This window comes from Ruditapes philippinarum, unplaced genomic scaffold, assembly GCF_026571515.1.
Source record: "Ruditapes philippinarum isolate M1 unplaced genomic scaffold, ASM2657151v2 ctg5593_1_1_1_1, whole genome shotgun sequence".
NCBI classification, from domain to species: domain Eukaryota; kingdom Metazoa; phylum Mollusca; class Bivalvia; order Venerida; family Veneridae; genus Ruditapes; species Ruditapes philippinarum.
Window position 1 is genome coordinate 1 of NW_026863041.1, and position 58,136 is coordinate 58,136.

General features: G+C 33.5%; 1 protein-coding gene across 1 annotated transcript; it reads right to left on the bottom strand.

The window, feature by feature from the left end:
* Window positions 1–22,428: 22,428 nt before the first annotated feature.
* On the bottom strand, window positions 22,429–53,024 carry LOC132720979 (nicotinamide phosphoribosyltransferase-like). The gene is made up of 9 exons (XM_060705225.1): window positions 52,855–53,024; window positions 44,322–44,552; window positions 38,476–38,604; window positions 32,778–32,936; window positions 32,159–32,289; window positions 30,801–31,023; window positions 29,640–29,900; window positions 28,734–28,859; window positions 22,429–28,426 (listed from the first exon to the last, which is right to left on the bottom strand). Exons 1-9 carry the CDS (start codon window positions 52,909–52,911, stop codon window positions 28,301–28,303), a joined length of 1,443 nt encoding a protein of 480 aa, XP_060561208.1. The 5' UTR covers window positions 52,912–53,024; the 3' UTR covers window positions 22,429–28,300.
* Window positions 53,025–58,136: the final 5,112 nt, after the last annotated feature.

The following is a 58,136-nucleotide window of genomic DNA, read 5'->3' on the forward strand; positions in this document are numbered from 1 at the left end:
TCCGGACAAAATTGGACACCGCCCGCCCGCCAGGGGCGTTCCCATAATACGTCCGGTTTTTCAAACGGGCGTATAATATTGGTGCTAGAGTTATGACCTTGTCACATAAGATTGGGATGATGATAAGGTACATATATTTGAAGTATGAGGTTGATCCCTTATGAAATAAAGAAATAACAGTAAAAAATAATATGTTTTAAGGAAAATTCATGCAAGGGGAGATAAATCTGAAAATATTGGTGCTAGAGTTATGAACCTTATAACATAAGATGTGGTTGATGAAAAGGAACATATATTTGAAGTTTGAAGTTGATACCTTAAGAAATGACAGAGTTATAGTGAAAAATATTTTACTGCACCAAAACTTTAATCTGATTTAATCTGGACGCGGACATCGGGGCGAGTAGTACAGCTCTCCATATACTTCGTATAGTCGAGCTAAAATGAATAAGATTCATGCCATTTAAAAATATATGTTACATATTTTTTCTGCAGGCTTTAGTCACAGAACCAACGGTGGCATATGGCGGGAAATTGACAAGGTCATGAAAATTGTGTTAGAACTTGACAATTTAAAACAATAAATAACACATTTTAGTATTTGAGTATTTGAATCAATAAGACTTTATATTTGTGGAAGTGTATCAATGGACAAATGACTAAATGAGTTTCAATAAACAAATGACTAAATGAGTTGGCAGGAGATTACCATTAACAGTTTTAACAAATAATACTTAATACTTGCCTGTTCTTGTAGTATTTTTATTTCGTCATACCACATTTTTACAGTTTCTATAGCTTTTTGGGCGTCTACCGTTGTTTGCAGGGAGCGTGTTGCATACTTAGAGCTTTTTTTTTTAAATTTTAAAAGCTTTCTTTTTTTAAATCAAAAAAGCCTCAAAAAATTCTTAAGGCAAGTTTTTCTGTCTTTGGGCCAAAGATCAGTGTATTCCGTTTTTTGACATCTGGGGCCTTTTATATGATTTTCCAAACTACTCGTTTCTTATTCTCTTCGGGCCGTAGCAAATTTCTGAAACCAACCCGTGAAAATGCCCGGAAAAGCTGGGGGGAAAAGCGCCCAAAACCTTTAGTTGGCGCCTCAATTTTATCTCTAAAGATGTTACTTAGCAATGTTATAAGCAGCGTCAAATCAAATTGACGGGGACTCGGATAAGGTGATGTCACAATTTTATACTGACGAGGTGTTAATATTTTTTTTCTTTTCATATGGTCAAGCTTTGCTCTTATGTCCGGTTTAGAAAGAAAGGGAGTAACATCTTTTTCGGGTTTTACATGAAAGAACAAAAGGAGCATCACTTCGGTTCCAATGTCAATCACCATGGAAATAAAGCGTAGATAGTTCGATGAGTTTTCTAAATTGTCAGACATCATAGCCGTCTCCTGTGTCACAAAAAATAATATATTGCTGGACTACCAGAAGGTACATTAACAGTGCCTATTCTAGGATTTGAAAAACAGGGGGGATTTTTATCGAAAAGTGAGAATTTATTACATTTGTCTACTTTTTTCCTTTTTCTCTATGTAAAATTTCCGCCCTGCATCTGAAAAAATAGGGGGGAATTTTCAAAAATATGAGTGAATCCCCTATCCCCCTCCTAGAATAGACACTGCATTAAATATCTGAAACAATTCAATATACGCTGTCTATGAAAACAAATGCTAGGGAATAAAAACCGGTTAACTTTAGTACATAAGAAATAAATCTTACTTCTTAAGAGGTAAAGATGTAAACTGTTTTGTATACATCTATACCAATGCCATTATCTGATTTAAATGTGACTTAATAAGTGACATACTAAAATACAAATAAAAGGCTATTCTAAACCTCAGTATCATATGATTTGCAACCGTATGTTTGTATACACTGGTTATTGTAAGTAGACTTACCCTTCTGAATAAGCTTTCATTTGTGTAAAAATATATATTTTTATTGAAGTACTATGCACAATTAAGACAATTTATTCATTTAGGATATATTTATGTTATCAATATACACAGTCAAAAATATAAACATATACAGAAAGACTATTTTCATGTACAGTATACAGTATTTCTTAGTAAAACAAGCAAATTCGTTGAATTTATATCCCCCGCCGAGTACTGGTTATTTATCATTAACACAACAACTGAAGACATAAGGCTTTATTTATATATTAATCTATTTATATATTAATCATAGCATAAACAGTAATATTCTTTGAACTTGATAAATATTCAGGGAAATAACTGTCTTAGTCTCAGCCATAACTTTGTGTTAAATAGTAAATCTGGGAAATGCCAAATGAGATGTATCATACACATATTACTAATCAAGGGCCATAAATCTGAGTTATAAGTATCTGACATGGAAACAACGGCGACTATATGCACATCTCCTTCTTAGTATCCCATAAAGTTTTCATTGAATTCCAGCCGGTGGTAGCAGAGAAGTAGCGAGGAAACAAATTTTATTTTCCTATTATGGATACTGGGCATAACTAATCAAGGGCCATAAACTCTGAGTTAAAGTGTCTGGACCGGAACAAAGCCGATGATATGCGCATCTCCTCTTGGTATTGAAAGGTTCCCATAAAGTTTTTTTGTTGAATTCCAGCCAGTAGTTGCAGAGAAAGTAGTGCAGAAACGATTTTTACTCTATATGCATACTTACATAACTAATCAAGGGTCATAACTCTGATTTAAAGGGTCTGACCGGAAACAAGCCTACGATATGCGCATTCTCCTCTTGATATTGATGATTCCCATAAGAGTTCGTTGAATTCCAGCCAGTAGTTGCAAGGAGAACTACTCGCCGGAAATGATTTTTTACTCCATATGCATATTGCATAACTTAATCAAGGGCCTTACTCTGATTTAAAGTGTCCTGAACCCGAACAAGCAACGACATGCGCATCTCCTCTTCGTATTTGAAGGTTCCCCATAAAGACTAAAGTTCGTTGAATTTTCCAAGCCAGTAGTTTCAGAGAAATAGCGCAAAACGATTTACTTCCATAATGCATACTGCATAACTAATCCAAGGGCCATAACTCTGAGTTAAAGTGTCTGACCGGAACAAGCCGATGATATGCGCTTCCTCTTGGTATTGATGAATCCCATAAAGTTTCGTGAAATTCCAGCCATAGTTGCAAGAATAGCGCGAAACGATTTTTACTTATATGCATACTGACATACTAATCAAGGCAATGTAACGTCTGAGTTAAAGTGTCTGACCGGAAACAAGCGACGATATCGCATCTGCTCTTGATATTGATGATTCCCATAAAGTTCGTTGAATTCCAGCCAGTAATTGCAGAGAACACTCCCGGAAAGAAAATTCAGATGGAAGGAGGACGGACAAAAAGACGGTCAGATGCATCATCCTCTTGATATTGAAATGATTCCCAATAAAGTTTCGTTGAATTCCAGCCAGTAGTTCGAGAATATCCGGAAACGAAATTCGGACGGACGGATGGACGGACCCGCCACGGACAGACAAGCCAAAACTATATCCCCCTCCCGATTCAATCGGCGGGGGGAAAAATCAAGGGCCAAACTCTAGTTTAAAGTGTCTGACCGAACAAGCCGATGATATGCGCATCTCCCTTGTTTGAAGTTCCCATTAAATGTTTTGTTGAATTTTCCAGCCAGTAGTTGCAGAGAAGTAGTGCGGAAAACGATTTTTACTCTTATGCAACACATAACTAATCAAGGGTCATAACTCTTGAGTTTAAGGGTCCTGACCGGAAACAAGCCTACGATATGCGCAGTTCTCCTCTTGAATTGATGGATTCCCATTAAGTTTCGTTGAAATTCCAGCCAGTAGTTGCACGAGAACACTCCCGGAAACGATTTTTACTCCATATGGCATATTGGCATAACTAATCGACGAAATGCGCATCTCCCTTCGTTTGGGTGCATAAAGTTTCGTTGAATTCCAGCCGTTTTGCAGAGAACTACTCCGGAAAGGATTTTTACTCCATATGCATACTGGCATAATCTAATAAGGGCCATAATCTGAGTTTAAGTGTCCTGACCGGAACAAGGGCCGATGATATGCCATCCCTCTTGGTATTGATGATTCCCCATAAAGTTTCGTTGAATTCCAGCCAGTAGTTGCAGAGAAGTAGCGCGGAAACGATTTTCACTCTATAATGCATACTACAATAACTAATCAAGGGAATAACTCTGAGTTAAAAGTGTCTTGACCGGAACAAGCCGAAAGATAATGGCGCATCTCCTTTTTATTTGATGATTCCATAAAATTTTTCGTTGAATTCCAGCCAGTAGTTGCAGAGAACTACTCCGGAACGAAAATTCGATGGACGGACCCGGACGAACGCGGGACGGTCAGATTTACGCGCATTCCCTCTTGATATTGATGATTCCCATAAAGTTTCGTTGGAATTCGAGCAAGTAGTTTCCAGAGAACTACTCCGAATAAAATTCGGACGGACGGATGGACGGACGGACGGACGGCATCGGCCGAAATGGAATAAGGGGGCCATTTTCTTTTGTTATTTTCTTATTGTTTAATGAGGCGTCCAATGGCCTTAACTCTATTGTTTAGGAATGAACTCTATTGTTCCCTTTTGTTCTGTTTACAGTTAGATGGCCCCCTATCCCTTTTTGGTAGTGCGGACAGACGGACGGACGGACAACGCCAAAACTATATCCCCCTCCCGATTCCATCGGCGGGGGATAACTAAATATTGACTTTGCTCATCTTTAGTCCATTAGTATTAGTAGATTAGTCCATTACATTGTTTACCAAATTGTTTCATCTTTCTCACAGCGTTCTGTTTACCATAAAGATCGTTCAGCACGATATTTTTGTTGTGTTTGTGGTATTTTAGTTCTTTCAAGTTTTTTTTGTGTGCCTCGGCTCTAGAGGTGCGGGGATTTAGATTTAATCTTGCCCGTCCGTCATCCTTCCGTCCGTCCGTCCCTCCGTCCGTTCTCATTTTGTGTCGCACGTAGCTCAAAAAGTATAAATTTGAGCTAGAGCAATGAAACCTTACAGGAATGTTGCTCAGCATGTAGGCTGGGCACCTTGGTATTTTCGTGTGGATTTATTTAGTGTTTTAAAGTTATTTACCTTGACTTAGTAAACATTTGCAATTTTCAACTTGTGTCACACGTAACTCAAAAAATATTTGACCTAGAGTCACAAAACCTTACAGGAATCTTGCTCAGCATGTGCAGTTGTGCACCTGGGTATCCACGTGTGGATTTATTTAGTATATTTAGAGTTATTGCCCTTGACTTAGTAAAAAATTACAATTGTCAACTTGTGTCGCATGTAACTCAAAAAGTACTTGACCTAGTGTCATACAACTTTACAGGAATGTTTATCAGTATGTGAAGTTGTGCATCTGGGGTTTCGCTTGTGGATGTATTTTGTTTTGTCAGAGTTTTTGCCCTTGACTTAGTAAAAATTTTCAATTTTCAACTTGTGTCGCATGTAACTCAAAAAATATTTGACCTATAGGGTTATAAAACTTTACAGGAATGTTGATCAGCATGTGTAGTTGTGCAACTGGGTATTTTTGTGTGGATTTATTAAGTATTTGTAGAGTTATTGTCATTGAATTTGTACAAATTTGCAATTTTAAACTTGTGTCACACGTAGCTCAAAAAGTAATTGACATAGGGTCATGAAACTTTACAGGAATGTTGATCAGTATGTGAAGTTGTGCATCTGGGGTTTCCCTTATGAATTTATATGTTTTGTCAGTGTTATTGCCCTTTAATTATTGAAAATTTGCAATTTTCAACTTGTGCCGTGCGTAGCTCGAAATGTACTTAACTTAGAGTCATGAAACTGAGAACAGATATGTTGGTCAGCATGTATAGTTATTCACCTTGACTTAGTAAAAACCGTTTCATTATGTTGGGTTATTTGTTCTTTGAGTGCTTGAGTAAGAATCAACCAACTTTACAGGGATAATGATCAACATCGCTGTGAAGCTATGCACTTGGGAATTTTGCATGTGGTTTTTTTGTTTTTTTTTGTTACCCCCTTTGACCGAGTAAAAATTTTTGGCAATTTTAAACTTTTCAGGGCAAGCTAAAAAAAGAATTTGACTTTTGGGGCCTAAAACTTTTAAAAGAATGTTTGTAAAGCATATAACTTATGTCCCTTTGGGGTTGCTTAGGGAAATTTAATCTATTTTTTATATTAAAACTGTAAAAGTTTTTCCCCCTTTTATTTATTAAAAGTTTTTTAGTTTAAAATTTTGGGAAACTGAAAGCCCAAAAAATATTTGGCCTAGAGTCATAAATTGAAAAAAACAGTAGAGTGTGGGGGCACCTTTTCCCTATAACAAAATTTCAAATTTCTATCCCTTGGGGTTTTTCCCCCAGTATTCCTTATTGAATACTTATCACACAAAAAGGAAAATCGGAAAGGGTTTTTAAAAAAAAATCGGCCCTTATCTGTGATATGCAGGTTTCCCCATAGAAATCTGCTCCCCCTTTTAAATTTGTTTTCTTTTTCGGGGCAAAAAGCATTTTTTTTTCCCAGGGGATAAATATCCCGTTTTTAATGAATGGCAATTACGGCCCACATTGAAAAATTTAAAAAATCCCTGCTGGATGAACACATTTTGGGGATTTTTCAAAAATAATACACATTTTTTAAATGTTAGACCTGTTTGCCGGGGGTTTAAGGGGTCGGGGAAACGGGGTTTTGAAAATTACCAAAAAATTCGCAAGGGAAAAAGGGTCAACAACCGAGTTTGCAACTTTTTAAAAATTTTTGCCTTTTTGGATTTTAAATTCATTATTCTCGGGGTAAATTTTGGGGATTTTTAATTTTGAAATGTCTTACGAAATATATTTTTGGGTTTTTGGGTTTTAAAAATAGAAATATAGGGTAAAACGTAATCAATAGTGTGTTTTATAAAAAATTTTAAATTAAAGGGCGTTTAAAAAAGGGGGATAAAAAAATATGAAAGGGTCTTTTTGGTTATTTTAATTTTTTTAATTAAATTTTTAATATTCGAGGGGAAGGTGATGGGGGGTGGGTGGTAGGGGAAAAGGTTGGTGTGAAAAGTAAAATAATAATTTTTTTAAATATAATTATTCCCAAAACACAGTTTTGTACATTTTTTTTTAAACAGTGGGCCGGGTTTTATTTCCCAAAAAAAATTTTCCTCGAGACGTGACGCCATGCTGAGGCATAATAACTATTTTCCAAATTTTAAATTATTTCTCCAAAACAAAACGATCCTCGGGAAAACCCAAAAAGATGGTTTTTCGGCACCCTTTTCTAGGGAATTTTTTTCCAAAACCCCTAGCGGGGGGGTTTAAAAGGGGAAGGGGGACGGGGAATTTACGTTTTTATCAAAACCTTTAAAAAATTGAAAATCTCCTAAAAGAATAATAGATTTTTGGGGACAATGGATAAATTTTCGGATAGAATTGTTTAAGGTTTTCCCAAAGACTTTTGAAAAATTTCCCCGAGTAATCGCTTTTTGAAAAAGGGAAATTTAGGGGTGTTTAATGTTTTGATGACAGAAGCAAAATGTACCAAATTTCGCAAAATTTTTTTAAAAAAGGTCAATTATTTACCCAGTTTTTTTTCCCTAAAGGGAAAAGCCTGTAGGGATATAGCAGAATACGCAGTATGTAGTGACTTTTTTAGGAAAAGCCCAAAAAACATATGCGGGGGGAAAAAAAAAAAAAATAATGGAAAAAAATTTTGGAGAACCAATTACAGGGAAAGGGGGACTTTTTCCGATACTGGTGATTACGAACAAAATGATAATGATGAGAAACCCTGATTTAAAAATTTAAAAAAAATGATGAAGGACTTAGGAGAAACAATATAGCCGTTAAAAGAAAATCCTTTCTTTCAGGGGCTCCCCGGGGAACCCCTAGAAAGAGGCCCCGAGGAATAAAAAGACCCGCGACGTCTGGGGGAAAAAATTTCTAAAACTTTAAGCCAAAACAGGGATGAGCCTTTTAAGAAAGACCCAAAAAAATTACAAAGCATGGGGGCTTACCTTTTTTTTTAATTAAGCCGGTTTTGCGCAATGACAGTTTGCCGTTTTGAGAAAGAAAAAGGGAAAAAAATGCCGAAATTTTTTTAAAATTTACCCATTCCAAATTTTAATTTTTAAACTGGGGGCCCCTCAGCAACAAAAACCCTTTAGGGCGACCAAAAAACTCGAAGTCAAAAACCCAAAAAATATCACATGTCTATTCAACAAGCGATTAAACAGAAAAAACTTTTTTAAGAAATTTTATGGCCAAATCCCTAAAATCGAGATGTTATAAATTTTTTGACCAAAAAAAATCAGATTTCAAAATGAAAATATCCGTGTTCGTTTGTCCCCCATTTTACGAGAGATATTTTCCTTTTTAAGTATTTCTCAATTTCTAACGACGCCATACTTTCCCGGGCTATTTTCCCGTGAGTTAAAAATTTAAAACTCCTTTTTGAAAATCTTTTTTTATAACTTTTTCCCATTCATTCCCTTCTGAAAATTTTTCTCATTTTTCAAACCCAAATCCCCGCTGATTGGCCTTTCACCTAAAACATTTGATTTAATTTTCTCAGTTTTGGGTCAAAGATACGACAAAGTTTTTGGGGGTAGCCATTTCAAAAATTTAATTTGGTTTTTAAACCCCAATTTTTGGCCCAAGGATTAAAAGAACCCCCAGCATCCCGGATTTTTAAAAAATTTTGAAAACAACAGAACAAAAATTTTGAAAAAAAGTGGGCCCAAAACCCATTTTTATTTTTGGGCCCCAGGGGGCTTTGATTTTAAAAAGATAAATGTTAATTTTAAAAATTTAAGACCCGTTTTAAAAATTCCCAAAAGAACAAATGGAAACCAAAAAAAGTTAAATAGACTGGGGGTTTTTTAAAAGAACAAAGAAACGAAAATTCCCCCGGGCAATTTTTAAACCTTAAAAGATAAAAAACATTTTAAAACGTAAGTATTTAAAAATAGTATATTGCTGATTTTTGGGGCAAAAAAAAAAAAAATTACTCTTTTTCCCTTTATTTAAAATTTGGGATATTATTAAAATTTAATTTAAAAGTAGCATCGAATTCATTTTAAAAATTTTTCTATTAAAAATTTCCCTAAAATTTTTCCCCTTTTTCATTTTAAACAATTTTCATTACCCCAATTTTAAATCAAAAAATTTTTTAAATTTTACCCTTTCCCAATGAAAAAACCGGAAAATTTTTAAACAAAAAAGCGGTTTCCTAATTCTTTCATGGCTTAAAAATCAACACCAAACTAACAGGCCCCCCATTAAGGGGCAGAAACCGTAAACCGGGTTACTCCAAATTTTTAAAAAAATCAAAAAGGTCAAAATGTTTAAAAATAGTGGGCCAATCTATTAAAAAAGCCATGGGGAAAATTTAACGTTTAACCCAAAGAGTCCCACTCTACCTAGGTCCGCCCTTTTTCAATACGTATGTTTCTTAAAATGCACTTTTTCCTTTTCTTTACTTACTTTATCCAGGGAGGGTCGCCGGGTCAAAAATTCTTTTTAAACCCCCCCGAGGCTAAAACCAATATTTTTATCCGGTAAAAACAGTAAAAAATATTTTGGTTTTTTATAACCTTTTCCCAGTCTGTTTTTTAAGGGAATTCCCGTTTTGGGGAACATACCCCAGAAACGGGAATTTTTTCCACTCTGGGATTTCTTTAATGAGAAAAAATGTTTTTTTTAAATTTTTTTTTACATAATTTTTTTTTCCCAAATTCAGGGAATTTTCCCCGATTGGGTGAAACTTTTTCAAAAAAAATTTCCAGAATTTTTACACTTTAAAATATCGCAAAAATTCTTTGTAAAAACGGATATTAAAGACACTTTGCCTGAAAAAATCCATGTTTTGTTTTGATAACGATATCCCATACTTCTTGGGAGAAAAACTCATTTTGGGGTCCCTTTGGAACGTTAGGGTTTTCTGAGAAACAAGCAAAACTCCCCAACCATCCAAAAAATTTTTAAACGAAATTAGTTCCACTTCTTTCAAAAAATTTAATTTAAAATTTTTTTAGCCAAACAAAATTTACTTTTTAACGCAAAAACCTTCATTTTTCAGCCATTTTTAAAAACAAACAAATTGTTTTGGGGGGCAAAATATAAGAAGATTAAAAAGTTTTTTTCCCTGGATTTTTTTCAAATAATCAAATTTACACTGACTTTTAATTTTGCGATTTCACCCTCCCCGTTTACTCTGTAGTAAAATTTTTTGTTTTGGGTTTAAATTAAAAATAAACGACAAGGTTTTTGTGCATTTTTTTTTTTTCCCTTTTTTTCCCGGCATTTTAAACTGTTCCGGTATTTAGTGTAATTAATTTTCTGGGCCCGGGAAACCGGGGCGCCCGGGATCCGGGGTCGATGAAAAAAGGGAAAAAAAATAATAAACCCTTTCTTGTGTTTATTAAAAGCGTAATGAAAAACATTAAATTTAAATTTTTTTTTTTGAGTAAAAAAGTTTTAAATTGATTTAACTTGGAAAAATATATTTTTAAACTATTTATTTAAAAAAATCACAATACAAAAAATTTTAACCCAAAATTTAATTGGGAAAAAAACAAAGACAATTCCCTTTAAAAAAAGGGGGTTTTTAAAACCCGGACCCTAAATGTTTTAAAACATCCCAGCTTTTTTTGAAAACAATAAATTTTTGAAATGTCCAATTTCCCGGGGTCTTTTATATTTTTAATATAAACCCGGGTTTTTTGAAAACTATTTCTTTTTAAATGGGGCATTTCCGGGATCCTATTTTTTTAAAAGGAAATTTTGGCCTTTTTTGGGTGAATTTATTGACAAATTTGTTGTTTTCTTTAGGACTTTTACTGTAAATAAAATTTCCAAACTAAAAAAAAATATTACAACTTTAAATCGTATAAGGGATACATTTTTATGAATTCTACTTATCTATTTTTTTCTGGTCAATGTCAACAGGCCATATAGTAAATGTGCATAGACATCGGGACTTCATTCTATCTGTTTACATGCATCTTCATACATGTATATACTCATATTCCTCTTTGTTAAACTGAGAGAACTGGCTTCCTAAACTTTATATGTCACTTTTATTTTGATGTTCGCTGAAGTCTTTTCAGCTAACAGAACTGTTATTTTTACATTTTAAAAACACGCCCCTGGAAAGAAATTACGAAGCGAGTCGCTACTAGCTTTTTTAAAAGATAACCTTGTGATATATTTTAATTGAATATTCGGTGATGATTGATAGCTCTGATGCATGATGGATGAGACATATTCTGTTTCCGCACCAAGGGTTCCGATTCATGCTATTTTTAGACAAACAAATTTAAACATTTAAGCTAATCAATAGGTACTTCACGTGAAGAAAAATGAAATTATTTTCGTTTCTAACAATACGCAGTTTATGGTATCTGTTATATTTATCGCTAATATTTATGATTTTACGTTAATTCGATTTACTCTGTTGCACAGTCCTTTATAATTTTTGAACGATTTTCACGTGCGTGTACTGTATATAAGGGAGTACATGTATAAAAGCGTCACTCGAGGTCTGTATTTGATAGAATACATTTCGAAAAATGACAGAAGAAAGCATACATATTCCCGTCCCACCCACCCTATTTATGTTCTGTTTTATTTTTACAGTCTTTTCTTAGTTTCAGATATTTTCAGTTGATTTCATCATGACTTCGCCGAAATTCGAGACAGCCCTCTTTCCAGCAGATGTTTTTACAATAGACTAGAGAAATTATTGTTCTTGAAATGTAATAATTCTGTCAAATACAACGACCTAAACCTATAATGTTTCTTGTTGTTGTTTAGAAGTATTTGAGAATAGAAAATAATTGATTTACTCACGGTTTAGTGAGTAAAATCAAATAATTCAAAATAACTTGTGTTTCATTTAGTGTGAAACGACACGCGCCTTGTTAACTATTTCACGACCTGATGTAAATGTTTATATAAGACCTTTCTATCTTAAACGGACTTCGTAAACGGACTTTGTAATACGGAATAAATTGGGGGATTTTCTCAAAACATAATAAAAATGATAAAAAAAACAATATGCTAAAACTGTAATACAGCGTTTTTTACATGTATGTGCTAGTGATATTATTTCTATAAACAATCAACACATCAAAGATGGGGACAATATAACCATAATTTAAAGACCAAATTCAAAAAAATATACAAGTTTCTTCGTTCATATTATACGCTATTGCAATGTTAATATTTTTCAACCAATGACCAAGATGCGATTTTTTAAGATATACGGTACTGGTAAGTGTTTGTTCATGTTGTGAAAGCAGGACTTAACGTAAATGTCATCACTACTATCTATGGTGGCTGATTTGTGCCATTTGTGTTTTCGTCCCGCGACCCCGCCAAGCGAAAAGTCGAGAATTAACAAGTTTAAATGGCGGGGTCGCGGAGCGAAAACACGCTGATTAGCGGGGGCGCGCGGCGGAGTTTAATAAATAAAACTTCGCCCCGGGAGGGCGCGGAGCGAGAATTAAGAAATAAAACGGCGGGGGCGCGGGGCGAAGTTTAATAAAATAACACTTCGCCCCGCGCCCCCGCTTATATGCGTGTTTTCGTCCCGCGACCCCGCTAAGCGAAAAGTCGAGAATGAACAAGTTTAAATGGCGGGGTCGCGGAGCGAAAACACGCTTATTAGCGGGGGCGCGGACGAAGTACAATAAATAAAAAATAAAATTTTTCGCCCCGCGGGAGCGCGGAGTGACATTTAAGAAATAAAACGGCGGGGCGCGGGGCGAAAGTTTAATGAAATAAAACTTCGCCCCGCGCCTCCGCTAATTAGCGTGTTTTCGTCCCGCGACCCCGCCAAGCGAAAAGTCGAGAATTAACAAATATAAATGGCGGGGGCGCGGGGCGAAAACACGAATGGCACAAATCAGCCACAATAACTATCACTTATATATATATAAGATGTAGTAAAGTTTCAGTCGGAATTCTCGAGCGTTAGAATTATTGAACTAAAGCAGGAAGCGATGCTTAAAGTAGCTCTTGCCTGCTAACATTCATTTTGAAAATCTATATACAATGCAAACCGTATAGAGTTGCAGCCAATAGTATCATAATTGTTGTTAAACATAACACGAATTCTTAAAGATCCTGTAACACAATTTTATTAATCATAAAAATGATTCTCAAATTGAGATTTATCAATTATAGTGTAGGTTCAAAAAGCATTATTTATAAAGATATTACCGAATTTATCATTTCATGTAAATGAAGGGAGGTAATAAATAAATTATTTTCTATAAAGTTTAAGTCAAATTTTACAATACACAAATGAATGCATATATTTTAATGATTACATATAATATGCACAAATATTTGCAGTACATATTTTACATATTCTTCCATGTTTGAAAATTGTTTTATTTGCATAATTATGTGTACATATATATAATTTCACTTAGTGTGGTTTACTACTTTGATCACAACATACAGGATCTTTAACGACACACATATAATAGCAATGGACAGGTTTTCCCACTCAATGGTATTATTGTAAGAAAATCGGCAACTTTTGAGGACATGGTGTATAATGTTAGTCGGTAAAGCACATGCACTATTATTGTATAATTACGTGCAACGTCACACTGAAGCATTGCTATATTTTATGAAACCTTTAGAAACAGTGATGTTTATATAAATATACATACGACGATGATGTTGAGGGGAGTCGATAGAGCCCCACAGTCCGCAGACGGTCTACGTCTGAAAGAATAACAGGTTTACAATAAAACGATGAGTGGGCAGTTCCAAACCAACTTCAGCACCCAGTGCCGGCTGTTTCAAATGTTGCAACAGGTCAACGTAATCGACCGGCTCGTAAGAAACATTTTTTTTTGTGGTCATATAAATTATGGTTATATTGGCTCCATCTTTAATGTGTTGATAGGAATACTATAACAAACATATACATGTACATATGCCGCTGTATTCGATTTTTAGCGTGCTGATAATTTTATCTTATTTTCCGCGCATTTATGTTTTGAGAAAGTCCCCTAATTATTCCGTATTACGAAGTCCGTTTACGAAGTCCGTTTAAGATAGAAAGGTCTATAAGGAGTGTAACTTTATCCTCATATAATGCGAGTGCATAGTTAATATCGTGTCATTTTATGAAAATGAGTTGGAAAGATCACTTGCAAAATATTTACTTTGACTTGAACAGTCCTATAAGTTATGCAGGACCTGAAAAAATTTACAAATTCTTGAAGAAGGAGGGTAAATACAACGTTGGTATTAACGCTATAAGACAATAGTTGTAGAATGTGGATGCTTACAGTTTACAGAGCTAGACCACTGCGTCAAGAAAAGTAATATCACAAGGCCTAGATTTTCTTTGGGACATTGACCTGGCAGATGTATCCAGTTTAGCAAAAGAAAATGTATTTATTTATTCGTTGCCATTGACGTTTTTTCTCGTTATGCATGGGTGGTTCCACTGAATAATAAACAACATGATTCTATAATAGATGGCTTTAAAGAGGAGATATTACAGTCAGGACGCAAGCCGAAAGAAGTGAGAACAGATCCAGGTAGCGAATGGAAAAACAGATGGGTGAGATCATTTCTCAACAAACAAGGAATCCATCACTTCGTCACTCATAATATAACACACGCTAACTATGCCGAGAGATTGATACGTAGTTTGAAGTCGTTGATGTACAGATATTTCACGCATAAATGTACATACAATTATTTTGGTATTTTACCCGATTTAGTCAGGAACTACAACTCAAGACCGCATTCTTCTTTGAGCGGGAAATCACCAAATGAAGTCACTGCAAACAATGAAGCCACCATATGGAAGCGGTTTTATGTCGTTTCTTTAAAACCACAGAGCAAGAAAAGAAAGCATCAACGATCAAAGCCATTCAAATTCAAAGTTAGTGACTTTGTCAGACTTTCAAGCAACAGACGTACATTTCAGCAAGATTACCAGCAAAAATGGCAGAAGAAATTTTCATTATAAAAAGGAGATATCTGCGTCAAGGAATTGCAATATACAAAGTTGTGGATTATGACGGAGATTCAGTGGAAGGGACATTTTATTCCAGTGAACTACAAAATGTGCAGAAAAGTCGTGATGATATTTTCAAAGTAGAAAAAGTATTAAAGCGACGAAGAACAAATGGACTGACTGAGGTGTTAGTTAAATGGTTGGGATACCCAAGGAAATTCAACAGATGGATAAAGGAGAGTGACTTACAGGATCTCTAAATATCTACGTATAATAGCGGTTTAGTGTCAACTCAAATCATTTCACTCAGAACCATGGACCTGTTAACATCGTCAAAATGACTTACCAGTGTCATTTATGTGAGAAAAACTACGTCTGGGAACAGGACTTAAGAAGACATTACAAAACAAAACATCCAAAATTAGAGTATATGTTCCAGCAGCAGCAGCAGCAGCAGCAGCAGCAGCAGCAGCAGCATTGAGACTTATACAGAGCAGAACTACAGCATGCATACACTCCAGCAGTAGCAGCAGCAGCAGCAGCAGCAGCAAGAGTTCAAGTTTCAACATCCCTTTACATGTATGGTATCGGGGCCCACATTCAGTGGTACGTATGTTTATTTATTTATTTATTTATTTATTTATTTATTTATTTATTATCCTTTCTAAATATTTTAACGCACAAAATTGAATTGTGTACACGTATGGTGTATCAAATATTTTTTTATGCTTTTGTGTTATGTTTTCAGGTAAAACTTTCTTACTGGTTCAGTTACTAGAGCAGGCTTTTATAAAATACAACCGGCACCGCAAAGAATCATTTGGTTGTATAAAAGGTGGCGACCGCTCTACGATGTAATCAAGAAAACTGTAATACCAAAAGTAGAGTTCATCAAATGAGTACCTTCACATTTGGATTTTAGTAAGAACCCGACACAGCGCAGAAAATGTCATTACTTGGTTTTATTCAATCACCCGGTAGACAAACAACCTATTGCAACTCTTGCAAGACAGATGTATCCCGTTAATTTTAAAGAAGTGCTAAGATATTTTGACAGTGTCGTTAGTCAGCCATATGCACGGGGGTGGAACCCCATATGTATCTCAAAAATGAGCATCGGTAAAAATAATATTTGAATTTCCGCTGCACCAGATGTGAAGCATAACATCAGATGTGACTGTAAAAATAGGTCAATAGCAGGGTAAGTTTTCATCTTTTTAAACATTTTTTAAAATCAATCCATCTTTTAAGAAAATCGAAATGTGATTCTACCCTCCTGACTCTCCTCTTTATCACCCATTTTTGTTTTGTATTTCTATGCAGTCTTCATTGAGATATTCTTTCCATCGTGAGTTCTGGTGTGTCCAAAACATGCAATGTGAATGAAGAAAATGTTACTAAACGGACTCAAAAAACAGAGATTTAACGAAATGTCACTGGAGGCCGATGCTTAACATTAAGACAAATCCTATTTTAAACATTTATTGAGATTTGGCTACAAACGCAGGAAGCGCTGCTCAAAATTGCATTTGAGCTCCATATGTGCTGAAGAGATCCATAAGTAATGTAAAAACCATCTACAAAACTACGGACCACTTCATAATTATAATCATTAACTAGCCAATGTATAGAAACACTTTAGGTTTCGAAGCTTTGGCTGAAAGTTCAATTGTAACATTAGTGTGTTTTATCACCACAATGACATGGCTCACTAGCTTATGCTAGCATTAGAAATACTAAAAGGCCCGAGAACATGAAAATGTTGACGCAGAGCGGATATTACTCGTATGATAAACAATTCACTTACAAAGGATATGTAACTTGGACAAACCAAACAGAAAGTATTGAACTTTGTAAAGCTATCGTGTCATATAATATGTTTCTATAATAATGTTTACATTCATAAATATTTCTATCACTTTAATATTGTTTGGTTTTATTAACCTGTCAATTACATACTGATTACACAGTCGATGCACACAGTATATTAATCTTCGGTAGATTTTCGGTAAGTTCCGTGAGATGTACGCTGTACGATGGAATTTAATTTAATTTGTATCTCTCAACAAAGTGTACTCAGCGTTATAGCGCAATAGGGTAAAGCACGAGCTTATACTCTAAATGCCACACGTGTTTTAAGTTCGAGACCGCGGAGGTCTATGTTTTTATTTTCTTATTAATACTTTCAACAATATTGGAGCTATATATGATTATTTTATGTTGTTCGTTTTGTTTTATTATGTTTTACTTAATTTTGTTATATCTATATTCTTTTTAAATAACATGTTTTAAGAATTCATGTTTAAAATTAAAACGGATTTAAATCAATAAATGTCTTTTCAATGCTGTAAAACACACTACAAACTGTTCCATTAAAATATACGGCAAAAATAAAGACAGAGTACTAAAACAATGGCAACAGCAAGGATCGAACCACAGACCTCTAAATTATCAGGCATTCTCTTAACCGACTGTACTATTGTGAATTAACGAAAACCTTCACATTAAGCTGGCGTGACTTTCAATCCATGACTAATATACTCCACATTAATTCTCGTAAACTACACGGACCAAACCGAAGTGGGATCGAATATTTAAATGAGTTCTATAATGTATGCATAATTGACAGGTCAATAAAATCAGACTATATTCAACAAGTTATAGTTATAGCGACATACTGTTATGTGTAAATAGCATGGCCTGGTGCAACATCGAAGGTTTTTCTTTACAGAATATGGGCCGGGAACATTGTCTGTAAGGAAAACCCGAGACTGTAAGGAAAACCCGAGATGCCGGCCCAGGCCATGATATTTCTACATAATTGTCGAGTTTGATATATTATATTAACTGTTTTATCGCATGATAAACAGGAACGAGAATTTTGATAAACTTAAAATTTCAGTTTATAAGCGGCTTCTCTTCATAAAGTTAAGTCCCCACTCGGAACCTCGGTTACTGTTTATGCAACGTGTCAATGACCGATATTGTAAACCCCACACCATATGAGCCAATCAGAGGTATGTTGGGTGTTCCTGATTGGTTGGATGACCAAAGACACAGAAATAATTAATAAATAATTGGGACGCGCAAGTATTACGCTAACCGCCGTTTCATCAGCATTTGAATGGCATGTCAAAAGATGGATGTTTAAATTTATATCAGTTACCGAGCAGGCATAAATTAGGTCAAAAAGCCATTGGCCCATGATTGCGACTATGGGCATGAAGTGAACCATGTAAATATTATGCGAGGACGTTCCTTGATGTGGAAAGTAAATATGCAAAGTTTCTTTGATCTTTTTCAAAAAGTTTGTCACTAATTTCTTACAGCGTCATAACAAATTCAAACACCCTTCACATTACTCCCCATTTAAGCAGACAGTGCAGTCGAGTGAATAATTAGTGAATTAATTAATGCATGACGACATAAACAGGGAATGATTGTAGTACACATGACGTCAATAAATCAAAATAAGCAAGGCATTCCCACCATATCTACGTATTTTCAAAACCGTTCGTATGCAGAATGTCTTTTATCTCTTTCTATATAAATACTATGTTATTCAAGCTCGTCTCGTGAAAATGTGTCTATTTCGGATAATAATGTTTTTATTACAGAATGATACACAATAGAATAAATTATAGATTGCTTTACGGAATTGATGTGTAATTATGTTGCTATTTTTATATTATGCACATATGGATCTTTTCAGCACATATTGAGCTCAAATGCAATTTTGAGCTGCGATTCCCTTCTTTTGTAGCCAAATCTCAATAAATGTTTAAATCAGGATTTGTCTGAATGTTCAGCATCGGTCTGTAGTGACATTTCGTTAAATCCCTGTTTTTGAGTCCGTTTAGTAACATTTTCTTCATTCACATTGCATGTTTTGGACACACCAGAACCCACGACGGAAAGAATATCTCAATGAAGACTGATATAGAAATACAAAACAAAAATAGGAAATACAGAGGAGAGTCAGGAGGGTAGAATCACGTTTCGATTTTCTTAAAAAATGGATTGAATTATATATAAATGATTAAATAGATTAAAACTAACCCTGCGATTGTCCTATTTTTACAGTCACATCTGATGTTATGCTTCACATCTGGTGCAGCGGAAATTCACATATTATTTTTACCGATGCTCATTTTTGAGATACATATGAGGTTCCACCCCCGTGATATGGATATTTACTACCAGACTTAAAACCAACAACTCAGGAATCAATGCGCATGCGGACTAATATATTTTGTATAAAAGAAGGTACAGCTGATCAAAACCATCATTCAAAAGAAGACATTCAATCTGTGCGGACGTATATTCCAGAGCATATTAGAGACAATAATTCAGAGGGAAATCAGGAACGTCTTACAGAACCAAAACTAGACTTTTCAGTAAACGAAAAAATGTCAGCTTGTGACGACTGTGGGGTGATGTTTGAATACGTGCATGATCTTCAAAATCATGTAAAGCGTTGGTGTCCTGAACAAGAATCACTGAAGTGTGAACACTCTGACGATGATGTTGTTCCGGCAAAAATGGCAAAATACGATTATGATAAAGATAGCAGTGTTATGGATAAAGAAAATGGAGCCTATATAAAGTCTATACTGACTAGTGACAAGTGACAACAGCAAAAAGGGGCAAACGACCGGGTGGGGGTGGGGGCAACTGACAGGCGATAATGTCCTAGAATCTGAAATACGATCAACATAATTATTCATTCTTTAACATACCTACCATTACAGACCTATTCACTTTATTATTGACAAATTGCACATTAAGCTTTTTTGATTAATATTTTAAAGGAAGAAGCAAAGTAAAATGCAAAAAATATACATGTATTGTTTTAAAGGAGAACGTTGATAAAAGCTTACCTGTAAATGCGTTGTGTTAAAAATAATATTTGTGAATTAGATCAAATGCTTCGAATCAGCCATTGCTCAAGCCAATATAGATTTACGGTGTGTAAGTTGAATATCGACCTCGTACATCGTTCTTTCTGTTTTGGAAAGATCTGGTCACGAATTTCATGAAACACCTCGAGCGCTACGCACATGAAATTCGTGACCAGGTCTTTCCTAATAAGAAAGACCTCGTACTCGGTCGATATTCTATACATAAAATATAAAGATTTGTCCAGAGGTTATCTCCTACACATATGGAGGGATTCTAATGAAACTTCATATAAATGTTCACCACTGTTAGAAGCCGTGTCCTGCACATGAACAAGGCCTCTAGGTCAAAGGTCAAGGTCACACTTAGAGGTCATAGAAAAACGCTCTTCTATATGTATAGATTTCTATTTAACTTGACACAGATGTTCACTATTGTGAGGCAAGCTGTCGCGTGCAAAATTTAGGTCCCTGCAGCCAAGGTCACACATAGGGGTAAATAAAAATATGAAAATGTGTACTGGGACCATTTAGTCATCATTTATTAAGGGATTGAAACACAAATGGTCATTATCATGACTACTGGTGTGAAACATGTAATTCAGGTTAATATTTCTACATGCATAGAGGGATTGCAATATAACTTGGCACAAATGTTCACTATTGTGAGGCGGAGTGTCGCATGCAAAATTTAGGTCCCTGCGGCTAAAGTCAAGTTCACACATAGGGATCAAAATTCAGATAAAAAAATCACTAGAGATGACAATATATCGATATTTTCTGGATATTTCCCAGAGAATATCTCCTATATGCTTATCGTTAATGCCCACAACTCAAAAGCTTCTGTGATGGGCGTATATTGCGACAATGTTGCCCTTGTTCAGCACTATTTTAAACCGAAAATTATAATCATCGGAACAACGCCCTTTTATGCGCCTTTGTGAGCATTGCATAAAGTAAAAGAAGTACTGAAGCTATGTGTCACTGGTTTATATGGTTTTTATGGAAAGAAGTGGTTGCTATGGAAGTCACTGGTTGCTATGGAAAGTCACTGTTGCATTATTGGTCACTGATTGATTTGGTAAGTCAATGGTTGCCATGGACAGGTACTGGTTGCTATGGAAAGTCAGTGGTTGCTAAAGGGGCTTATGGTTGCCTTGGAAAGTCAATGGTTTCAATATAAGTCATTGGTTGCTATGGTTAGTCACTTGTTACTGTAGAAGACAATGGTTGCTATTGAAAGTCACTGGTTGCTATGAGAAGTCATATATAAGGATAATCTATGTTCCCCGGGGTGATGATAATTTTGACACTAGTTATTTTTGTCGCGGTCCACCATACTTTGTTTTATGCGTAATATCTAACATATAACCCTTACCGTTTTCAAGAAGTTTTTTTGCATAGAAACTATATAAGTAAAAGCCATGACTCCTTGGGGAGGGACCAATTTTGACCCAATGGCAATAATTATACCCCAACAAACAAACTGTTTCAGTACACTAGAGTCAGCTGGTGGTCGGTCCGTTGCAAATTTCTTGTGCGGGACATAACTTAGAATGAACAAGAGATATCAACTTGAAATTTTGTAGGTAGATAGATCTGAAATAGTAGAAATGTGGTGCATCAGACGATAACCCATCCTTCCATAATCTTGGAGTTATTGCCATTGTTAATTTTTACATTTTAAACATTTCCGGGACATAACTTCAGATCTTTAAAAGATATCAACTTAAAACTTTGCAAGTAGATAGATCTCACTGACTAGAAGGGCAGTGAATAAGATCTTATCCAAAAGGATGTTTTGTTCAAGTGTGACCATAATCAACTTATAATTTTCAAAGGTACAGTCAATAATAGCAAAAATCAGTGATATTTCAAGAATTTAACCTTCAAGGTCAATATCATAAATGAGAAAAGATCATTTTGAGTTTGATATACATGAAGGTCATGTCCTACAGAATGTTATGTCTTAATATGAAGTCATATCAAAGTATAGCCAGTTACAGCAAAAATATGAAAAATTAAATACTTTGACACGGTCATTTATGAGTGAAGGTCAAGGCCTGTCAGCTGAACTTAAAAGTCTATTCTGTTCAAGTTTGAAGGCAGTCCATTCCAAAGCAACAAAGCTATAGCCACTAATAACAAATATCTGCAAAAATCAAGCAAAATTTAGACATTTAATCTTGAAGATCAAGGTCATTTATAAATGAAGGTTAAGGTTAGTGTGGTCCACTTAAATGTCTTGTCCAAAGGGTTGTTGTGGCCAAGTATGAAGTCAATACACTAGGAACTTAAAAAGTTATGATCAAGTTTAAAGTTTGCGGACAGCAACGGCAAAGGCAATGCCCCCATTGACTGTAACAATATCTCTATATTTTTGTTTTCAAAAAAAAAAAGTACAGCTAAAAATATATATTATTTAAAAACCTCTGTCTTTGGCATTCAACTCCAAAAGAGCTAGCAAAGTCAAAAATTTTGTGACTATTATTAGCAACATCTGAAAAGTCAATCTTATGCAAAAGAAGGAAAAAAACAAGTAGACATACCAGTTAATAAGATTAATTTTATTAGCATAGAGGTAATCGCCTAACAAACTGAGAGACGGAAAATGTGAGTATCCTATATAATGAATCTATATTACACCATAGGCCACTGAAAATAATAATAAAACATTTTCTAACTATTTAACTGATTTAAGGCAGTGCTGACAAAATATTAGTGGCAAGCATACCAATGTTGGTTTCCAAAAATCAAAAGCATCATATTCACTTTTCTGCACTTAAATGGAGTTGTAAGAACTTATGAAATAAAATAAAGACTTCAAGAGCCTAAATAGGATACCAAAGTGTCACATCTGTACTTTTAAAGGAGCCCACTCCCATATTTCTGTTAATTTCAATGGAACTTTATGAAAATTGTCCGCAAATGTAAAATGTTGTACAATTGAAGTATTTTAACATAGCCCAATGCACTGGCTACCCTAAGAAATTAGACCAAATTCTTGCAAGAAAAATATAACTGTGTCAGTAAAAGGTAGATTTTTGAACATTTAGATATTTTTTTCTAGGCTATACATATATTTTTCTTCAATTTGATTTTTTGAAGATTTTAACTAAAAGTGTACTTCTTTAAAGGTATGTCATAACATGTTAACAAAACAGTTCAGTAAACATATATCATACAATAATGAGAGTAAATTGTATAAAAAATAGGAAAAAATATTATAAAAATGTGTATGAAAATAGAGAAAAAATAAAATAAAATACATGTTCAAAATATTTTGAAATTTAACTTAAAGGCAAAAAGAAACTGTTTGTTTCAACATTCAGAATACTCCTATTTCCATATCCCTAAAATTTTACAACATCATATACATATGTTTCAGGAGTTCAAACTATTTTTTTAACACAAATGTTCTTAAAGGTACTCCACTGAGGTTCAAAAGCATAAAAGCATACAATTTCAATTTCTTACACAGATCAGCTGGGGTACTTAAAACAGACAGAAATGCAAAAGTTAATAAGAAAAATACTAAGAAATAAATTGAAAATCGTATTGTTGTGTTTTTCTAAGCCCAATTTGAGTGAAAAGCATTGCAATGCTTTTCAATTTTAGGTCATTTTTCATAATAAGAATATCATTCTGGAAAAAACGGAGTGAGTAAATGTTCTGAAATTTTGCACATAAGTTTTTGGTTTTGATCTACATCAAAAGGAAAATTGATCTCAAAAACAGTAATTCCAGTCATGTCACATCAAAAACCTCAGTGATGTCCCTTTAACAAAAAAAATTATATCCCACCCTTTTATTCTAATACATAAAAAATGTTGACAGACAGATTCTTTTGGCCAACAGTTAATTCTGGTTACAAAATGTGCAAATACATAGAATAGAATGTGTACTTTTGTCATAACTTTCTCTAACCAATTACATATATAAAGGCAAGTATTCAGACAAATATAACACAAATATTTATACATCTATCTATTCTTTATAACAAATGGAAATACATTAAACTTTTATATTATTTAAGGACATAAACTCCTTACAAACATAATAGAACTGTTCTAAGCACTTTAAACTGAACTTAAACAATTAAGTCACATCCGATATACTTTAAATATATATTCCATGAAGTGGTACATGTACAATTTTGTACACTTTTCAATTTTTTTTTTTAAACATCATTAACACATACTTGCCCTTTCCAACTAGGAAAAATGAATTAAATTTTATTTTACAGGCACAATGTGCCTTTAATGTGATCAGTTATTAAAATACACACACATATATATATTACTATAAATTACCAAATATATACAATAAATAGACTATCATATTAATTAGAGGATGGAAGAATACTATTTCTGTGGCTAAGAAATACGGCTATGTTTGTTGATAGAACTAAAATATACATGTATATTCAAAACAACAATATATTCCTGCACACCAGCCCTTCCAGATTATCTGATAGTCAACTGAAGGATAAACAAAATATATATATTGACAAAACAAAAAAAACAAACAAAAAACTCTGCATAGTTTTTTTTCTTTACTTTAATATTTAATGTTAGTTAATATATTTACTGTCAAATTTTAGTTAATGTTTTCATTTTCATTGTTAATTTTAATTGTTTTCATAATATTCTTCACATATTAGTTAATTTTCTTTACTTTAATAGTAAATTTTCCTTGCTTTCTTAGTAAATTTTCTTTACCATAAAAATTTATGTTCTTTACTTTCGCAGTAACAGTTCTTTCCTTTTTAAACTTACAATAAAAATTTGAGTAAAATATATCCAAAAATAACCAAGTCTTCACCCATTCATGAATAATTTTCTACTTCAGAAGGAGGCTAGTTTCACAACTTTAAACACAAAAGTTGTAAAATAAAATGATCCACATTTCAGGAATGTTATACTTGGACAAATTTCAGAAGTTATTTAACCTTTAAAATCAATTAAAGGCCAATTATGCCTCCGAAATTCTTTTATTTCTATTTCTCAAAAAGCCTTTTAATTTTGGTGAACTTTTTATCTGTTGTTATGGTAAAAAGTACATTTTAGTGATTTAGTATTTTTGAACGGAAGTCAAAATACTACTTTGCTTACATTTTGCTACTTTATTGACAAATTATTTCGCATTTATCACTAATTTCTTCAGGTAACAAGCATTTAACATTCTCTAAAACCTTTACAAAATTCAAGATTGCTCTTACTAAAGAGGTAAAAATAATTGGTTTCTGAGGCATAATGTGCCTTTAACTGTGCTATAAATGTATTTCAGGTAAAGTAGTTAAAAAAAAAAAGATTCTCATAACTAAGATAATAAGTAAACATAAAGTAGATAACTAACATAACATATGAAGTAGAACTTTGTTAAGTCGAAGTTGAAGGGACTTGCTTAAAACTTTGAGACATCAGGCCTTCGTCTCAATTCAATGACAAAATCTCACGCCATCAACATTTACCAGTGAGTTACAAAAGGCATAACAAAACAAATCTTCTAATCAAAGTTGGACACATAGAATTTCTACTGTATATAAATAATCCACCTAAAAAAGACCCTTTAAACCAAGTAAAAAAGGTTTAAATTAACATCTAACGATTTAAAACAATGTAATATTTAAGCTATAAAGCCTTTACATTTTACTTTCTAGATGTTCAATTTTTTTCATGGTAATTGGTAATGTAAGAATGAAAACATTTTCTTCAGGCATCGTACTAATGGCGTGTATACACACATGCAAGTGATATATAAATGTACAGTTTATGATTAAAAGGGGGCAATATAATATCTATAATGGCATATTGCAAGGTTTGGACATGTGAACTACAGGGTGCTGCCATATTTTGAGCATATGATAAAAAGACGTGAAACAACACAACTCCAGATGTGTGTCGGGACATTAGTGACAGGAAAAAATCTTGTGATAAAAATACAAAATTCTGTTGAATATTTTAGATAATACAGTCAAAGTTTTGCCTGAATTTTGAATATTTCTCAAACATTTCTTAAATCTCATTAAAATCAGATCATCGTTTTTTGCTCCGTTACTCTTAGTGAAGTGTAGTGGAGCAACAATTATAGATATGATTTTAATTAGATTGACATTTCTTTAGACTGTAAATAATATTTTTCTCAGAAGTGATTTTTTGGAAGATTTATTTTACACACATCTGGAGACATACTGCTACATCCAGCAATATCTATCTGACAATGTTCAAAGTGTAGAATGATAACAATGGCAGGGAATTTTCAATGCAATGGTAGGAGGACTTTAGAGCAAATATACAAAAATACACTTTTCACCACAAATATGCTTAACAAAATAAAACTACTTCGAATTTAAAACCTTGATCGACGCTGCTTTGAATTGTAATAAAAGTGGTTATGGCAATCAGTAGAAAAGAATAGGAAAAAAGAATAGGAAAATATGGTGTCTATCCTTGATTGAGGCTGCTTCATAACCGTAATTTAAAATTTGTTATGGCAACCAGGAGAAAAAATTAGAAAATATTGTGTCTATTTACACTTTTGTTTTGTTTGTTTGCCTGATTTTCACGCCAATTTCAACATCTTTTTGTTTATCTTGGCCGTGGTTCGCCTAATTGGCTTTCCCGGATAACTGACCAGAAATTGCAAATTTCTCCGCAAGTGACAGCATACAAATGCCAAATGATTTCTTAATCAGTGGTGTGAGTGAATCAATGTCCCAGATCAATTGCTATGAAGAAATTTTGCCTAGCGCCAGGATTAAAACAAGTGACACCTGGATTACAAAATTGTCTAAAAACAGGCAAGTTTTCTCATTCGTTCAGCAAAATAGAACCTTAAATGTTAAGCAATATTGACAGATTTTCATTTTATTGGTCTTTCTTCACTGAAGGCTTTTATTACAAACAATTTGCCATCTTTACATCTTAAAGATGAATAGAGAAATTTATTTAAATTGTTACATTATTTAAATTGTAACAACTGTTATCAAAGTAAAAATGACAAATTCTTATCTCTGTCCCTGATAGTAGCAGAATCTCCAAGGAAGTGCAAAACCACAAGTCCGTACAATGAAAAGAATTACACATATATGCGTTTGAAAATATATCATAATACATGTACATAAATTTATAAATATATGGCTTTCTTTTGTAAAGAAAACAAAACAATTTATGATTCATAAGCATTTACTCATACTCACAAAGGCATGGTGCTCTAATGTAGTTGGTCCTGAAAGAGATCTTCATAAAAAAAGCTTGCTGCAAGACTGCAAAACTAAACTTGGAAACCAGTCTCTTAATGCAGCTCTACTATTGGCCAATTTCAATTCAAAATTCAAAAATTAGCCAATCAGCTGCTAGAATTTTAGACTGGTTGTCAAATTCAATTTATATAACATTGGCTCTTGTTAATAACAATAACTGAATTTTTTACTCACTGTTCAAGTAAATTATTTTCAAAAAAAAATAAAAAATATTACAACATGTTTTCTACATACCATAACAACAAACTGACATGTACAACAATCTGTAAATGTCTGTATACTTATCAGTATCATAGCAGTACTAGATTATTCATACAAGTTTATTCATACAATAAAATTCTTTATACTACAATTACTATTCACGTGTTACTATAATAAGAAACAAACATTTTTTCCTTATTATTCTCTGAAACATTTGTAACAACTCTTTAATTTTGAATTGTAATTACTTCATTATTTTGAAGACATTAATTTTGCTTTTTAACCTGAACAAAGATATTTTTTACTTAACTTGCCGATATGGTAAAATAAGAAATTTTCGTAAGGGATTAAAATTTGCTAAATTCACAAACTGAAGTTGCAAAAAAAGTGTTGATAGGTATTTATGTTTCATATTAGTGTTTGATAGGTATTTATATTTCATATTAATTTAACTGAACTGAAAGTAGAAATTTGCCAATATTTGACCTTGTCAATTAACCAAAAATGTTGATTTAACAAAATTTTGGCACCACAAAAATTACTTATTTTACAGTATAGTACGTACATGAATTTTAGACACCACAAACAGTAACATTATCTAGATCTCTTCGAGATGTATACCATATTTTTCAAAGTTCATAAAAGCATAAAAAAGCAACAGTAACAATATATATGTATTTAAATAGAAATTATTATCAGAAATCTAACTTAAGAATTTCATCCTGAAAGGGTAAAAAGTTTTCCCTTTTGTTGTACTTGTTCTAAAAGCATTGAAAATTTTGCATCCAAAAGTGATATGTTTTGATATTGTTTCACATTGAACAGGACATGTTTGAAGATAGTAGTTTTCTATATTCATTCATAACTTATTCTCAATTTCTGGCATACAATCTGTTGACCTCTGCATGAGTGCGATGTTATTATCAAGCCATCGAGGCATCATTATATAGCTGGTTATTGACTGTCAGACTTTTCTTTCTTTCTCTGGTTAACTAGGTCAATCTCGGCGTTAGCTCTAACTTCATCAAATGAGAAGTCTTTTAACAATTTACCATTCTCAAATACAGTTTCTAGAATATCCTGGAAAAGAATAAAAAAAAACAATTATCAATCTTAACTAACATGCTAATATTTTGATTTATTAAACAATTATATTGTTAACAAAAAGATCTTACATGCAAACCGGGGCCCCCCTTTTAAATCTCATAAATGTGCAGTTAGAACAAGGAAACAATGTCAACCCACATAAAGCCGACCTTGACCTTTGACCTACTGACCCAAATGACAAGTATGGACCCCTCTACAATTATTTTACCAGGGTAACCACTTTATAAGTTATTTTAATTTATTTATATACAAAGTTTTACAATGGATGTCTACACAATACCTTTTTGACATCCCCTGCCCCTTCTTCTACAGTGACGAAATTTCCATCCTTCGTCTTCTCTAATGTCAGACGTCCTTTCTTACTCTTCTTACCAGGATCAGTAATTGGAGCTTTGTAGACGTTCACCTATTTGAATAATACAGAATATTTAATTCTATACTGGATAGAATAATTTATTTCTTTTTGTAAAAACAGACACCAATTTTTTTATATTTTTTATCAAGAAGCATCATAAAGAGAGCCTGACACATCTCTAATTTGTATTTTTTCTACAGGGAAGCAACTCTTCATTCTATTGCAAGACTTCTTTAACAATTAAGTAAGAGTTACAGTACTTAGATATTTTTTCACTATCTTCAAATCAATAACACTATTGCAGCTATCTATAGGAAGTGAGAAATGGAAAGTTTCTAAATAAAATGTTGGGAAATTATTGGCGAAAGGCTATGGCAGGTGAAGAATATCTTCATATCAAAATAATCCAAAATTCTAACACAACCTTAAGTTTTTTTCCCTATTGAACATAGAAGAACCGAAAGTGTGTTATTATGCAATAAAATCACTGTTAACAATCAACACTGTTAACTCATGTGAGATGTTCATTATACTGTGACGTAACCACATAATATGAAGCGCAGAAAATAAGTAAGGAAAGAAATCAGGCGCAATTTAGCTTAATATCAGGTACGGCAGCATTTATTTGTTGATGTTGTGTTAGAATGGAAATATTATATCCAAATTGGTGATTTTATAACTTGATAAAATCAGTTTGTTGTTCGGATGCCCATCATTACATCATTTGGGCTACATCCTCGTGATACAATTCTTCGCATCCAAACTCCAAACAGTGATTTTATTCAGCGATAAAATAAGTTTGGGATATATAATTTCTTAAGTATACTATACCTCTTTTCCATTACACACTGCGTAACTGCATTTAAAAGCACATTTCTGTGTATCCCTATCCAATCTCTGCAGCAATGCTCCACCACTTCCAAAGGCAAGATTCTCTGCACTCCATTTATTTATTTTCATGTTCTCTAAGATAGCTCCCAAAGTCTCGTAACTTATCCCGTCTCCTTGTATCACACGAATATATGGCGGCAATAAATAGTACCCCTTCTTGTTCAGCGACTTTCCAAAACATTTCGCTAGTATATCTAAAACCTGCAAAATTATTTTGATACAATACAAAGTAAAGAAAAATATATGACAAAACCTATCAAGTAAAGTCAATGATTTTTAAAAAAGCATTTAAAGCCAAAATGCTGTAAATTCAAAATATTTGTTGTTTTTTTTTTAGGTTTTAAATCACATCATATATGGCAAATCTCAGCTTTACTGGTGGAAGAAGACCCCTGGAAGGTGCCCTACCTTGCATTATTTCAGGCATGAACAGGCACCTGAGTAGAACCACTACCATTCCGTTACCTAGCTGGATAGCTTCCTCACATTAAAGAATCCAAAAGTCCCTGCTAAGGTTTGAACCAACAGCAGTGAGAGCAAAGTGGTTTGAAAAATGTGTCTATAAATGAGCTGTGTCATGACAAAACCAACATAATGGGTTTGCGACCAGCATGGATCCAGACCAGCCTGTGCCTCTGTGCAGTCTGATCAGGATCCATGCTGTTCGCTTACAAACTCTATTACAAGTAGAGAAACTGATAGCGAACAGCATGGATCCTGATCAGACTGCGCGGATGTGCAGGCTAGTCTGGATCCATGCTGGTCGCAAACCCACTATGTTGGTTTTGTGACGGCTCAAATGTCAAAACCTTCAAAAGTAATGATTTTGTAAATTCTAAATGCTCTCAATTTAGGTTTAGCTCATGGTAGACTATTTTATCCTCCTTCCAAGTGTCTATCATTTAAGAATTTTCAATATCAAAATGATAACCAGCAATCTTGTACATTAATAAAAAGTGCCGGTTGAATAATTTTTTATCAGTAGGCAATCACTGCAATGCAAGTTTTGTCTCATTAAAGTCCTAAATATATTCATAAATTTTATCAAAATAAAGATGTAATAGGGATTCCCAAAATCATTTTTCAATAATTAGTGCTTACCTGAACAACAACTGTTGGAGGGTCACCAGAATCGGGGCGCACCACCAGGGAACCATTTTTTCGCTGTTCAACTAGGCTCTTCAGTTTACCTCCCCAAACTTTCTCACAGGCATCCCAAATGTTGTAACTGTCGCTTACACAGGCTACCAAACCATCAGGAAATCTTGTCAACATATTGCGGAATGCTTCAACTTCACCATCTTTACCCCAAGTAGTAATAGTGCTGAAATACAATACAACTAGTGCTGTAAAACAATCATATTTAGTGCTGAAATGCAACATAAATAGTGCTGTAAAACAATCACATTTAGTGCTAATATATAACTGCATTAAGTGCTCAAATACAAAAATATTTAGTGCTGATATATAACTGCATTAAGTGCTCAAATACAATCACATTTAGTGCTGAAATACAATACAACTAGTGCTGTAATACAATCATATTTAGTGCTGATATATAACTGCATTAAGTGCTCAAATACAAAAATATTTAGTGCTGATATATAACTGCATTAAGTGCTCAAATACAATCACATTTAGTGCTGAAATACAATACAACTAGTGCTGTAATACAATCATATTTAGTGCTGATATATAACTGCATTAAGTGCTCAAATACAATCAGATTGAGTGCTGATTTAGAATCTCATTTATAATATAAAAATTTATTACAGAACAAATGATAGTTTTCAACAGGTTGATCAATTTTCTGTCAGTAATATAAACTAAGGTATATTCTAGTGGCACTTGACACTGTCTCACTGAAATATCACAGAGAAAAATTTAGGCATAATACCTCACCAAGACATCAAACAGAGCTAGTCGTAGAGCTTATTAGTTAATAGCTTTATAATAAGCCACCCAGCTAGCATATCCCCTCAGGCCAGGGATATAGCCATGAGGCCTGAGTTCTGTCTTAAATTTCAGGATTTTCATTGGTCAGTGAGTATTCTGAAGCAGTTTCTGACCAATCAAATACTTCAGATCTGAGTTTGAGCTCAGGGAATTTCTTTATAACCTTAGACCCAGCTCAACTCTAAATAGTAGCTCTTTAAATTATACAGTATTGATATTAAAATCCCATAAATTTTTTAGCCTGCTGGAGGCAACTGATTCTACCAACTTAATCAGTGCAGACAAAGGTCAACCAGCACATCTGTCCCATCTGATGATAATCTACACAGTTTGTTATTCTCATTCAATACATATTATAAAACTTCCCTTAAATGATAAATGGTTTAGTCCAGAATGAAAGATGGAAACATCCATTTAAGACTGAATGGACTGTTCCAAATTCAAAACTGGACAAATCCATTACACAGTTGTAGCAGGTTAAAGGGTAAGAAAGGGTAAGAAACCTGTGTTCAGCAGCTGGTATAGAGAATCCAGCGATGTCACAACCGTAATATCTTCTGGCGGTAGTTATCCCAGCTATGGTATCTGTTCCCATAAAGTTTACTAAATGTGAACACCCTCCGATACCTGCAGACTGAAATATATACATAATTTTTGAATCAGTTGTGAGAGATGAATGATCATTAGTCTGGATGTCCGAGGTGACATAAAGGAAAAATTTTGTTATGCCTGAGGATTCAACCAGCGACCCCTCGAATACTTTAATACTAATCCCATGCTCTCCCTCTACATATATTAGTAACCTAGTAAGTTACAAAAGTATGAACATAAGTGTCATTACCTACTGACATTGCCTACTATGGTCAGACTGAATCTGTGTTTAAACCAAGTTAAATTTGTAAACTGTAAAATCAAACCTGTGCTTTTAGAAATACCTGTGACTCCTAGAAAATGTATTATAAACGAAATGAATTTTTAAAATGAATGCATTCCAAAGCTTGTCGAAAATGTAAAGAATTACACTTAATTAAAATCAGATACAACTAAACAATTTTATTTAAATATATATCCGATGTATAAATAAAATATCATATAAATACTATTCATAATTCATGTATATACCTCTACAGAAGACGATCCTCTGAAACCAAAGTCATGTAACATAAATGGCAGTTTATCGAGAGTTTCAGCAGTTTCGTCAAGGTATTTGGCAATGATCTCTTTCTGGTACCTAGAGTTGGTGGCAACGGTCATCGGGTACCAGACCTGAACCAACAGTGTCTAAAAATAGAAAAATCATAAAAATCCTTCAGTATTTGTTCATTAACACTTTTAGTACCTAATTAAAGGGGCAGATAATGGTACATGTCTAAACAAAGCAGAAAAAGAAAATCTCAATATTAAAGGGACTTTTACTGAGGTTAAAATGGAACTCAGAAGAGCACAAAAATACGTTTTTCAGCTTATTTCTGAATAAATTTCTTGATCATCTCTTGCATACCTGAGTGTCCCAGCTGATCTATGTATGAAATTCAAATTTAATGTTTTTAAAGCTTTTAGACCTCAAAGGAGTACTTTACAAAGGTTATTCTAAAAACATCTTTGTGTGCATCTTTAAATCTGGACAAAACCATTCTTCAGCATTAGGGATAATTTCAAACATTAATAGAGGGCCATGATGGCCCTAGATCGCTCACCTGACTTATCAAACTCATCCAAACAATTACCTAGACAAGCATTCTGACCAAGTCTCATGACAGGTGAGTCAAAAATGTGACCACTACAGTGTTAACAAGGATTACCCATATTTGAGCAGTGCGACCAATTTCCAGGATACTTGGATCAAAACAGTAGCAACTAGAGTGTTAACAAGATTTTTCTATTTTTAGCTCCAGTGACCTAGTTTCACATGGGATTTTGAACTCATCCAAGCAATTACCTAGACAAGCATCCTGACCAAGTTTGATGATAATTGAGTCGAAAATGTGACCACTAGAATGTTAACAAGGTTTTTTCATATTTGGGCGGTGTGACCTAGTTTTTTACCCAGGTGACACATATTCAAACTTGACTTAGAAATCATCAAAACAAACTTTCAGACCAATTTCCAGGATACTTGGATCAAAACAGTAGCCACTAGAGTGTTAACAAGATTTTTCTATTTTTAGCTCCTGTGACCTAGTTTTTCATCCGAGATGTCCCATGTTCGATTTATTCCCAGCAATGACCTAGACAATTTTCCTGACTAAGTTTGATGACAACTGAGTCAAAATTGTGACCACTAGAGTGTTAACAAGGTTTTTCTATTTTTAGCTCCTGTGACCTACTTTTTCATCCGAGATGACCCATGTTCGAACTCATCCGAGCTATCACCTAGACAAACATCCTGACCAAGTTTGATGATGATTGGGTCAAAAATGTGACCTCTAGAGTGTTCACAAGGTTTTTCTATTTTTAGGTCTTGTGACCTAGTTTTTCATCCGAGATGAGCCATGTTCGAACTCATCCGAGCTTTCAACTAGATAAGCATCCTGACCAAGTTTGATGATGATTGAGGCAAAAATGCGACCGCTAGAATGTTCACAAGCAATTGTGGACGTACGACGGACATTCACCGATCCTAAAAGCTCACCCTGAGCAAGCTCAGGTGAGCTAAAAATGAACTGACTGAATAGTGAATGGTTAGTTCATATTTTGAAATTTTCCCTTCAATCGATGAGTTCAAAAGATGGACAGGTCTATTTGAAATATTAAGCATGAGAATATAATCCATTTAAGAAATTCAGCATTATGGTCAGGGTTAATATCATTTTCCCTTGAACTTAACAACGATTAGAGTAGGTAAAGACCATTCTTTATTATACACTTTTGACTGAAATATTGAATAATATTGATGAAATAAAATGCGCTTTTTCATTTTTCCGATTTTCATTGTAAAAATTTATTTTTCACTGCAGTGAAACATATTATTTTCCGTATTTTCACTGGTGTCTTTCCAGACTACTTTCTAATAAATTTAGCCAAAACACAAAATGTAAGGGGTTACGAATATTTCAAATTAAAATGTCAAAAAAATGAAAAGTGTATAATTATAATAAACAGAAAATTTAAGTTTTTCCAATAAATACAGGATTTATTTTCATCTTATGATATGAAAATTATCATATTACACTTGTGGCTACTGCCACTTGGAAATACTTATTTTCATACCACTAGATGAACATAAATCCTGTATTTTAAGAACAAAACTTGAATATCCTCTACTGTACATATATTTAATATTTTTGTAAAAATATTTCAACGTACACATATCTTTGGAACAGTCTGTATATATCAAGGTAAGCCGTGAACTACAGTAATTGGAAAATCACTTCAATTGAACATGCAAACATCAAAGACATCCCTGTGCAGTCCAATAATTACTTCTTGCAATCAGGCAAAAATCAATGAATTTCTAGTCAAGGACATTGACAATTCCATACAGTACAAACCAGTATTTCACTATTCCGTAAGGTCACTTGTACATGTATATTAGATTTTCTAGAATAAATGCCCAACGATACAGTGTTTGCCTATTGACTTTCTTTTTCTACAAGTTTTGACTCTTGGCTGAATGAAATGGTAGTAACAACAGTTACTATTGACTACACAAGCAACAAGAGTTAATAAAACAGGCAACAAAGTAAATAAGCAACAGTTAATAGCATCACACAATGACGCCAATTTCACTGAGATGGGACATTATTAATTTTTAAAATTGGGAAAAAAAAAGTATTATCGACAAGTTATCAACAAGCTGGTAGCTCAGTTGGTACAGGCTAAGGTCTAGATTTCTTGTGTTTGAATCTTGGTATTATGCCCGGGCTTGGTTGTAAATTGCTGCCTATTTTTGTTTACACTGTGAATTCTGGAGCCCAGCAGAAGACCTTGAAATTATAATACAACTTCAAGACTGTTTTCGCTAAGCTCAAGAATTTGTAAGCACTTCGGGTCTATGTAAAAAGGAATAGACTGATAAAGGGGACAAAAAGGAACTATATCTTACAAAAAATACATGCAAAAATTATTATATACATGTATACAAGAAAATCATTGATGCAAAGCATCAAAGGGCGACGCCAAAAGAATTTGATCCAGATTTGCACCTAAATACTTAACAAAAGATATGTACTTTATAGCAGTACCATTACATGTGACCTGGAGGCTAGGGCCAGTTTAAGTTGAAACTTAAACCAAAAAAGAATAGACTCTGTCTTGCCAAGATGCAAAGACAATTTATAGTCACTTAAGCAATCTTATAAGACTCATGCTATAAGAAAGAATTTCTTCAGATTTATTTTATGAGACACAAGGATTCCTGAGTCATCAGCATATAATCACAGGCACGAGTATCGGACCTGGGAAGAAAAAATATGACCAGATGACCAGATTGATAAAAAAAACTGTGTTTATAAAAACCAAAAAAAAAAAATGTAAATAATGATCCCCTTTAAAAATATACTATCAACTTGAAGTATATTTTTAAAGGGGGTCATTATTTACATTTTATTTTGGTTGTTGACACTTTTAAGATGAACACAGGTTTTTTTATCAATCTGGCCATATTTTTTCTTCCAAGGTCTGATACTCGTGCCTGTGCATTATAATAAAAGCTTACTGCTTAGGGTTGAAGACATGTAATTGACATATATTAGACATAAAAGAGGACCTAAAATGAACATCAGTGGGACAGCATAGGTACTCAGAGCAGTGACTGTAGTAGAATGAGTACCAGCCACATCAACCAGCTACTATCAGAGATAAGACTTAAACCATGTAAAGAATGTCATTATATATGGCAGATGCTTGTAGTTTCATGAAGAAGAAGAAAAACAACTTCTTCATGTGCAGTATAGTGTGTTCAACTGTATCAAATGCCCTTGTAGATCTAAAAGTATCATACAATACTGCCTTTGTCCATTTCAAATAATGCAATCTGTTAAATGAATCAAACATGTGTCAATTGAAAAACCACTTGTAAACCCTGACTGAAACTGCCTGACCATGACTCGAACCCATGACTTTCAGAAGACCAACTGAGCTATCCGGCCTGCTACACATTTTCTCTTTAATGATGAAACAGTTCTAAACCACAACATATTTCCCCACTATATCGATTTGTGTTCGTGAATTTCTTATGTTACAGAGCATAGGAAATTGAACTCATGCTTATATGCAGTCACAGGATGAGAAAAACTTTGAGCTTGACCAGAACTCAAACCTGTGACCAACATAAGAAATTTTATGAAGGCTGATTTGTATTTTGCATCAAGGGCACCGGGCAAAAAACATGAAAATGCAACAAACAAACCACTTTGTGGTAGATTGTATTTTCATGTTTTCATCTGGCGCCCAGTTACTTTTTGTACTATGTTGGTTTTCATGTGGCACAAATCACCCACTATAAATTTAGTGCACAAATTTATTCAAGGGTAAGTAACAATCTACTCTATGTACAGTCTGTTGTCGGGTTGACTCAGGAGACCTGGAGGTTGAGACCGGTGTCCCTTCATTACAAATAGATCAGACAGAAGCTGTCCTTTCAGACAGAAGCTGTCCTTTTCAAACTATGCACATGTTAGAAAAAAAATAGAATAACTATTCAGAATATGATTTTTTGAGACTTTATTAATTATATTGCTTGATCCAAGTTTAAGGACCTTTTCAATCAATACATGTTTTATCATTTATAACTTTAAATGAAAGTCTCATCCCTTTAATAATAATGACATAACTGTATCTCTTTAAATGCAGAAAAATTATAAGTCTCAACATATCAATATACTACTGTCTAAGATATACATGTATGCACATAACATTAATAATTCCCAGTTTATATTAAATAAATATGAAATTCCTAACATTAACATTAACATGCTTTTGATGACCTTACAACTGGTGAATTATATACAACAAAAATAGTATTATAAGTAATACCTAAGATAGACAGAAAAAGAACAAATAATTTAGTAAACATGAGTTACTTCCCCTTACAATAAAGAAAACCTGAAACCCAAAAGAACACCCTAAACAGCAAAATTATGAAATGCTGCAGGTTCAGTTTTATCAAGCCATGCAAATTAATGGTAAAGTATTCATAAAAAAATAGATGGCCATGTGTCAGCAGTAATTGCAGAAAATCAGATAGCTTTCAACATCCGGATACTGGTACACTTTGTAAAAACAACCATTCTGCGCAACAGATAAATGTAATAAGGATAAAATCAATAGGATAATCGTTTACAACAGTTCCATTACCTATCCTTATACTCAATTGCAGGTGAACTTTCTTCTTGTAGGAAAATTTTGAAAATGTATAAATGAATGAATGAACTGATACGGCCTCAATCTAGACCACAACGATATTCGAAATCCGGGTTTTAGTATTGTCATTAAAACTAAGGGACAAGCTGTTAAACTTAACCAGCAATTTCGTGAAAATAATATCACAATGCACATGCTTTTTACATAAAGTTATTAAATACAAATATAACAACACATTTGTTTACTTGATTTTTACGAATCAAAATAAAACTAATTAACACAACATGAAATTAACTGCTAATAATAACAGCTCCTTCCATAGGCAAAAATAAAAAGCGTTCCATAATAGACGACGCCGCTCACCGGCGTCGCCAATTAAACATGTATATCCTTCCTCTGTTGAAGCAAAATGCACTTTTTGTCTCACATATTATATTTCAAACCAATTCAACCCATTTTTATGACTAATTCATGCATAATTTATAACTGGAAAAAAACAATGTCACAAGCAATTTACCTCAAAGTAATTTGTTAGCCAATGGCATTTAGGATCTGTATTTTCTACTGTGAACAGAACATTTTTATATGGGACGACCATTCCTTCGGGTACAGATTTAATCCTTATTGGTAGATGACCGTCGTATGTCTGAAAAAGACAAAAATAGAAAATATTATGCAACAAGATCAAGAAAATACAAGTTTAACACAACAATTGTCTTTGCAAACTGGGCAATATTTCTTTAAATGTAACTTCTTCTTCTTCTTTTTCTTCTTCTTCCCCTATTTAAGGTACATGTAGTTAAAAAAAAACATTTTTCAGGCACAATGGAAGATTGCTATAGTTCTACAATTTCATTAACATAAACTGAATACCTTCATAACATAAACCGAATAATTTCATTATATAAACTGAATAATTTCATTACATAAACCAAATAATTTCATTACATGAACTGAATAATTTTATTACATTAACTGAATAATTTCATTACATTAACTGAATAATAGTTTCATTATATAAACTGAATAATTTTATTGCATAAACTGAATACTTTCATTATATAAACTGCATACCTTCATTACATAAACCGAATAATTTCATTATATAAACTGAATATATGTAATTTTGTTCATGAAAACAAATGGCCCCTATCCTAAATCTGTAAAAAAAATAAAATTGTAGAAAAATTTCTGGAATTTGAACATTTGACCTTGAAGATAAGTGTCATTAAGGGGCCAGTAAAGGCTGGGTACATCAAGTCCAAAAATAGACAAACAAGAGGGACAGATAAACTAAATACAGGTTTTAATAATGACAATTTACTATGGGTAGAGCCATTGATGTTGGCAGACCTATGGTTAAAACTATAATCTCAAAATCACTGCAATCTACATATTTGTAATAATCAATTAATCATACATTGCAGAGTAATAAAGCTTCAAATAAAATCTGAAGGTGAACAATCAAATGCACTTGGCAAGTAATGCTGTAAAAATCAATAAGAAATCAATAAACTAACAGATCAATTCAAATTACAAAATGTATATTATGAATTCATCGTATCTCTAAGCAAGAACATTTAATTTACAAGATTAATTTTCTCGAAAAACAGTTCCTTTCAATTTCAGAATGCAACTGCAAGTAGTATTTTATGGACGCTATTAGGTCAACCAAGTACAAAATTACATAATTAATATACAGTATGCAGTTCATTTGTAACTTTCAAACTTGCACTAAAGACACCATCTGAATAATTCTAAAAATAAATTCATACCCTGAGGCACCTTAAAAGCATAAAAGCAATCTTTTTAGCACTTAAGTTGTAAAAGGTGCAACAATTTATATGGGCTTTTTAGTTGTTTTTTGTGACGTTTTCTGTTTTGTCTCATGCAGTTATTTGTATTTATTCTAAAATATATATTTTATTATGAAATCCAGACTTTGTTAGGTAGAGCTGTTGATATTATTGCAATACATAGTAGTTCAACACATTATTATATGACAAAATTCTTTTGTAATATTCACATTATATTATTATTAAAGGGGCTCCACTGAGGTAAAAAAAGCCTAAAAACATAAAATTTGAAAGTCTTACATAGATCAAGATTAGTGAGGAATTTTAAGTGACATTATGCTCATTTTTTTCATGAGCCGAATAAACTATATATTTCAAAACATTGACTGTTATAATATTGATTCACCAACAGTTGATATTGAAAAATGAGGAGGATAAAATATAAATCAGTGATAAGAAGAATACAAAAAGACCGTCCCACTCTTTTTAATTCTAACAGATATATACAGAAGATTCCTTGGGCCTCGCGGGTTGTTTATTGTTTATGCAAAAAAAATCATAAAATTGAAAAGATTAACTTATTTTTACTTTCACCTCTTGACACTATAATATTATTATACACTATGATGGGCATAATGTCACCTGAATGAAGGTTGGAAAACTGCAAAAGGATAATAAAGTAATAAGCCAGAATTAAATTGAATATTAAATTCTTGTGCTGTTCTTAACTCTATCCAAGTAGAAAAGTCTAGTAACATTTTTTATTTTCGGGTTATTTGGCACAATAAAAACGATTATTCCTGAAAAACTAGATCAGAAAATACGCACACAAGTTATTTGTCTAGACCTACATAAAAATTGTACATAAATCTTGAAAAAAGATATTTCCCGTCCTGTCATGCCAAAAAACTTTAGTGGAGTCCCTTTAAACTACAGGTTCAACAGTACACTTTACACACTTAACCTTTCCTTCTGTAAATTATAATGCGTTTACAATATCCTAAATGGTTGACATTGACTATACACTGGCAGATAATATTACAGACTGAAAGCTTCTAGTGAACCATTCCAGTAGTCAACTGTTCTCAAAGGAATAACTTAATTCAAAACAGAGGCAAGCTAGTGCATGATTTCACAAAAATAGTAGGGTAAAGGTTTTGTTGCTGAATTTGTGTATTTGATGGAATTTTCCAATCTTATTTCCTATCTTTAAATTTGGAACTGTCAGTCCATTCAAAGGTTCAGGGATTTCAATACTTATATAGATACTACATCAATGCACAAATGAGACATATAATATCAGCTTTCAAGATGCAACAGTATAAAACCTGCAGGTGAGACTGCACAGCCATGGTATTACTCACTTAATAAATGTGAAGAGGCCTTCGCCTCTGGATAAATAAGGCCTCTTGATTTTGGGAAATATTATCGCTAAAATTGATAATTTTGGAAGTAAAAAAGCTTCTGAAGGTTCAGATTTTATGGACAACTGCATGATTTTAAAGAAAATTTCAATTGGGAAGAGGTTTTGTATATGCACGTGTCACATTAAGAGATTAATACAAGGCAGAGTAGGGCAGGAAGGTGATTTAAATCAGCCCGCAAAATGAATAATGTCCCGGCCCCCAGGCCACAAACAGTCATGTGATACTAATAATCAATTGAAATCATACTATATATAAAATAACAGTGTATTTAAATGAGGAAAATCACTGCATGGCTGTGCAGATTGGCCTGGCTCTATACAGGTTCACTAAGGCTTAATTCACATCTTGTTCAAGAAGTTTAGGAAGGGTTAAGAATATTTAAGATGCAACGATTTCACCTTCAAAAATATTTTTTTCTCTTTTTTTTTTGGTCAAAAAGTGGTCAATATTGACAAAATTTGATACTATTATTAGAACACTTACTGCAGTTGCTAATGTTTAGAAAGAATTTGTGTAAATTTACATAAAGGTATCTTCAAAATAAATATTTACTATATAAGGTATTTGCCACCAATTGATATTAATCATATAATGATCAAAAAGGGATGACATCATCCAAACTAATATCTACCGAAGAATCTCTTAAACAAAAAGTTACTTATACCCGTTTAAATGGGAAAAGGACATAATATTACACTTAATAAATCCTTTCATTGAAAGAAACAGTTAAAGCTTTTTGATTTTGTATACATTTACCAAAGACGATCATAAAATCAATATTCAATAATGTCTACTTTAGAAAGTTTACAATATATCGGGTATCTTACAAATCAATATTGAATGGAACAGTGTAATATTACGAGGGTGCTTTTTATTACAAAATTAAACATCTGACATTGTCATCTGGATTTTAACCATACTTAGATTACACTCAATTTTAGACTTTCGATGGTTGTATGTAAAATGGACATATAATCTTTAAAGCTGCATGCCTCCAAATGAGGCAAAATATCTCAAGAAAATCAAACTTGAGAAAAATGTACTAAAAGTTTAAGAAAAGTAAACAGATTTAAGATTCAAGCGTTAAATTACATGTTTATATGGGTGATAAAGGACTGATTTTGAAGTATTTATTAAAATATCTCTACTACTGACTGTTATACCAAGGTAATCAACTAACGCAGTAAGGGGCTTATCTTGACCACTTTTTGGTAATTTACCTGGATTGTAAGTGCTGTTTGCAATGTGTAAATTTTTCCTTGATCACTATACAATATATTATAACTTTTAAATACATTTTTCAAATTTTCATGAAAATAAGCATGAATTTAGAGGCATTGCTGCTTTAAAACCATATCCCGTTACTTTTGTATAATGGATTTGTCATGTTTTTAAGTTTAAGTTTTGAACATGTCAATTGGTAGTTACATTGAGCGTCTTTAAACCCTTAACCATTTAGCAATAATTTCATGGATGAGCCATTTTTCCAAAGGAAATATATAAACATATTTCTTTCATTCAAGCATTTCAGAATATTTTTTTTTTACCAATATTAAAGCAACAAATTTGTTCAGTATTAAACTAAAAATAACAATATATATAGCTTTAATATTAATAAGTACTTTAATGCAATATTATGACATTGAATAAATAAATGGTCAAACAGAAACTATTACCAAGTTTCAATAAAAATTATGGTCTGACAGAAAAAACACTTCAACTGATACTAAATTATTTTAAAAAAAGAAAGAAAAAAAAGAGGAATTTTCATTAGTGACAAATTTTCAACCCGTCTGAGGCATTTTCGACATGTCCTATATCATTGATAAACCACTATAGAACACTTGATAACCATTATTGGACAATAACTTTCAACCACCCATAGACTTTATGACTAGCTTTAGAATTAGTTCATCATAAAAGTTTGTTATTTCAATAGGTGAAAACCCTTGCCATTACAAAATCAATTCAATAAATACCGGTACTTCTGAATAAAATTTATTCACCCATTAACAGGTTTCCTGTTCGTGACCTTGACTTTTGTTTACCACAAACTTTATATAGACACACTTCTTTTTGTGTTCACATACCGGTTCATTATTCTAGGCTCCTCACATTACATATCCGGTATCATATTATGCACCTAAGCAGAATTGGGAATGCATAGGATTTCTTATCAAGGGTCGCTGGTTTAATCCTTGGGCAAGGCGAAATTTCTTCATGACAACTGATATCTCGGACATTATGTATAATGGTCATTTGCCTCTCACAGCCGATTCAGACATCATGATAATTACTGGTTATATATCCAGGAAAGTCGGTTAGATTGACCGACTACAGAGATATGACCAAAATGTGTTAAAATCAGCAAAAACCGGGGAAAAAAAGAAGGAAATACTGCTCCAGAAGAAAATATAACTTAAGTCAGTCTGGATATTAAACTTAATTAAAATTTTTTCCTTGCATTCAAAACTAAAATATTTGATAAATAAGTAATATTGAATATCTCTATTCGCAGATATGACCCTTTGATTTCTTGGTTCCCCTGATCTGTGTGCATTATGGAAACTTAGAATGGTTAAAGACAGGTTTTGAAAAATTCCCTAAAAATGATAAATGGTATTGTCCAGATTGGAAGATGGACTAGTCCATTTTTGATATTTAGCATGGTAAGAGTAGAGTTGGAAGATTAGGTCATGTTGACACTGACACGGTCATGTGATATCTTCCCTGCTTTAAAGCAGCATGCCTCAAGATGAGCAAAGAAAATTTCAAACAAAAAATCAAGTCTCAGAAATATATATATATTTAAAATATACATATTAGTTATGTATAGCTTAAATTTTGTCAGAATTTTAGATTTAATCACATTTTTGGTATACTTGGCATGATTTTCACTCATTACAACAATTTTTTATTTTTTTATAAAAATTGCAAAATTCTTGAGGCATGTTGCTTTAAAGGTGAAGGAATGCCCTTAACATGTATGGTACTTGTATAGATCCTAACTTGACACAATTTAACGTCCTAGATGGGATGTAAGTTAAAAGTGATTCAAGATGCCGTCTTCCTCTTCTCGATAACATTATAATCATATTCTTGGTTCAATTCAAAACTACTTAGATAATTATTTTCCTTACCTCTAAAATATATCTCCATCCTTCAACATTAAAATGATCTTTCATAAAGTGTTTATGGTATAACTCCTTTGCTTCCTGGATTTTCTCTTCCGTAACAACCTTACCACACAACCATCGTTTGATGATGTACTGTAGACCGAAGAAGACGGTTTTCTCAAACTTCCCGCCACGACTTTCGAAGTAGGAGTACACATTTGTAGTATTTGGTGGATATTGCATATGATGCGTAACCTGTAAATGAAATATATATTGATGAATGACACCGCCCATGCCCGGGTGAGTACAAAAGCTCTCCCTGTTCTGCCAACAGACAAGCTAATAATTACAGTTTATTGAGGAAAAGAAGAAACATTTATTTTTAGCCATTTTGTTACTTTGACCCCAAATGAATGAAAATATATACTCATATATATACCGGTAGGTCAATAGGTATTAGGACTTAATGTCTAAGATATAGAGACTCTATGAAGAAATGTAGAAAATTCTATTTATAGCTTCAGTGTCCATGACACCATCAAAACTCTATGCAAGGCTTGGGGTCTATACAATGCCCCTGTGTCTAAGATTTTGTTCAATAAATAAGGCTTCAGCCTTGCTTTAGAAGGAAAAAATGATTCCATATCTAGCCACTGTGTCCTTGACCTTTTCCCTTCCAAGTAGACCCCATATAACATTGGTTTCTGTTGTGAACATTTATCATCAAATGTGCCGATCATACCTGCTATTTTCATATCTTTGCTTTTCTAAAGTTGAATGTAAGGGTCATATCAAACCCCTTAAAGAAGCCATAGCATAACCTAGCTCTGTGGATTAATTCTTCTTTTCATTCAGTTTCAAGAGCTGTATGCTAAAAGCAACCTTCACTGACTTTCACTTAACTTGTTTAAAACTACCTTTTCTTTGACTGATATGCAAACAACAATTTACCATTTGTCATTGATATGCTGTTCATATTCAATCAGAAGTGAATCATTTGAATTATATAAAAAGAAACAAAACATGAACATGGCTTTGCAATTTAAGAAAATAAGTGCAGCGTGTCAAACGTTGGGGAATTATTTAGTGCAAGTTTTCAAAGGATTTAGTCACATTTTATGTCTGTAATATCATTGATGAAATCAATTTTATCATAAAATTTTGACAGAATTGCGATCGATAGAAACAATACTGATGCATCAATTCATACAATTGATAAAGATTAAAAAATTTATAATTTGGACCCATTAATAAAATGCTTAGAAATAAAGAAAATTCACCCAAAACATACACAGAACCAGGTGCCCTGTTAAAATGACACATTTTAAAATACATATAGAGAAAGAACAAATCGCGGTGCCAAAAAATAACCAAGCCACGCGGAAATCTCCTGGACATACATATTTCTTGGGATTCGGCCTCAGGCCTTATAATGTTTTTGAACGGTAGGCTCGGGAAAATGATGATTTTTCCCCAAAATTTATATGGAAAAAGAACAAATCGCCTGTGTGCAAAAAATGACCAAGCAACGCGGAAATCTACTGGACATATTACTTGGGTTCGGGCCTTAGGTCTTATAATATTCACAGAATATCCTCCAAATTTGTACAAAATCGAATTTGCATTGGAATTGGTCAAATGGTTTTTGAACGGTAGGCTCGTGACAATGATTATTTTTCCGAAATTTATATACAGAATGAACAAATCGCGGTGCAAAAAATGACCAAGCCACGCGGAAATCTCCTGGACATATTACTTGGGTTATGGCTTTAAGCCTTTCTCTGTACAAAGAAGACCCTCTTAACATGTACAAAATCGAATTTTCATTGGAATTGATCAAACGGTTTTTGAACGGTAGGCTCGTGAAAATGATGATTTTTCCGAAATTTATAGAAAAAGAACAAATCGCGGTGCCAAAAAATAACAAAGCAACACGGAAATCTCCTGTACATATTACTTGGGATTCGACCTCTGGCCTTATAATGTTTACAGAAGACCGTCCAAAGTTGTACAAAATCGAATTTGCATTGGAATTGGTCAAATGGTTTTTGAACGGTATGCTCGTGAAAATGATAATTTTTCCAAAATTTATATACAGAATGAACAAAGCCAGGTGCAAAAAAATGACCAAGCCACACGGAAATCTCCTGGACATATTACTTGGGTTAGGGCTTTAAGCCTTTTTCTGTACAATGAAGACCCTCTTAAGTTGTACAAAATCGAACTTTCATTGGAATTGGTCAAATGTTTTTTGAACGGTAGGCTTGTAAAAATGATGATTTTTCCGAACTTTATATAGAGAAAGAACAAATCGCGGTGCCAAAAAATAACCAAGCCACGCGGAAATCTCCTGGACATATTTCTTGGGATTCGGCCTTAGGCCTCATAATGTTTTTGAACGGTAGGCTCGGGAAAATGATGATTTTTCCCCAAAATTTTTATAGAAAAAGAACAAATCGCCTGTGTGCAAAAAATGACCAAGCCACGCGGAAATCTACTGGACATATTACTTGGGTTTGGGCCTTAGGTCTTATAATATTCACAGAATATCCTCCAAATTTGTACAAAATCGAATTTGCATTGGAATTGGTCAAATGGTTTTTGAACGGTAGGCTCGTGACAATGATTATTTTTCCGAAATTTATATACAGAATGAACAAATCGCGGTGCAAAAAATGACCAAGCCACGCGGAAATCTCCTGGACATATTACTTGGGTTAGGGCTTTAAGCCTTTCTCTGTACAAGAAGACCCTCTTAACATGTACAAAATCGAATTTTCATTGGAATTGATCAAACAGTTTTTGAACGGTAGGCTCGTGAAAATGATGATTTTTCGAAATTTATAGAAAAACAACAAATCGCGGTGCCAAAAAATAACCAAGCAACACGGGAAAATCTCCTGTACATATTACTTGGGATTCGACCTCAGGCCTTATAATGTTTACAGAAGACCCTCCAAAGTTGTACAAAATCGAATTTGCATTGGAATTGGTCAAATGGTTTTTGAACGGTAGGCTCGTGAAAATGATAATTTTATCGAAATTTATATACAGAATGAACAAATCGCGGTGCAAAAAAATGACCAAGCCACGCGGAAATCTCCTGGACATATTACTTGGGTTAGGGCTTTAAGCCTTTTTCTGTACAAAGAAGACCCTCTTAAGTTGTACAAAATCGAATTTTCATTGGAATTGGTCAAACGGTTTTTGAACGGTAGGCTCGTGAAAATGATGATTTTTCCGAAATTTATATAGAGAAAGAACAAATCGCGGTGCCAAAAAATAACCAAGCCACGCGGAAATCTCCTGGACATATTACTTGGGTTTGGGCCTCAGGCCTTATAATGTTCACAGAAGACCCTCCAAAGTTGTACAAAATCGAATTTGCATTGGAATTGGTCAAATGGTTTTTGAACGGTAGGCTCGTGAAAATGATTATTTTTCCGAAATTTATATACAGAATGAACAAATCGCGGTGCAAAAAAATGACCAAGCCACGCGGAAATCTCCTGGACATATTACTTGGGTTAGGGCTTTAAGCCTTTTTCTGTACAAAGAAGACCCTCTTAAGTTGTACAAAATCGAATTTTCATTGGAATTGGTCAAACGGTTTTTGAACGGTAGGCTCGTGAAAATGATGATTTTTCCGAAATTTATATAGAGAAAGAACAAATCGCGGTGCCAAAAAATAACCAAGCCACGCGGAAATCTCCTGGACATATTACTTGGGTTTGGGCCTCAGGCCTTATAATGTTCACAGAAGACCCTCCAAAGTTGTACAAAATCGAATTTGCATTGCAATTGGTCAAATGGTTTTTGAACAGTAGGCTTGTGAAAATGATATTTTTTTCGAAATTTATATACAGAATGAAGAAATCGCGGTGCAAAAAAACAATGACCAAGCCACACGGAAATCTCCTGGACATATTACTTGGGTTAGGGCTTTAAGCCTTTCTCTGTACAAAGAAGACCTTCTTAACATGTACAAAATCGAATTTTCATTGGAATTGATCAAACAGTTTTTGAACGGTAGGCTCGTGAAAATGATGATTTTTCCGAAATTTATAGAAAAACAACAAATCGCGGTGCCAAAAAATAACCAAGCAACACGGAAATCTCCTGTACATATTACTTGGGATTCGACCTCAGGCCTTATAATGTTTACAGAAGACCCTCCAAAGTTGTACAAAATCGAATTTGCATTGGAATTGGTCAAATGGTTTTTGAACGGTAGGCTCGTGAAAATGATAATTTTATCGAAATTTATATGAATGAACAAATCCAGGTGCAAACAAGAGCACCGCTAGGCGGAGCATTATATGCCCGAAAGTATTTTTTTTTTTTTAGTAAGGATGACCTTAACCGTTGACCTTTTGACCCCAAAATCAATAGGGCTCTTCTACCCAATATGGACAATCATCCTATGAAGTTTGAACATTGTGGGCCAAATGGAACTTAACATATGCTCCGGCAACTGTTTTCAGTATGAAGGTAATAGTGACCTTCACCTTTGACCTTTTGACCCCAAAATCAACAGGGGTCTTCTACCCAATATGGACAATCATCCTATGAAGTTTGAACATTGTGGGTCAAATGGAACTTAAGTTATGCGTGGAAACATATTTTTCAGTATCAATGTAATAGTGACCTTCACCTTTGACCCCAAAATCAATAGGGGTCTTCTACCAAATATGGACAATCATCCTATGAAGTTTGAACATTGTGGGTCGAATGGAACTTAAGTTATGCTCTGGAAACTGTTTTCAGTTATAAGGTTAATAGTGACCTTGACCTTTGACCCTTTTGACCCCAAAATCAATAGGGGTCTTCTAACCCAATATGAACAATCATCCTATGTAGTTTGAACATTGTTGGCCAATTGGAACTTAAGTTATGCTCCGGAAACTGTTTTCAGTATCAAGGTCATAGTGACCTTGACTTGACCTTGTGACCCCAAAATCAATAGGGGTCTTCTTCCCAATATGGACAATCATCCTATGAAGTTTGAACATTGTGGGTCGAATGGAACTTAAGTTATGCTCCGGAATTCGTTTTCAGTTTTAAGGTAATAGTGACCTTGACCTTTTGACCCCAAAATCAATAGGGGTCTTCTACCCAATATGGACAATCATCCTATGAAGTTTGAACATTGTGGGCCAAATGGAACTTAAGTTATGCTCCGGAAACCAAATTGCTAACGGACGGACGGACGTACGGACGGACGGACGGACAGACAGACGGACGCCAGGGGGTATAACATAATATGCCCTTTCGGGCATATAAAAAATGACCAAGCCACACGAAAATCTCCTGGACATATTACTTGGGTTATGGCTTTAAGCCTTTTTCTGTACAAAGAAGACCCTCTTAAATTGTACAAAATCGAATTTTCATTGGAATTGGTCAAATGGTTTTTGAACAGTAGGCTTGTGAAAATGATATTTTTTTCGAAATTTATATACAGAATGAACAAATCGCGGTGCAAAAAAAAAATGACCAAGCCACACGGAAATCTCCTGGACATATTCCTTGGGTTAGGGCTTCAAGCCTTTTACTGTACAAAGAAGACTCTCTTAAGTTGTACAAAATCGAATTTGCATTGGAATTGGTCAAACTGTTTTTGAACGGTAGGCTCGTGAAAATGATGATTTTTCCAAATTTATATAGAGAAAGAACAAACCGCGGTGCAAAAAATAACCAAGCCTCATATACAAAATGAAGAAATCGCGGTGCAAAAAAAAATGTCCAAGTCACGCGGAAATCTCCTGGACATATTACTTGTGTTAGGGCTTTAAGCCTTATAATATTCACAGAAGACCCTCCAAAGTTGTACAAAATCGAATTTGCAACGATATTGGTCGGATGGTTTTTCAACAGTTGACACGAGAAAATTATGCGTTTATTTACGAAATTTCTTAAGCCTTAAATTTAAATAAATAAAGAACAAATCACAGGACCGAATATCGACTATTGAACGTGGAGTATTTGCTCTTATTTTTCTTGAGTTGTGCATTTAAGCCTTATAATTATAGCAGTGAAGAAGATCCTTTTAGCTAATACAATTTACAACCTTTTTTCTTTTCTTTTTTTCGTAGCGTTCATTTTGTAATGGCCAACTGTACATGAGATTAATTCCTGCAAAATCGAGCACTCTCAAACGCGTTTTTGTAACACACACACACCAGAACTGATTTACATTTACATGAAGTTGGAAGACCACTGTATGAACGTTTGGCTCTAAATAATGCTTTTTTTCTCGAAAATTTATACACTTTATATACAGAAAGAGCAAATCGCCGGAAATGACCGAGCCATGCGGAAATCTCCTGGGCATGTTCCTTGGATTAGGGCTTTAAAACTTAAAACATGTAAAGTAGACCCGCCATAGTTGTACAAAATCAAATTTGCAACGGAATTGATCGAATGGTTTTTTGAACGGTAGGCTCGTGAAAATGATGTTTTTCCCGTTATTTACATAGAGAAAGAATATATTGCCGGTGCAAAAAATGACCAAGCCATGCGGAAATCTTTGGACAAAACTTTATTACAAGTTGTTAGAATTGTTTCTCTTTGGGCAGCTTTCACTTTGAGTTATAGATTAACTGATTTTTATATTTTACAGGCCTGATTCTTGCCGGACAAGGTGTTTATCATTTCATTGTTATGTGGATTTCTGTGTGAATGGATATTTTTTATTTATTTTAATCTATACAAATACATTATTAATGTCAATGATATAAGTATTTAATTACCTCCCTTTATTCACGCATATTTTTGATTGTCATATATTATAATTATGTTATTTTGGTTTTGGAGTGATATATGTGGATATACTACCTGTCAAGATTTTATATCACCCGAGCCATTAGGCGAGGGTGATATTTTATCTTGACAGGTAATATATCCACTTATATCACTCCAAAACCAAAATAATAATTTTATTACCCTTCCCCTGTCGAGTTAAGACGATTTTAATATAAATCATTGCTACTTCAAATGAAACGTCGCCATATTAAACATCCCATCTTTATTTTGGTTGGGTTTTACATTATTGACGTACCAACACACACATGCAATCAAACCAGTTTTTACATAGGCATTAGAAGAATTAACATGAAATAATAGTCAATTTTTTATGGCTAGATTGTTTTGCCAGTTTACCTGTCGGCTATATAAGTATATAGACATGTACGCCATGTTTGTTCTCCAAATTGTGAAAATTACCTACTCAATGTTGGTTATCCCAGGGTTAAAATTAGAAAACACATCGCTTCAAAATTATGAAAGCGTGCCAATGATTGGATGTGTAAAATATCACCAGAAATGAATTTGTATTTGGTCACGGTCACATCTAAAAGTAGAGCTTTATTTAGAGCCGATTTTAATCAGATTGATGTTGCTGCATATTAATTGAGCACGTTCACTATAAACTAGTCTAACTAATTGTACTGCGCGACGAGATATTGTGCTATTTTCGTGTCTGGGCAATATCTTGCCTCTAAAAGCGAGATTCTGTCCCAAAACGAAAATATCTCGGAATCAAGCTTTGGCACATCAATATATTTTGACTAATTAAGTAGACTTATAGACAATCAGTGGTACAAATTAATTGCTGCTTGCTTTGAATCAAAGAATATTTTAATGACACTATCATACATAGCTCAGTATGTTGGTTAAACCACTGATTATCACTCCTGAGGTCCTGGGTTCGATCCTGGATTACACCCTTGGGATTTTTCAATGACACTATCATACATAGCTCAGTTGGTTAAACCACTGATTATCACTCCTGAGGTCCTGGGTTCGATCCTGGGTTACACCCTTGGGATTTTTCAGAGACACTTTCAGAGTTAATTTCTCACCTACATGTACCTAGAGGTGTACTGGTAAGAAAGCCAGGTAATCCTCGCATGTATCAGTGCTATACACTGGGCATGTAAAATAACCAAGGGGTCTATTCAATAAGATCTAGGGACTGGTTCCCAGATTCCCTTGTATCTCATAGCTGTCTCTTTAATGTATACAATGTATACCTGCTTAGAGTGATCGTAAACGATTTTAAAGCAGTATGATGTAGATTTAAGAAGTAGAAGTACATATAAATACATTGCTTTGAATCACAGAATATTTCAATGACACTATCATTCATATAAATACATCAATGTTACACAGATCTTCAAATGCAGAGATATCTAGATTTATGCTATGTGAATGCATAAATTTTCTACTTTCACTTTCATGACGCATTTCAACATGTACAATCTCCCTCTGAGTAGTGAGTAACGATTTTTTTTCACTATAAAGGTATTATCTCCAGATCACCACATTTTGATACAAAAAATACTTTCTTCGAAAAATGATGGAAAATTATCTTATTATTTTGCCGATGCAGCGGAAAAAAACAAGTCAAATCGAAAGTTTATGAAATAAAAATACTTAAAATAGGAAGAAAACTAAGTTACATTACTTTAGAAAGGCATGACAGTTACAATTATCAATACAGAAAATCATAAGTGTTATTTTGACGATATATGGAAAAGCAAAACACGATAATTACCTTGTAAGAATCGGTTACAAGAAGAATATTATCTGTTCCTGCCGCTTGGTACGCCATTTTGTACGCTTCAGTAAAGTACTTGTGACGTCATAGCAACAAATATTAATCAGGGAGCGTCTCAAAATTGATATGGTATTTCAGACGATACAGGTACGTTCCAAATATTTGGTCTGGAGTCAATAAGTTTTTCAAATTCCCGATTTTTTCCTAAGCGAAATGTAATAATCAATTTGGAACATGACTTAAAATTACATTTTATAAAACATAATTAAGTGGAATAAAGGGGTAAAAACAAGTACACATAATAACGAGCATTCACATTTTTGGCTTGCAGCCACGGCTGCAAGCCATTTCATATGGAAAACTTGTTCCGGTTAGGTGGTTTCCTGCTTACATCTGTTGGTGCATGATTGAACGTGAAACCAGCTGAAATCGTGCCAATCGCAACTTCTCTGCCTTTTCCGTCACTCTTCGGATAAATGATAATAGCCGATGTATATCCGATTGCAATCGTGACAATTTGGGCGATTCCGTCATACTGCGGAATTAGACGAAGTAATATTACGGAAATCTAAGCTATTTTAGTTACTTCGGTAATCCCAGTTTGTTTATATAAATAGAATTTCTATTTTTACTTGATTTATCGGTTTAAACCGTAATAAATTATAAACGAAATTGTTCCGTTTCAATTGTTTTTCAAGACGCAAAAGTTAGTTTCTTTTATAATTGTTTTTTGTCTGTATTAGTTGTAGTAGTATTCCGTCTTCAAAGGGTGGTCCTGCTTACCATGATCGAGTTATATTTAGATCTACTGAACTTCTTGGTGAGGTAATCTAAAAATAGCCCATGCATATCATTAACCTTGCCACGTGCTGATCCAAACTCGCAGCGGTTACTTCCCCTGGTCTGTACAGTTAAAGTAGCAAAGCGTGACGTAACAGCTGTGAGGAGTTTATTTGTGATCGTGTAACATAGTTGATACATGCTTATAAATTGGTACTACGTAACGAAGTATTTTAGTGCATTTACTTGTCTATAAAGCAAAGGAATGATTTCGCTGCGAAAAAGGGGATATGAAATGTGCATACTTGTTTTCCTTCAGTATTACGTTAGTATTTTTACGATTGATCATTTTCTTTATTAGTTTTATACAATAGAGAATAGATTTCAAATCGTCTTGACAAAAAATATTCGGTTTTCCAAAAAAAAAAAACCCCAACCAAATAAACCCTTTATGGTATACAAATACCGTAATTAAAAAAAATGTGATAATTAATTGAAACCAAAAAACAACACAATTTTAAAGGGTTGGGATGAAGGCACAACTGTGCAAGCCTTTCCTTTTAAAAGGAAACTTTATTTTATAATGGCGTAAGTGAAATACAATCAGATCGATGAGATACCTTTTTAATACCAATTTACGAACCGGAAAGTGGTTCAAACAAAGGGAAATGACTATCGGAATAAATTACAAGTATAGCTAAGTCAAAATTATATTTGCTGTTTGCTTGTAATCTATTATTATTATTCTATCCGTAATGATACAGAGGATATTTGTTTGTTTGTGTGTAAGATGAAATTTTATTTCATTGAATGGGCTTTAAAAACAGTATTCTCACGAGTGGCGTAGCCACTCGTGAGAATACTGTTTTTAAAGTTCACGAGATGAAATAAAATTACATCTTACACAACGAACAAACAAATTTTCTTTTTATTTTATGCCTGGGACATAAGATAAGATCTTATGTCCCAGTTTATGCTTAAAAACAAGTTAAAACGAAATTTCCATAATATTAACGTTAATATTAAAATCTGTTTCCCCATTGAGAGTCCCATTTAGTCGGAATTTCTCATTAAATACAAGAAGTCTTGAGCTGAAAAATAAGTTCAACAATCAACGTTAAATGACGGTGATATTATTCATTTTGTTAAAAAAAATATGAATGATCGCTTGTTTTAATAATAAAAACAAACAATTCTTGTAGGAGAAAAAGTCCAACCATCCATCCATATTTCTGTTACTTACTGCGAATTTATATTAGACATGACTTTGTTAAATGTAAGCGGCAGTCATTTTTTAAAGTTGTGTATTTCACGGGAGGAAAATAATTGTGTTTGATTCAGAGGGATATCATTTGGATTTGTTAGTCATACACCCTTTTAAAAGAGAGAAAAGTTATTTGAGGATTGTAACAGACAAAAAATAAGTGTTGACAGATGTGAAAAACATTTAAAAAGCAGCAAGGGAAATGGAAAACTTCAAAGGCTGGCTCAGGAACGCTGGGTTGTTTACTTATTCTTCCGGCTGATGGCTGTCATTGCTTTTTAAGTTTTCATAAAGCATACGACAGTTATTGCTCGTAGGATACTTTAATATGCCCAAATGTCATCAAGAGCAGTTTTGCATGAGAAATGTATTTTTCAGATTGTAAAAATGAAACAATGATTTAGAGACGAAATTTGGTGATTGGAATTTGAATGAATAGAAGTAAGTTTTCTTCTTTTTATTACTTTTGACATTTAAGCTTTTTATCAATTTCAGCTTTGCTTTTCAGAATTGTCAGAATTGTCAGCAAAAATTAAAATTGAGGTACCATATGGGGCAATTTTTTAAAAAAAGTAGTTTCGTCATTGAAAAGTTTGAAATTATATTTTGATAATTTTCACTGTGAAATTATCAAATATAATTTTCACGGATAAATCAGTAATCCACTGAAAAGCATAAAATAAATGTGCTTATAAATCATTATTATTTTAAAGCTTTTATCAGATGAACATTGGTCCTCTTAATCAGTTTCTTTATAATTTTAAACAGGTTGTTTGTTTGCATGTTAAAGGATAGTATGTTCTGTCGGAAAATGGCGTATATAGCTAATGTTATGATGTTTGATTGTAACCGGCTATAAATAAAGATTATCTTATCTTATCTTAATAAGATTAATCTTCCCGAAAATAATAATTGACGAAAATAATTATATCCCCTGAAAATTACAATTGGCAGATGAAGTTTAAAGGGGTGTAACTGTTGGGATTTAAATTAAGTCCATAAAAAATTTCTCCCCTGATAATTACAATGGATTAGAATTAATTGGCGTCCGCGTTGTGAGAGGGTAATTGCAACTTCTCGGGCCTTTTCGTCTGTCATAATAGCCGATCAATCCGATTGGTATGAGGGTGTTTGATAATCAAAAATTAAATGTCGGGATAGCGAACTGGAGAATTTCGCAATGCAAACATATTCAAATGAAATTATCTTTTTGTCAATTAATCGCGCTTTTCGTTTTTTTTATTAATCATGTGGGTTATTATGTATGTTACTGCTGTACCTATAAAATAGAATGATGACCTTGACATTGTAAAAGTCCGTAAATCTATTTATAGAAGTAGTTTTAGTTTAACGAAACGGTCATTCGTGTCGCACTATGGTAATACATAACGAACTGGATACTTTTGCAGGAAAGTAATGCAAAAAGTATTATTATTTTGAAATTGTCGTTTCCGTAGGTCTCTCGATCCGGTTTTCTTTTTTACTGCCCTGATTGCACTTATGACATTTTTACCTTTAATATTTAAATAGACCTAGTTCATAACTTTAAATGTCGCTTGTGCGACAGTTATACTATAGTTCAAGTCTAACTGTTCTATATTTTTGTTTGAAGGCAATCGATTATATGGTAGTATGAGTGGAATGTTCAACTTGCCGAATATTGTGACAATTTAACAACAGAAAATGTTGTCTGCAATTTTAACATGAGTTGTTATGTGTTTATTACACACTGGTGGGTCAGATGAGGTTTTTGAAGTAATTCATTAAAACAGTAGATTGACCTCCCAATAAATCAATTAACAGACTTTGTTCATTTTGACTACTATTTTGTATGTTCCAAAGAAAATAGTACATGAACTTAAAATTCTATCAAATAACCAATATTAATGATGATATATTTTGGATATTATCGTTAATATTGATAAAATTTCAAGTTCCTGAGGGAAAAAATATTCTGATCTCTAGCATGCCTACCAAAGTTCATGATGAACAATGTCTTTCGTCCGCCCATTCATAAATGATATACAAATCTGGTAAAAACCAATTAACCATTGCAAAGTATATATAAGAATATCTGGTCATCAGATGTCTACTAGTTCATCTTCACATGCTGCATTTCTTGCTTGGACGCCCTTTGATGCTTTGCATCAATGCTTTTCTTGTAAGGCTATTAGAATAATCTCTCTGGATAGTAACGAATGGCATAACTGGTTCAAAGAAAAGTGACTTTTTGGAACAAAATAAAAATATCACATGTAATTGCTTCGCAGGTAGGTAACTGCTTAATTTGTTTTTGTTGTACTTGTTGTTATTGTTTGTATTGTTTTGTCAGTCTTAATGTGGTCTCTAATTGGATCGATCGGTTTATAAAAATAAAATCGATGAATTTCCACGATCATAAAAATACAAAATGACTTTTATAATCATACGCCTGCATGTCTCTACAACAGGTAAAAAATTACCATTTCCAAACGATCAACAAGTCAAGACAACATGTCGATGCATGACTGTTTTCAGTGATCAAAAATGTAATTTGTATCTAGCATGACATTTGTTTTAAATCAACTTTTTATTTTACTTAATTTGAACACAATTTTTTCTTCCCTAACGCAGAATTAATATTATAACCTTAAAGCTACATTCATCCAGATGATCAAAAATATTAAAAAGAAATTTGTTAAGATTTAAAAAAAAAAAGAAAGAAAAAAAAAAGATTCATGCAATAATTTCCATGTTATGTGCAATAATTGACTGACTTTGCAGATTTTATCACCATATTTCTAATGCGAACTACACAGAATGGGCTATTTTTTCCTACTTTTTTTCTTTTTGGTTTATGTGGATTATAAGTGCCGTTTGTTCACTTCACAATATTTTACTTTTAATACATTTTCAAAATGCTCATGAAAATTAGTATGAATCTGGAGACACGCTACTTTAAAACAGACAGCGTTTACAACGTTTGACGGACCTTTTTTTGACGGAACCATATGTCATTTTAAATGTTATACGCCGCGCATAGGGTGAAATTGTCAACGGGGTCAAAATTCAATCAGGAAGCCTTTGAAGTTAGTTTTAGTTCTTACTTGATAAGCTGACATTTCAAAACTGCCGTCATTTACTTTACATGTATGATTTAAGACAAATATGAAATGCCAATTTCAACAAGAATGTATGAAATTTTTAAATAGGACAAAAAGATTAAAAAACAACAACAACAGCAACAAAAAACCCG

What these genes read in the sequence shown, in the direction of transcription:
- LOC132720979 (XM_060705225.1), bottom strand. Translation starts at nt 52,911, where the DNA reads ATGGCGTACCAAGCGGCAGGAACAGATAATATTCTTCTTGTAACCGAT. An exon ending in CAGTGTGTAATGGAAAAGAG is followed by an intron (nt 28,860 to 29,639) that starts GTATAGTATACT and finishes TTATTCAAATAG; the next exon opens with GTGAACGTCTACAAAGCTCC. An exon ending in GGGCAGGGGATGTCAAAAAG is followed by an intron (nt 28,427 to 28,733) that starts GTATTGTGTAGA and finishes ATTCTTTTCCAG; the next exon opens with GATATTCTAGAAACTGTATT.